Here is a 72089-nt window from a genome sequence, read left to right on the forward strand (position 1 = left end):
TACAATACAAGGCTCTGTAAACATCTAGAACTTAATCTTTATTGTCCCATATTTTTAAATATAAAACTTCAATTTGAATGATTTCCAAACCTCAAGGAATGACATCCATTGCGAGTATCAAAAATAGACTTTTCAAAGCTTTGTTTGTATCAGAACAAAATGGTCATGTTCTTTTCATTCTTTGGTTTAAAAAAGATGGCAGTTCCACTGATAACAGATGAAAGCTTTCCTACGGAAATTCAGATTGGTAGGTCATGGTAGCTTCAGAAATTAAAACTTTTTATTTTTTGCTCCATGGWTTACCATACTACCCCTTCAATTTTTGTTTTTAACATTGATCTTTGATCCCGCCTTAGAGAGAAGCTACTTCATCGTTAAGGCTTTGCTTCAAGTTTAGGAYCTAAATTAGTATTAAGTTTTGGAAGAGGGCTCAAGGAGGAGAAAGAACTTAAGGGCAAGAAAGTGGATGCCAACAAAATATCAACCGCTGCAGGGTTCTGTTGTTGAATTCAATTTGCATAGTCCAATAGAGATTGTGTGCTTTTTATACCACTAAAAATTATACAAGATTAACAGTCTTTCACCTACATTATCACACAAGCTAAAATAAAATTAAGACCCTTGTACTGAAGCTTTTACAAGGCAAATACAAAACTGCTTTAGTATCCAAAGCTATATATATTTTTTTAATTTCATTTTTTTTTTTAAATAGGAAAGCATCTCTATGTCTACAGGCATCAAGGTATTTAAAGGCATCAGAAGATTTAGTGCATAGCAACTCTGGATTGTTTGGGCTCCTATATTTCAGGTACAGGATGAATTCCAGCTACTTACTCGGAGAACTTGCAAGGAGAAGTCTGTACCAGTAGGATAAAGGAGCATAAATCCCATACAGTATGAACAGCTTGGAAGTTAGAATTCTCCTACAAACAACAGTTAATGCAAAAGACCTGGTACATGAATGAAACCTAGGACATACCTTGCACCAGCACACAGTCTGAAAACAATTACATATCTTACAGTGTTTTTTCCTTTTTTTGTTTTGCTTTTTTTAAAAAAAAAGTGTTTAAAAACATAAGTAGATGTATTTCTGAACATGTCAACCCTTTTCTAGGATTATTAATGTAAATAAGTATAGGACAGAGTAAAGCACCATCACTGAGGGACAGTTAAAATATCACTTTTCACTGCTTTTTTTTTTTCCTTTCAAATTTACAGATTTGCACTTCTGAACAGTACATTCACAAGAGGGATGCTTAGATTTCCAGCATATACACACACTGGCCTAACATTAAATTGTTTCAAATAGGTTGCCCTCTTAAAAGGAARTATTTTATAAAATGTGCTAATTTCACCCACTTGATGTATGGCCATTTTCAAAGTCAGTGATTCAGCTATTACAGAAGTGGTTAGGTCTACTTCAATGGTATTGCTTGGACTGTGACTTAAGTTTAGGTGTAATGKCTCGTATGCAAGAAGCTCAATGTAGCCTCCCCTGATTGTCTGCCAATTGCATCACAGAAATCTATATTTACTTAGTCTTTTTTCATTAACAGAACCCACTTTAAGATGTTCTACTGTGATTTTTAAGAGTTTATAGCAATTTTCTACAGACCAGAGGCACATCCTCCCCATGCGTTCAGCCATTAAAGTGTCCACAGTTGTCTGATCGGAACGCAATTACCCTTCCTATTTTTCGATAATTTTGACTGTGTTTGCTCTCTATTTTCATTTAGAGCATCATGACTCATCCAAATCAGGAGCTAAAAAAAAAATCTTAAGTATTTGAGGTTTGGTGTATTTCTGATCTTGGTGAGTGTTGTTTTACCCTGTATGAACCATATTAGAAAGCTTTGTAAACTACAATTTCTTTAGGGCACGAGAGGGCACTGGGGGGGTGGTGGCCGTGCGTGTTTCTGGCCTGAACGGGCAGTTTCAGATCCTCTCCTAGGTTCCTAATCATAGAGGCCTGAGATTTTTTGATAACTATGTAAACATTATCAGATTATATGGGTAAGGGAAATGCATCCTTTGAACACAGCACAAAGTGCACTGCGTATGCTGCTGCCACAAATCCTGTGCATTTCTTTGGTAACTTCTGCTTCACGCATTTACAATTTAAAAAAGGGCAAATTATGCTACTTATTAATTCACAGTAAATTATGTTGTATCAGACTAAAGCTTATAAATGGTTTCAATTTAAAGAACTGTAATTGTCATCTCCTTAGGAGTTCAGAGTGGCATGGTTCAGGTATACAGCATGTAAGATGGAGGTGACCAAATGATTTATTGCATGGAAAATTTGAATGCCACCGAATTGGTAACTTCGAAACAGCTTTTGTAGTGATAACAGGAACACCCAGATCCCCAGCAAATATTAAATTTCTCCTGTAGCTAACATGGCTTTGAAGTTGCAGTTCTTTACTCTAAAATCCTACTTCTCAAATTTGATTACAAATGTAACTTTCTAAGAAAGAAAACTATTTCAAGAAGGAGCCTGTGCTAATAAAGTACAGGAAGATTATCCACAAAGTTATAAAAGTTAATTTTGGAATGTCATTTCTATCCCAACACTTCCATGATGGAATGGTCTTTTTGCAGCCTATCAAGTAACATTTTCAGTTTATAAACAAGTGCAGATCTACATTTGGCTTTGCTTCCTATGAATCTAAGAGAGAAAACACTATAAAGTATTTGTGTACACAATGACTTCCATGGCATTGGCTTCAGATGACAGGTATGATTTGCCTCTGGAAGATCTTGTTAAAAAAATTTAAACAATATAAGCTTAAAGGCTTTCCAAAATGACCAAAAGGTGTTACAAATCATCAGTTACAATTATGCTATCTCTAAGGGAAAGCAGCACACTGAAGAGGTGTATTAAATCTTTCTCCACGTTCGGTACTGTGAATATTATAAGAGCAAACTAACATCTTCACACATTTGAAGCACTTACAATATAAAAGTATTCTATTTAAATGCAAAAAAAAAAAAAAAAAAGCAAAGCTCGTTTGCAACTTTTGAACAGTTAAAATATCTGGTGTAGATTCTGTGTGTCCGTTTTAAGAAGTCACTTTACAGCATCTGAGGAACTATCATTATAAATGCTCTGTCTCTACATCAAAAATGAAACCCGCTAAAAGGGCTATGCAAGGATCCACTGTTCCAGTTCATAAAGGCCACAGAGTTGGAAGCACAGTAAGTCTAAAGAGGAAGAGGATGAAGTAATATTCAGAGAAACTGTGAAGCTTTCAAGGATGCTCAGTTGTAAGCTTATCTGTTACTGGATTCCATCCGATATTCCTGTCTCCAGCGATCCAGGGCATGTCTGGGGAGACTGGCTGGCCACTGTCGTTCCATGTGACACTGAGATCTGTGACATGTCTCTTCCTATGATCTCATTCACTACAAAAAGAAAAAAAGAAAAAAAGTGTCTGTTTTTAAACCTTCCAAAATGCAGCACTTATAAAGTTATGGCTAACTGCATGTACATTAAAAAAAATGTTCTAGCTTGCTCTTAGCTTTGCATTGTGTACTTACCATAATCCATGTGGGGGGGGTTCCCAAAACATTTAAGGCAGGCAAGTAAATGCACATTCATGCAACCCAGGTGACTGACAGGCCCAGCACAGGCAAGTTCAGTACAGATTTCCCCAAGGAACTCTTGCCATGTGAGAATTTAAGGAGAACAACAAGAGGTTCTGCTGCTGTGGGAACCTTGGCCATACCAAGCTACTTACAGAACTTCCTCAGAACTTGGATTTGGGCTGATACAGTATTTTCTGCAATGCACAGCTAACTAGCCAGYGTTCTGAAATTGCAGTAACTTTATCGGACAACTTCTTCTATCAAAAATAACTGAGACTGACTAATATGCAGGCTGGATTGTGTGTGTGATAAACTTACCATGCAATAGTCAGCTAATACTATTTACAAATGAGACACCCCCCTATAAATACAAGAGATGAGTACACAAGTTGTGAACAWGTAAAAGTTTTACTGTTACTCTAAAGCCCAGACAGAAGTAAAAGTATTATTTAATTTGGAAGATGACAGGAATCATTTTAATGGTTGAGCTAAAGTGCACTGATATAAATGCCCACTTTAAAAAGGGGGCAATGACAAGTTGACTGAAAAAAATGAACTGGTAATAATCTAAATAGAGAAGAAAAATATTACATTTAATATATGAAACCAACAATATATGAGACCAACAAAAGTATACAGTATCCTAGAACAGGCAATCATAGTAAATGTTTTTCACACAATATCAATAAATACTGAATCCCTTAATTGTAAGACATTTGAACATGTCAAATTATTATAATTAATAACTTCTTGGAGCTTTTAAGAACTACCTACACTTTTAACAAAAAATAAATGCTTAATGCCAGAGTGGAACAGCCCTGTCACACCTCACATTTTTCTTCCGAAGAACTTGGGGGCAGGATATACTTTTAGTCTGAGGCTAGTCTAGATTTACACAGTTTATATGGATYCACATTAGGAACATGTACAATTTCTTACTGGAACACAGTACCAGCAATCCCTCCCCCTCTGTCTTTGCAACACACAAATTTACTGCAGTAGTAGAACTTGCCTAGGGGTTTTCCTAGGGCTGTTATATCTTCAAACACAAATTGTATTTAAGTACCCCTTTTTGGTGGTGTTACAAGCAGTGTCTGAAGGAGTTCTATCTGACARCCATGCAATCCTGAATCCTCCTTCTGCCACGTCTCTGACAAAGGTGTTTTTTTCACCTTCTCCTAGCCCATAATCTCCTGCCTAGCACATTTTATTTGATGCTTTCCGAGAGAGCCCCTTTCACACTGCAGCTAAAGCTGCAAGCAACAAATGTACAAGGGGAAGCCTGCAGAATTAGAAATCTGAAGCACAGAATTTGAATATACATCATCTTCCTCCACAGAGTCATTACACTTTAGAGCATGCAGTGGCCTGTTGTTAAATCTCAAATCCTAACTCACAAACATAACCATGGATTTTTTTCATGAATATTGCTTAGCAAAATCCAAAGTTCTTAAATCCTAAAGAGAAGAAATCTTCTTCAGACCTGAGAAATGACAGAGCTCAGCCAATACTGATGGTATTTTATCTAACAAAAGGATACTCATTGTTTCACTTGCAAAAGAAAGCTTCCTCTGCACCTTTGCTGTTTTCARCTATGGTGGGGACGCTATTCTTGAAATACAGCTAGATAAAGTTTCATGTGTCCTTTCACTTAAGTTTAGGAGACATCCAGCAAGCAATTAGATACCAGGAAAGCAAGAAGCTATTTAGTCAATTTAGCACATGCACTTGCATTTTATAAAATTTCCTTTTGCCCTTCAGTTTCTTGGTGTTACAGTGGCTTAGTTAATACTTAGCACTGGTTCATTGCCTATCGATCACCTGAAARTCTTGAGCTATCAGCAATAATTGAGCAGATAAAATCAAAAGAGCCAACAAAGGTTTTATGTGCTAATAATCAAGGCTGCTAATCTTGAAGTAATGATTGGATCAGAAATGAGATTCGTGACAAGATCAGTACTGGACAAGAATAAAATCAAAATCAGATGCTTGACACATGCTACAATCTCTATTAAAACATGGCACATTCCTCAACTATAAAAGTGAACACAACATTTGAAAACTTGATTGTTGGGTAAGGCATGAATCAAAATGCAACGTAAATTTGTTTCTCTCCCTCTCTGGCTGTGAAACAAAAACAACTTTTAATGACTMTCCTGTGTCTATTTAATTGACCTCTTTGGCAGTTATCCCAGATTTCAGAATTTCAACTCTTACTTTATTTGCGATAGTTTCACCTTTTTTTTTCCCTTAGTATTTACACAAAATGAAAGCTGGCTGCTAGATTTATWCTAATAGTTAAAAATAGACTGTGCGGAACAGAATTTAGGTTGGTGGGAAAAAACCCTTTGCCACACACTTGGATGGACCTCTCCGTACTGACAGTACCAGCATGTACTGCATTTTCTGCTCTCCGCGTTGCATCTTACACAACATGAAGATGATCTGGTGGCTCCCCTTCTCTCTTTTTTTTTTCTTCTTTTTAAATGCTAACATAAACTCTCACCAATACCAGTAGTTCAGAGATGAAGATAACCAGTTCTAACTGCTGGATTTGCTGTCAAGCTTATAAAGAGAGCAACCGCATATTCGCTCTATTCAGGGACTGTTCCCACTGTTTTGACTTCACATAGTGTTCTGTTTGCTTTTGTAAGTCCCTGCTGACTGTACACATGAAAGACAGGGAGCTGCTGAGATTGATACAGAATAGGGGCCATGGCTCCTTAGAGGCCTGTTTTTTATTTTTTTTTTTTTTTCTCTTTTCCTTTAACTCTTAGGATGAGGGCTTTGCCTCCTGGTCACTGAAGTCTTGCCCTGGGACAGCTGATAAAGCTATTGCTGCAGCTGTTTGGGGCAGGAACAGCCAGACTGCTCACAAAAATCTTAAAAACTGCTGTAATCTGCAAACCAGAGTTTTAAGACAAACTAAAATTAGGAATAAATGCTCAGCCATCTGTGCAGTGAGACACACAAACAGCTAGTGCTAATAATCTCATCAGCTGTTCCAGTAAAAAAATGAAGTTGTGAATCTGTAGTTGTGAATTGCCACTGTTTTAACTATTTGTTCTAAACACTTTACTGATACTTAAGAGTCCTAACATAATCCTTTTAAAAAGAATTCTGCCGTGACAATCTCAATTTCCTTGACTGAGAACATGAATGCAAAAAACCTTCTAGGATCACTTGGTCTTCTGCATTTCTTCTGGCAGTTACTATTTTGTCATCTGTTGGTCCTAGTGGGAAACTCTGAAAGGCTGCAGGCCTCTAGCATGTTTGGACCTAGCAACTCCCCCTCGGGCCTAGCAACTCTCTCAAGAACATCTTMATCTAGAACTTCTTGTTCTCTCACCAGATTTCACATTTAACCATAATAATTTTCATGTTCTTTTCTGTTTTCTTCATTTAAAAGCAAATCCTAGTCTTTCTCACTGTGCAGCTTRATTTTAAGTTTAGTCTGAACCCACACTGAAAGTCTACAGGCTGTTGCATTTTTTTACCCTTTTTATGACTTTTTGGGGAGTAAGCTGCATTATTTTCATGCAGTTCCCCATCTGAAGCACTAATCAAGTTTGCCACAGCTTGCAATGCTAAAACTGATACAGAACAACTCTTTAAAAGCAAGGTGTTTGAACCAGTTCCTGTGTGTTTCTTGGGACCAAATAAAGCAATGTTTCCCCCTGTGGGTTCTTCTCATGACTTAGAGCTCCATGAAGCAGTYGTGAAACTTGCCCATTCTACAAAGGGTGACTCAATTATTCCATTCTTGTGCTTCCTGCCTTTGCAGCTTGTCTGCTCTCCCACAGCACACCGYAGTTACAGCTGCTCTCCTGTTCTGTATTATAATCCAGACATTCTACTTCTATTCTAGGCCTGGGAGTTAAATCTGTACTGCTGGTTGATATAGATGACTTATTTGATACTAATTTGATACCGAGTTTTTTTTAAGGTATAGAACCATTTCTCTGCCTTTTCTGTGTAAACATGAACCTTGCATTAGGTTCTTGTCAAATATCCGAAAAACTTGTAARTATTTTTCCACCATCTTTCTCTAATTTATTTCTTAGATATTAGCATCTGTGCRTAAGCATGTTTTTGTCTGCATATGGTGGGTTTTTTTGGGTGTGCTTTTATTATAGAGGGTTTAGCTTTTGGGTTGCATTCATAAAGTTCAGGTTTTGCCCAAATCTGCCCAACCTTCTATCTGAGGATTAACTTTTAACTGAGGATTTACTATTAAAATGACTCCATCATTCAAGGACTCATGCTCCTCAATGAGCTAAGCCATAGCTGGTATGTTACTAATCCATTTGTGGCTTCAACATACAAAAATATATGCTAATTTACAAAGTCCATTGTTCTGGTTCCACATCACAGCTACTTACCTCACTGACATCAGTTTGTTATGTAAATGCAAAGGAGAACAAACTCAAAATGTTGGAAGATGGTAAAAGACCAACTTTGTAATTTCTTTTTAATAGTTTTGTGAGCAAACTTTACTATCAGTCTACACAACAATTGTGTAATAGTTTTAATAAGACTTTAACAAAGCTAGGTCACTTAACTTTGAATAGTCCCAAATTGACTGTACACAGTATTCCTGTTTAAAAATCCATGTGGAATGTAATTGTGCCTTATAACAAAGGGACAGCATAGTTCCTTGGCATTTAGGGATTTTTGTAAAAGTGAAAACCCCTTGAGAAGAATGAGCATAACACAAACACAAGCAATGCACTGTTTGCCAGCATCTTATCTCTTACGAATCTGTCAAGTAGTAACTATATAATTATCTTGCTTATATGTGAAATAAAGAAGCTGAAGGCATCTTACAACAAACCCATATGTTTTTTCCCCCCTCAACTGTACAGRACACTCAGCTAGAAACCTGTTCATGAAATCCCTATTCCTGAGACTTGAGATTGGTACTGCATGCCACTGTGTTCTGTCTAGTTAAACTAACGTTGCCTTGTCTTTCTAAAAGAAAGAAAATCATCCCACGTTTCTTATAGCTCATTCACTCATCCAGTCACTGCACAGCCTTGACCGTACTTGGCTCATGATTTTCAAAGACTCTGCTATTATTTTACTAGATCCTACAGCACTCAGGAAGTTCTGTGGCAGCTTTATGTTAAGTGGAGGYTTTTACTGAATAAGCTCACACCTGGCTCAACTTCTGGACTTTCCAACTATTACAGAGTAAGCAGGTGTCCAAATACAGCAATACTTGAGTATTAAATACCACTTTTCACTTGTAGATGTTATGACTATTAAAACACTTTCACCTTTTCTCTGTGCTCCAATTTCAAACATTGAAGCGTGTCAGTAAGCAGACTCACCCTCTAGATTTTCCACATAGGAGTTGGACATGAGTGCTGAATGTTGAGTCCATTTCTCTGTTGAACCTGATGGCTGGTATTCCAGGTCAGAGATAAAACTGTCTGTGTCAGAGAAGAAGACAGACATAACTACTGGCTGGACTAAACCAAGAAGTTACAGTTCACTCAACCAGGAAGTGACTTCCACTTTTCTTTTAATAGCACTGACTTCAAGTACCCAGTTTCATTCACCACTACTACATATTTTGATATAAGTAACTATTTAAAGATCATCAGTATGTTTCTAAAAAAACAGTATCAGTTACTTGTATTTAATTACTTTTCAGTTATCAACCAGAGCCATAAAAGGATTAAAAATTTCAGATGCTTATCTAATCATCATGAATTTTATACTATAGAAAGCTCATTTTAATAACTGTGTTAGTTTAGAACATTCACTCTTACAATTTTCTCAAATGCTTCCTTAATAAGGTCCAATCATAAGTGCTCATGCCACTCAATAGCACCTCCACTGATCAAGGTAGGCAAAAGAGTGCTAGCAAATAAAAAATTCTATTTTTATTCTTCTGCCCTTTAAAGAGAGCAAACTGTTGCTGTAAACAGCTGTTAACTTCCCCTTTACTTGCCAAGCTATCTGCGTATTCCCCCAAGGTGCTGATCTGCAGTAAGTGAGGCTACAGTTTAAAGCATCAGAAAACCTGGTATGACTGTGGAATAAGCAGCTCTGCCAGAGAAAGCCCGTGCAAGACTACCAAGGAGGAACTGGAAAAAATGTACTCCACTGACCTGTTTCCTGCAAGGAAAAATTAGGGTGGAATATTGTATTTATTACATTAACAAGAGTATGCTTATTCAGTTGTGATTAGTGAACATGCAGGAGTCACACAAACCTATTATTTTATTGCTTTTAATCAAGGATTCATTGCAAATTTAGTAAACTGTGTTTTAAAGAGTGAGCAGAATTACTCTAGAAACTGGCTAATTTCTGCCTTCTGGATAGAGCCGCACATGCTTTGCCAATATGATTTGCAAGGTGACTCCTGGGAGCCTGAAAAAGGCTATTCTGATTTCCTCCTGAAATTCAGATAGCTCATATTATTTCTTTGGATGATCTCTTAAGATTGCTTAATGTGTAAAATTAAACGTATTTAAATTGGATGTGGAAGGCAGTACCTCAAGTTTGTCAAAGTGTCCACTGCCACTCTGAAGGAACTTAGCAGACAAAGATAATTCTGGTCAAATAGGAGGTGGGTTAAGAGAAGAATACCACTCCAACCACCATGATAGAGCAGGAATGACCAGCAGGAAAGTCATATTTAAAGAATTCAGGGTGATAGGAAGCAAAACACTGAGATGAAATAAATCAACCTTTGTGGACAATAATCCTCTTTCAAGCTCAGGCTTTCAAAGGAGTACACAACATAGTGACATAAGTCAGTGGAGCTAATACATCTTTCTAAGCAGGAGTGTCTGCACTAGGAAGTCTACAAAGGGTTATAACACAGAAAAGAGTTATTTGTCACTTTAGCAAAGAAATATGATTCTGATTTTTTTTTAAATTAGTTTCATACAGGGAGGGATTCTGAGTTACTTGTGGTGTCCTAACAAAGCTGATGACAGTAGTATGCTTTTACTTGTATACACTTCTGACCAAGTATGTTGTATTTAACACATGTAACATCTCCTGTCACCAGCTTCTGRAATAAAGTGTGCACTTGGTTAGGACATACAGTGCTTATCATTTGAGAAACAAAGCAAATAAAGCAGCAGCCTATTAAAGCATACAGTATAGCATAAGGATTTTGTAGTACAACATATAGAGAAGTTAAATACATTAAAACATTCCTTTATGTTATCATTTCATATACATCTGAGAAACGTTCCTTTTTTTTAAACTTCAATTTTCTACACCAGATTTGGGTCAAATGAGTCACATAAAAATTAGAGTGCCATTAAGAATATAGACAGAACAAAGAGCTACTAGACTCCTACCATTTTGAATTGATCAACTTGTTCTTTTGTAGCACAAGCTGCCTAAAACATACCTTGCATATCCTTAAATACTTAGGCATAGAAAATACTAACTGAAAAAGACAAAAGGGCAACTTGCCTTATAGCACAAAATGTGCTGGTTTAAGAASAGTGGATCCCACACTGGAATAATTCATTCCTTGCATGCACCCCTATAGTAGGTAGTACAGTGTAGGTTGGGGGGGCAGTTGTTTAAGTTCTTTGCAATAGGTTGCCAAACAACTATGTGAAATTTCCTGCATCTGCTCCCTAGCTTGGCTAGTACTGCTGTGCCCATCTTGAAAGTATTGTTRTTATTTTTTACAGACCAGCTGACTAAGTTACTGTATTTTACAGATGCAGTTAAGATTAGTAAACCTCAAAGAGCATTATGAGCAGACTGCAGCACAGGCTTCRTTGGATTTCTGCCTTCTTTTGCCACTTACAGATAGAGCTCTATCAGCTGTATTTATATTAAGAATCCCCACAGCTACATCACATTTGTTAGTGCCGTATATTTAGCTTGGTTTTCAACTCCATGCAACCAGCAAGGGATGTAGTGTCAACTTGCACTACGAAAAGGAGGCCAGGCTATAATTATCCCTCAGCCTTCTGTGCCGTGGAGCAGCCAGCCGCGCTCGGCTGGGTCGGGATCACGGGCACATGGYAGCGCCGATTTGCAACTGCCAACGGTCAAGGACACGGGTGGTTGCCTTGAGAGCCATCTCAGACCACCATGAAGCCCTAAGATAGACTCAGTGTTACTAATTTCAGGTTTAATAGCAACTTTAGTCACAAGTACCTTTTAGAAAAATGTTAAAATAAACATTGGTTAAGAGTATGTTTTCCACGGGCACTTAACGTCCACAGATACATAGACATGAGTGACTGTGCCTTGGCAGGACACGTCCTGCAGGTATTTGGTGCAGGAACACAAGACCCTGTTCAAGTCACAGCTACAATATATATCCTATACTGATCTACAGTGGAATCAATATGCCTGCCTCTCTTAAGAAAGGTCTTAACATAGTAGGAAGATAYGGGGCACATGCCGTGCAGGGGAAAGCAGTGCAGAAGTGTCTAAGCACGTTTTGGCCAAGCGTTGCAATGACCTGCCTTCCTCCTCGCCGCTCTGCTCCTTCTGTGAGGATCTGCACCAGGACATACACAYGCCACCCACATTCCTAGAGCATGTTTCTAACCTGTTCTGGTTTTTAAATTTGAATCTTTTGGGGGTGATGCAGCTAGGTGTCCTTATTTTGAATTAGTTAAAAGGTGTTCTAAGATGAAATCCTCACAGAGGCAAACAGCAGGATTCATACATTAGCTCCTCAGATATCTGAAGAATTATCCGAAGTTCTTAAAGCATCAAAAATTCATAAGTGGTCACCTTCTCCACAGCTGTTTTTCCAGTCTCCATTGTGCAACCACAATGAATGACCCCACTAGAAGATACGGTCAGAGGATCCATTACCTCTTGACAACTCAAAATACWCGAGTCTTTTTCTCCTCACTGTTCCACCACCTTTTCCTATTAACCTACTACAAAGTGCCCAGACCTTTCTGTATCTTGCTCATAATTAATATGAATCCACATCTAAAAAAAGCAAACTCCCATTACCTTTCAAAATATTTTCGATTCTGCCTCATCACCTCACTCAACCTCAAGCTCTCACTGCAGGCGTCCACAAGTTTAGAGAAGAATTAGAACCGTACACTGCTTTGTACTGCAGGGTTTGCACTGCTTGATATATATTTAAATATACTGAATACTATGAAAGGAAGAGCTTGAACACAGTTTAAGTAAATTTAGTATTATTTTCTGCTTCCTTTTAGCAGAAAGAATATACAGAGAGCTCAGCAGGCAACACTGGCTGAAGTTCTTGTGCACGGTATGACACTTTGTCCAATGCTTAGGAATAGAGTCCTAACGCTGTCTGAGAAGTACTGGAAGAGGCCTCCCCTCCGCACTGAGCTAGATGCCAGCAGAGCCTGTCTTCTTGAAGACCCTCAATGCTTTGTCTGGTAGAAGGCTGTGCTTTGAAAGAATGATTTGGTAATGCAGAAATTCTGTACATGTAGAGAGAATACAAGGTATAGTCACTCCGAATACACTTGCAGTATGTACTACCATGATGGAAGCCTAAAAAATTAAATGGATTTCCACAAATCTTCTAGCARAGATCAGAATCATCTCTGGGCATCAAACAAGAGAATCTGTCCCCTAGAGAGATCACAGAACTATTAGAAATGAATACAAATGGCTYCAAACTCTACATGGAATGAGTCTGACAAAGCAGACATCGCTCTACATACGCAAAACTATTAAAGGATTTCTAGTTATGATTTGAATAAATCCACATACTGGATTTTCTAATCTCCAGCCTCACATAAAACAGATGCAATGAGTAACAGAATGAAAGGGGATTAGCAGATGATCCTTATTTGCTGAATATAACCCTTTTTATATTCTTATATTCTCCTTATATATTCTATTCTTATATATTATTCTTATATCAATATAACATTCATATAATACCTTAAAAATAGTTAAATATCGCTATATTGTTAGAAATCTCTCCACTGCAGGAAGCCATGAGTGCCAATGTAAACTCACTTCTAATGGCAAAATTCAAGAGCTTAAGTTTTAAAACAGATTTAAATCAAAACTTGACAGTAGGGCAGGCAAGTCCCCATACTAGGATCACTTTTCAAGAACAGAGAATAAAACAGGGACTTATCTTTCAGGCAAACAGATCTAGTCTAACTTTGACTAGCTCTTTTTCAAGTGGGGAAAAGAGCTGCTTGTTTCTGGTCATTTCAGGCTTCCTATTTGCTCCTCATCACAGGCCTAACTGTTCCCTTGTCTCTACAGRGAAATGCTGGCCTGGAGGTGGGCTGAGGACAGACCTGTTGGAAGGCTGTAAAAGGAAATAGCAGGTCTAACATAGGAGACATTGGAGGAGAAAAGCGAAGGGAGGGAACAAACAGAGAAAAGCTGCTGCTTTTATGCAGTTCCAATCCAAACATGCAGCAGCCTGCACAGACTACCAAAAGTCCTAAGCAGAAAGAGCACTGTTTTCAGATTTTCAAGTACTGTTTCCAAATTTTCAAGTACTGTTTCCTTTTAAGGACTATTCTACAACTTGCTTTGAAATTGTGTGGTGTTTCTACTATTCTAATGTGATATCTAGACTCTCGTACATTTTGAATCCTTGCTTCTTCCGAGTGATTTAGAAAATGTTCTTGTAGGAAACAAGGATCATGGAGGGGGTGAGGAAGAGTCAAACAAAAAATATTCTGCCTAGTAATGGGCAAACTAATAAAAATTACATAAAAATAATAGTCCCGTCAGTGGCAAACACATTTGATCTGTAGAAAAGGCAGAGCTGTAAATGGTGTATCTAGATGTGTTGCACCTTCCAGGAGATGCTGGAATAACAGCTACTCCAGCTTGAGCCAAGTTGATGCAGCTTTGTAGATCTGTATCAAATGGCAGATATTTTTTTTTCCTCCTTTTCTTTTATCATTTTTGCTTTGTTTCTGCTTTGYTCTGTTTTTGATATGTTTTGAAGAAAGTCTGAATGTTAGCTGAAGAAATACTAAAATTAGTTTTAAGGCTCTTGCTTAAAAGAATGTATGCCATCTGAAAACTTTTCCTTTGCAGAAACAGTCTGCCCTCTGCAAACCACATTGAGAAGGTTGTAGGGTTCCAGGCCCTAGCAAAGCGGCTATTTACACCTACATGTTATCTTTACTATTTGCACTGTTTGTCCTACCAAAAAAAAAAAAGTGAACTCTATAGATAGCATCTATATCTGCAAGGAACTGTCCTTGTGCCTTCGCAGCTTAGGAGGAGCTTTCAGTACTGGGGGCTTGTGCTAAATGCATGGTTGGGACAGTATGTATTGAAAAAAGAATTATCACTGCTACGGACAATTTAAATAGCTGCTAAATGCTACTTAATAAAAACAGATCTATTCAGTGCAAGAAATACCACCTAAATTTAAATTATTTGGAAGAAACAAAGCATAACACACGCAAATGCCCTCCCCCACGAATTTACTTACTTTATGGACTAGACAGCATCAGGCAACATTGAAACCCAAAGCTAACCATATGGTTAACAAATAATAGTTCTAATTAATTTAGAGAGTTTTCCATCAGGACTGTGCATAATTAGGGGAGGGGGAAGTCATTCTAGTCCCCAGCTTATATGGTTTTATAACACTACACAGGCCTACRGAACATAAGTTTGCAAGTTCTTCCACCCTTTTAGAAATATCATTTATATAATTATTCTTTACAGTTTTAGTTTCTAGAAGGAGCTTATTTGAGTGCTAGACTAGACTTCTACTCAAGGGTTTTTTGTTGGGAAAGAGAATGCCTCCCAAGCTGATTTGGAAAGAGGGCACTTGAAATGTTTTGATGCTATCGGAGTTTCTTGTTTTTGAACTGCTGACTTATATTTCAGTGGCACATGATTTAAAAATCATTTAATTGGATTTGCCTTTGTATTGTTTTGAGAGAAGACTGTATTCCTTAATTGGTAACCTTCATAAGACTACTTTGCAATTAAATATAGCTTTCCCCATCTGCTATACTTGCTGGGAGTAATGCATCATTACTATTACAATTACACATTTAGGCATGCACTTAATATTTGATGTTGCAGCTTTTTTTTTTTTTTAATATAGTTTTGCTATTTGTGTTTACTTCTATTTGTATGGCAACTGAAATACAATTATATGCTAAAGCAGAAAAGTATTCCTGCCTAACCATGTTTGCATTAAGCAGAGGAAGTATTTATTCACAGTGCGAGAATTGAACAGCCTGTTTCTGGTCACTATGCCCTTCAAGATTTTTGGAACAGCAGATTCCAGCCGAGACACCTAATTTGGATTTGCAGGTTGGAAAAGCAGAAATAAGATTTCCTGCCTCTCAGATTCCAAGTTTTGAATGAATCAATCATTGAATGATGGTAATATTAAACTGTAACTGAGATAGTCTCCCTGCTTGCAAATGCACAGCTGTTTGCCAAGGGCTTGTTTATTGTTATCAGACTTTCTTTAAACTTCTTTAGCAAGCATTATTTAAAGAAATTCATTATTTATAAAGCCTTTGGCAAGTGCTCTGCATATTGATTATATTCCACTAAATTATTAGCAAGCRGCAACTCTTAATTTCTCCAGTGTCATCATCAGTTTTTCTTGTAATTTGAGGCATAATATGCACAGACACAGCTCAGTAATTTCATTACTCTAGGCAACAAAAATGGTTTCTAAAACAAGTAATGTTTGGGATATAGAAAACAGAAGTTGGTTTTTTTAAACCGTGTATTCATTTTCATTTCTGAACAAGCACAAGCAAAATGCTAGACTACTAATAAATGCTAAACACTTGCCTATATTACAACGGTTCTGCTACAGTGCTTAGATGTATCTGTTTATTTCTATGACTTTGTACATGTGGAGAGGCGTGGGATGAAAAATTGATGGCGTCTAACACCACTCTCTTGAAACATCAGATTTTTTTCTCACTCACATGGGAGTGAGAAATCTTTCTACTGCTGTTCAACTGTTTCATAAAGTCTTCTCTTCTCCCTTCATCCCTTGTCCTTTGATGGAATCAGTTTCTTTCCTCCTTTCTAGATTAAACAACTTGAGTTATAAACAATGTTTCTGAAACAGAACATTATTTTAAAAGGGGTGGGCGTTTTATTGATTATAAATACATATATATTTCATTTTCACTCATTTTTACCTAGAATGCTGTATGAAGGCATTTCTTTCTCCAAATTTTCTTACTAGTGGCAGCAAATCAAAAGAGCACAGGTCCATTTATGATTAAAGAGTTATGGCTTCTATAGAAAATAAGTGCAGGTCAGCTCCCCATTATCACTAGCATCCAYCTCTGATCTACCCTTGAATGCCAGGCCCTCTGTTTTTCACCCTTCTTCACTTGACATGCTCCTCAAGCTTCTCATCTATACCTCAAAGACACTGACTTTACAGTTCTGGTATCTCTTAAATTTTTTTTGCTCAGTAGTTTTTCAAACATTTTTCCTAGTATTTTACACAGGGAGTATTATAGCCTGAATTCCAAAATTCTACACCACTAGAATTTCCTCCACTGTTCTCCTTACTTTGTTTTTGTTAAAGTGGGTTGCTCAAAAAGCTAGCCAGAGTGGCAAGGAGAAAGCAAACAATTGCTGTGAGCAGAGGTGTTGAATGATGGCAGCATTTCCACAGAATGTCCGAGAAGAGCCCAGGACAGCGCCAAACACAGGGGACTGGGGAGGTAGTGAAAACAAGACTAGCTTGCCCTTCCAAAGTAGGACAACTCAAGGAAACAAAACTCCAAAGCATATTTGTCTAATTCGGATATATTTTTATGACTTTATATGGCTTTCACTCAAATATACCAACAGAATCAGAAGTTTCAAAGTAATTCCTTGTACAGAAATAAGGTGTCAGTATGGAGGAGCTAATCCTCAAGCTTTATTCCAGGACTTGTATAAACAAATCTTATTGAAATGTCTGAACTGTGTAACTATTTATATCTCATATTATTAGTTTAAGCCCCTTTGGACATAAATATGACTGCGCATTTTGAAGTTACATATTTACTTCTATAAAGAGGAGGGTGGTCTTTAAATAAAAGTCTACCTTGTGGCTTACTGCAGGTTATACCCCAGTACTAAAAACATTATATGCACTTACCATCATCAAGCGTGATGTCCTGTAGTCCTATCGTTTGAAAATTCAATTCTCGATCTTCGGGTTCGGGCTTAATGTTAATAGCTGCCCCGTCTGGTGCAAAGGGAGATGAATCGCACACGCCGTGGTGCGGCAGGGCCGCGGCGGGCGCGTGGCCGCCCAGCGCGGGGCTGGGCGCCTGCGGCGAGCGCTGCCCCGAGGGACCCACGGTGGCCGGCGGGGGAGAGGAGGCAGGTCCTGAGCTGGGAGACTGATAAGGCAGAGGCTGGAGCTGGGGGGAAGATGGTCCGGACAGCGGCGAGTGGACCAAAGGATGGGAAGCTGTTGGGGAGGGGGATGAAGTGGAGGCTGGGTTTGAAGAATGGTATGGGACTTGCTGGAGCTGGGGAGAAGACGGCCCAAGGGATCGACTCATGGTGGAAGAGATGGAGCCCTGGCCAGAGCTGGGGCAGTGGTAGCCGATCGACGGTAGGCGGGACGACGACTGTCCTGAATGAGCTGCGTGTCCGAGCGGGTGCCCGGCTGTACTCGCTGTTGACACCGAACCTGGGTTTGAAGAATGGAACTGCATTGGTGGGAGAGCCTGGCAGCTAAGATTTATCAAGTGAGGTACGGGTGCATCTTGCTGAAAGGAAATACCATCAAATCCTTGGCTGGAGGCAGAGTTCATAGGAAGACCAGACTGTCCACTGTATACATCATTAGACTGCATAGACTGGTAGGAAGGCCTCACGGGAGGTGCTGATGTTACCTGAAAAGACTGAACCACAGCAGGAGGCAAAACATGACACTCTTCACTGGGACTAAGGTTTCTACCTTGCATATGTGACAGGTGGGACACTGCTGAGGTCACCATTGCAGTGTAAGGGGGTTGCACTGGACAAACAAGGCTCCTGGGTGAGGTGGACAGTAAACCATCATGGGGATGCCCTTGATCTGGTGATGGCAACGGACTTCTCATAGCGTGTAGGCCCTGAACRCTGCCTGTGTGGGGCAGGCTCAACGATGGGACAGCAGACAAATCCACCTCATCTCTGTGCTCTTGTTTCATTATAACTAGAAAGAAAAACAATATATTACAATTCCTTATTTTGATCCGGCAATAAATACAAATAAATYGCTGATTAACAGCCACAGTAGTATTGTTAACATAAATGCTCCAATTTCCCTTTCCATTTCACTCTGTCTTTATCTTCTTGCCTTTTTTGCCAAGCTAATCCTTAAAACCCAGGAGAATCTTCCTTCAAAGACATTGGTTTTCCCCTCTAAATGACCCTCCTCAGGCACTTTTGTTTTTGAAAGGCATTATCCACCCAACCTGAGAAAGTCCAGTACATCACTGARGTATGCAACTTATTACATAAAAAGAGGGTCACTAAAGTATATAGCTTATTAAATGTGTTCATTGCTGCTGGGTGCCAAATGAAACTCCTAGTATTTAAACTGTCATGTCCCAATCAAGATGACAACTGAACTTCAACACAGTTATGCAGGTTTGATGAGTCTCTGTTGTTTCGATTACAACAGTTGTTAATAACACTGAAGTGATGGCAATACCTCTTCTTGTAATGTGAARAATTATGAATAGGCACATTTGGTTGTTATGGAAGTCGTAGTTACAGTTAATCTCATGAAATGGTGTGACTTTTAAGCACTAGAGAAATGCAAAAAGTTTTAAACTAAATGCTAACAACTTCACTACTTTAACATCCTTACAGTCCTTCACGTTTATACAACAGGTAACTAGATACTTCTGTGCTTTATTTATACCATGTGCTATATTAGAATAGGACAAGCAAGAAAAACAAACTTAAACAGTACAGCTTAATGGAAGCTGATTTTGTCAGTATACAACCTAGCTTTAAAAGGTATTTATKAATATTCATATCTGTCTTTAAATGTCAAGTTCTCCAACCAATACTCAAGAGCCTAGCTCCATCATTAATACTTTATGAAGGTGACTGCTCTAAATAGGTGTGCATTTTTTAATAGGAAATAGGTGGCAGGCAAAGGAGTCGGCACTGGATATGTAGTAGTATCTGTGTCCTCATACCAAATGTAAGGAAACTAAACTTATTAGTTTACAATCTGTACAATATGTGTTTATGGCCAAATTCCAAGCTATGTTCTCTCAACATGCTGCGGCGTGTACAGAGAAAACAATTTTTTTTGTTGTCTTCATATTTAAAATTACTTTATGAGGGAAGGCAGAGGGTAGTTTGTGGGGAAGAAAATATTTAATACCCCATAATAATCATTCCTTTATGAACTTGCTGTAGTCCATACCCYCACTTGAGATGTTTAGAAGAATAACTTCTGTAATTTATCATCATTCYCACAGGAAGGCAAGTTATTTCATAAAACATGTAACCAAGGAATAGCTGGTTATGTTCATAACAGTATATATTACTCTAAAATTTGAATTTTTTCTTCAGAGATATTTACAGATTTACTGAACAAATTTACACATTACTCAAAAGATAGTCTTACCTACCTGTCAAAGTTATAAAATCATTTGAATTACTTTTGAAAGACTATTTTAAAAAAACAAAATAAAATTCAGGAATTTGATATTAATTAATACCTGGTGTGTAAGTAAAACGTTGAGACTGGCTTTTTTTCCTCTTGCCATTGCAGAGATAAAACTGCACCTGAACTGCAGCTGTAATAGTTTTGTTATGGTATGGAGGAATCTCAAGAACGATGTTTGCCTATATGAAGGTTGAAACAAAGAAAGCTTTACATATTAAGTATAAGCGAAACCACTATTAGTTACAGGAGAATTAAAATACTTCCTGCAAGACTAAGGCAAGTTGATATTTTGAAAAAGATAAGCTTCAAGTTTATACATATATTATTTAATCAAATAGTACTAAAATAAACATCTATTTGGAGACTTTCTTTTTTTTGAATAAACACGAACGTTCTAGGAATAATGCTTTTAATTAAACAAATCTTTTARATGCATCTATTTATTTCTCACAGCATATATAAACTCCAGGAGTCCCAGAATTGCATTTCAAAACAGTAATATTATAAGAACAATTCTAACTCATTGGCAATGATTTCTCATCTTTGCAAATTATCTTCAATTTTCTGCTTTCAATTTYCAAACAAGCGTGCACTATTTGCAGTTCCTTCAAAGTATCATTTCAATGGCTGCTTTATAGTATTAATTCAATTAAGAAGTCTCCAGTTGCCTGTCTATATTTGCCAATGATCTGCTTTACTAAACGATGTCTAAGCTTTAGAACAAAGACAACTAGTTTCTCAGTTTAAAACATAAAGCTTTCTAAAGAAAGAAAAATTAAATTTCTCACCCCTTGACACTTTTCCCTAATTATTTTCCCTTCTACCTCCCACTGAGGTCGGCCATCTGTTGAGAGAAATTTACAAATAATTGAAGCAAAATGTATTTTCTGGAATACTKACATATCTAAAACTGCATTTAAATTCAGTCATAAAGTAGTAGTTTGGGGAAAGGATTCTGCAAAGATTTAACTCCAGAGGAGATACTACGTAGTACAAAATACTTGGGTGGATTTTTTTTCCCTTTTTTTCCCTAAGGTTACTAATATTTCTTTATTGAAACAAATATGCTAAAGATTTACAAGTCAGCAAGCAAGASAACACACATACATTGTACCTTCATGTATGGAGCCCCACATTATATATTTAAACAACACCCTCCTCCTCGAATCCTGAGCCCAAACACCCTGCAGCACCTTACAACTCCAGTGCAAGGTGCTTGTGTCAGAAGGGAAGTGCTTCTCCCTGGGGAGAAGCTCTCCTGCCTCTGATCTGGCACGATCCTGAATCCAGGTTGGCTTTTGTGCAAGCTACCAGGGAATATATTGTCTAGCTCCAGCACTTCTTCGTGAGAGGGTCCAGTTAGGTGTAGCAAAATACATTATATAAAACAAATAAGCATTTCAAGGAGGAGTAACATACAAGTTCATCTGCTCTGCTTCAACTACTCCACAGAGAGCACATTTCAATATAACACGGGTGATGTTTGTCAATTTGACAGCTAAGTTGCTTCTGCGAAGTAGCAACTATAATGATCTTATATTATCAATTTACTTATTCCTGTACGCAGAGATTAATTTCTCTGCATTAATCTGTACTCACAGATTAATTTCTCACATAACCCTCTCCAGATTTTGTTTGTTTTTAACATATCCTATCTGGGGCTTGTCTCATCTAGGAAGCTTTTTGTTAAACCCTTTAAAATCTGTTTTGCTTCATTTAAAAAAAAAAAAAGGTTATTCAAAACCAGGAACATTTTGGAAAGTGTTGCAAAGGTTCCTAACTATTATCATAGTTGCTATAGTTTGCATATATAGGTTTGACTCCCTGTTACTTAAAGATGTTATTGTTCAAATTAAGATTTTTATTCAAGAGATGTAGTCAGTATCTGTTGAAATAGTAAATAATGCTAGGTAAATCAAAATTCTCAAGTTGAATTTCAYGAAAAACACTTAAAGTAGAAATAAATGTTAACTATTAATCAAGATACTTATCCTAAAGAGCTACAGGACTAGGAAGTAATTCTGAACTAATTAATATCTTTAAATAATACATGAAGGGATGTGTACATATGTAAATTTATTACAAAACCATGACAAAAATATGTGCAAAACACTTGATTGCATCCAGGTATGATAAATGAAAAGTCAAAAATATTTTTGGCTATTAAATTCTCCAGGGTGGGACACGACAGAACAGAGCAAAAACAGAAGTTAGGGAAAAACCCCGAAATCTAAGAAAACCAAACCCTTCTGGCTGCACTTATATTTAAAGAAAGATGCTTTAGAAATATTCAGCCRAAGTCTGAAACTGCTCGCACACTTCTACTTCCTAGACATTAAGCTGAAAATTCCATCCACTAACCATCCAAAATCTAACATTTTTCTCCTCAGGAGATCAGTAGGAAGCTGTCAGATTTTTCTGAAAATGTGAATGCAAGAAAGAAACAAAATGTTTGCTGTATACCTTAAGTGAAAGGCATGACTGCAATACACACACACACACACACACACACACACACATTTACTAAACTTTGATTTAGAAGGGCGAACCTGCTGCAGTTCTCTTCTATGACTGAATGACATTCAAAATACTGAATGAAGCTGGTCAACTGGCTACAACATCTCTCATTTCTTAGCACTTGAGTACATGAATGGCTCAAAGTATGTTTACATAGGATTTATTTCATTAGCTTAGGAGTAAGTCGGTTCTTTTGCAACCTTGTCATCAGTTCACATGCTAACTTGCCTTTTTTTTTTGTAGCAAGGAGCAGTTAGATGATATGACCTGTCAGTAACATTTTTTAATATTTACAATTTCAAGTTTGCCATAAACTGGTTAGTCTGTGGCTGCCTTCCTAATTTAGAAGTACGACATTCATTAATAACCATCAACCAGGACACAGATCTGTGCTCACACTGAATTTTCAGACCACTAATCACGATATTYTCATTTTTTAAACATCGTCAAACTCATGTAGTTTTATTTTTGTTTTATTTTTAAGGAAAAGAGTAAAGTATTTACCTTGCCCTTTTTCAAAGAAGATAATTTTGGATTCTGGAAGAAAATTGGATCCTGTCACCACCATTTCATGGCCTCCATTTACCGAGCAACTGTTGATACTGTACTTCTCAATCTGAGGAAGTTCTTGAGCAGATCGCTGAGCTTTAAGGAAAAAATTGTAAGGAAAAATAATTATTCATGATTTAAACCCATAGTGGCATTTCTCTTATGATTTTAACCAGAAGAATCCTAAGTAAAACTAAAAAAGTTATCTGTTTGCAGATATAAACCATACTTGTATACCAATTATTTTTGGAGTTAAATTTTGGAAAAGAATTCCAAGGCAGAATGAAACCCAARGAGAGGAAAAATATCTTCATTTAAAAGTCACTGCATTATTACAGAGACAAAACAAGYTCAAGGGGAAACTGTTTAAGATCGTGTTTTGATTCTTTACTGCCAATATTTACTAAATCTTGCAAATAAATTTATTTTCACTARGATCTATCAGCTACCTCTCCTTATCTACAGAAAAATACAGAAGAGTTACATGTTAGGTTTATTARTAATAGCTTTGCAGTCTAGAGAATTACACAACTCCTCCCAACTTACAGGTTATCACTCGGCAAGCACCAACTTCATTTTTTTGGTAATTTAGTTTTTTACTTACAAAACTRCTTTATAGAGACACAGGGGAAAAAACAATAAAACATTACGAGTATAAATACATATAGCTGAAGCAATCTTACAGCATTCAACAGGTATGGAAGCAGTCTGAAGAGACAAGACTTTTCCACTAGGTTGCGGGATGTGGACGCGAAACACAAGCCGCACCCTGGTGTTCTTCCTCCCAATATCTGTCTCTCCTTTACGGAGCTCGATGTCAGAATTGCGGAGCTTCAGAATTCCTGCACAATCGATACTGCAGGTGGAAAGGAAGGACAGATTAAGAAAAGAGATGGGAGAAAAAAATGTTATTGACAGAAGATATTCTATAAACTTTGCCTATGTTAACTAAGGAAGAACGGTCCATTGTCTCCCATATATTGCTATTTTCAATGTCTGAAGCCAGATGTCAGTCTCAAAAATGGCAAGTTTTCTGCTGAAATAGTGTCTCGGAACCATCTAGTTGCTTCTTTTTTGAACCTTGGAAAGGTTATGTATTCCTGCACTAAACTACCTGCTGCTAAACATTTGGACTAMGTTAGTTAACGGAGTAAACAAAGTACAAGAAACAGGAGATCTATATTCTCCTTAAGATGGGCTACAGAATGAAAAAGTGACAACTGTCAAATCCTCCCCATGATTCTGGAATGCCAGAGCCACAGGGTCACAGATTACTTGTAGGAGCCACAAACACTTGAATGAATGAACATGGACCAGCCTCTGAGGTGCCTATCACTCTCAGTGCACACATTCAGGAGAACTAGCACCAAGTGTGTAACTTTGGGGAAGTYTGAACTGGTTTCATCAGAAGATGCAGTAGGAAATATGAAAGCTCAGTCAGCTTCGTTGTTATGCTTTGCATGGCTCACCCTGGGCAGAACGCTAAGTAGTTTCATTGTTTCAGTAGGGTACATCATATTATTTTTTAGTATATTCTATCTGGCAAAAGCTAAATGTCAGAATAACACAACTGCTAAAAATAAAACAAAGAAAAAAGGAAAGGAAAATCAAAGCGAAAAAGGCAGGATACAAGAAATGAAAACAACCACATTCAATAAAGAGTTAAGCAACAAGCAATTAAAACACTACATAACTATACATACAAGCTATATGTCATTGTAAAAATGAACAAACTCCTACCCTCAACAAGCCAGTAATAACCCACATGCAGCTCCACAACTGCAGCAGAGAAAGGTTTAATTCCCAAAGGCCTCGTCCATCCCCCCTAAGCAATGTCTCCCTGTCAAGTTCTCCTTTGCTGCTGGCTGCCCAGGACTGACTCTGGAACACCAGCACATTTAAAGAGAAGGGTCTAACACAACCACGAGTTACACTGGGGGAAAAGCTGAAGTCATAAAATTATCATTTTATTGATATTGATATTGACACATATAGGGGAACTAAACAGCTCATTCAAGCCTTATGTTGCAATGTACCTGGCTGACATGTTGTTTTCAGGAAGAAGTGGAATTTCCAAGACTTTCGTGCTGGCAATGATGATCTCTTGACTAGCTGTAGCGACTGTTTTTCCAGTGATTCGGTGCACCTGGTAGAACGCGTGAGGCCGTAGGTAGCGATCGTCTGCTGTGCCGATGAACATCTGTAGGTTTACTGGCTTTTCATTGTAGCCTAGGAGCTGATGAAAAAGTAGATATCACAATAAAATATTAGCTGATTTTTACTGCACTTAMATGAGCCATAACCTAAATACACAATTGTAAGCACTGAAGAGTGAAAGAATCGTATTAGACTACATCAAACTTCTCCAATCCCTTGTATTTCCTCCAAAGTTGAAGGAGGACAAGCAGATAGCTGTCCTCCAAGACAGATCATCAGCAACATTTATCATAACAAATGAATGTCAAAGCATCTTTATTCCTTTTGAGTTTTTCATACACAAAAGAATCATTCTATCCACAGAATTTAAGGCTATGCTGTGCTTTGGCTGCATTTTTATTTGCTTTGATTCATAGCAGTTACCTATTTTAGCAAGTACCACCTAACTTCCAAGGTTAACTTGTCTATTATAGCATGCCTACGTGAGCTTGTTGGACTTGAGGGGGCTCATAAATGCAAAAATATTTTGTTAAGACAAGAAAAAATTAAACTGTATCTAGAAAATCAACTACAGTTTATTTCTGGCAAAGAAAACATTTGAAGGAGGGGAAAAAAACCCACACTGATAACTGTAACATTAATGCACAAGCCTTTCCTTTACTCAAGTATGTGACTACCCAATTCCCTCTGCTCAGTTTGTCTAAAAATCTCCCCAAAAAACAAAACCCAAGAACTTGTTGCTATACTTGAACTAACATTCAACAGTAAGATAATTATCCAGAGAATTTAAGGAAAGAAATCTAACCAACACTAACGCACACATTTCCCTTAACCTCTGCTATATTGAATGCCTATTTAACATGAAGTATTAACTCCCCCTCCTGATAAGACTGATGCACATCACAAGAAAAATCATCTTTGAAAGCAAGTCTACACATCACCTGCTTCAGCATTGACATATTACAACCGTAGCAAGGGCCAGAAAGTCATTCCCGACAGTTTTTTTTTTTTTTTTTTTTTTTAAATCTTGACTTCATTATTACTTTCAAGAGCTATTTGGTCACACAGCAAATTAAGCTCTTTACAGAACTAACACTTAAGGAAATAAATAAACAAAAGCCACATCAAGTTTAACGAGGTTACAAGAATAACCTGAGCAGTCAAAGTCACCAGGCAGCTGTACAACAACTCCGAAGCAGCCCAAAAACAGGGATCACGAGCACCCCTAGATCTTGAGGGAAACAAGTTTTATGTATACCAAAAGCAGTTCTCTTTCCCATTTATAAGCTATGGCTCCAACAGCACCTAGCAGTCTCATAATTTTTGTAGATCTTTCTCAGTCAAAGAGAACAGCTCAGATTCTGCCTGAAACCTAGAGCTTTAAAGAGCTCCCTACCCTCTCCACCATACTCTGCAACTACCTTTTTTCCCCCCAAAGATGCAATCCTCATGAATTCACCTATCCAGCTACACGAGCCTGGTCACATTTCCTTGCCCTTAACTTGAGGCACAGCTTCTTTCACTGCTGTTAAAAGTGATTGAGAAGCAGAACAGCAAGATCACTCAAGACCGCCAAAATTGAAGTTCTGCCAAAAATAAATAAAATTTCTCCCTTCGTGCCTCAGTATTCTACACATGCTCAACTGAAAAAAAATTCCATAGAAAACCTCCAAAGGAGCTGCATCTCCTGCAGATGTAACTACTATTGGGCAGCAACGTACTTATCTAGAACAGCTGAGACAAAACCATGCTGGATCTAATGTATTATTTCTGTTGCAATTACAGCATTGAAATTTACTCCAAAATAATTTTCCCATTCTTCCACCTTCTTAGAGTAGGAAGCTCCTCGAGGTCCCACAAGCACCATGTTCCTGAAGTTCCTTCCAGCAGCGGACTGAAAGGTAAGCAATCAGTAGTGTTATCTCTACATATCTCAGCATTGCCCCGTCAGCAGCGCAGGCTGCGCTGCCTGTTGGGGTCCGTGACCGCGCTCAGCACTTGGCTTGCTCCGAGTGTTCCTACACCGCTATCTTGCTTCTGCTGTTCTTGATTACAGAGTAACCCTCTACACTCCCTCTTCTTCTAGAAAAGTCAGAGCATAACTGAGGAGAGAGGTGGCATCTCCTCAAAGCATAGCTGGGTTTTAATTGCATTTCTAGATTATTGGTGGCCGTGGTCTAACATTTAGATTACGAAGATATCAGCTGTAGAGCTATAATTACGGCTGAGAGCTGTTTTGCATGTAAAGCATAAGTTTCCTTTTATTATGGACTAAAAATATGTTTTCTCTCTTATTTTTAGGCTTGCAGCGTGGTTCCRGATAGCAGCAGGGCAACCCGTGCGCGGCAGGGTGGGCACCTCGCGCCGTCCCCCCCGCGGGCCAGGAACGGCAGYGGCTCTGTCAGGAGGAGCTGCACGCAAGGACCAGGGTCACGCACGTGCCTTCCTGCCCCAAGAGCCGCTGTAAACCAAGAGGTCTGGGACTCCACTACCACCACCAGCTTTCTAAAGGCCTTTGCTGCTTTGAAGCCACAACCAACAGTCTCAACAATTAATCAGCACAGCAGAACCACCCTGCACGTGGCTTCATCCACTCAGAACAGAATCTTAAGTTACTGCTTGAGCGCAGGTCTATTTCCACACAGACCTTGCAGCATGATTCCAGTAGCACAACCAGCATCTCAGAGCCGCACTCTGCATTTTTCAAACGGCGTTTTTCTTTAAAGAGATCCCACTTTCCCAAGAGCRGCGAGCGCTGCTGCGCCCCGTCACTCCTGACCTCCAGAAACCCTCCTCTGTAACAGAATCCTGACACACCACCCACTGCTCTGCAGAGGAAACTCCGCCAAGTTGTTTTGGTGTTTCTATACCGTTTCCATAGCAAAGGTCAGTGCGTGCGTAAGTTAAACTGAAGCTGGAAGGCTGAAGCCTGAAGGTCACTACAGGATAAGCCAGGGGAGCCGCGCGCCAGGCGGGCCCCGCGTTACTACGACACTAACCCGTGCGCGGCCGTCCTCCGCTTACAACTCCTACCAAGCAACTACAAAGGCTGCAAGTTAAGAGCAGAGAGCCTTGTATCAACAAGAAGGTAACATATTACAGAAACGGCATTCCCAGGGAACGTATGGAAAAACCTTAAGAAAAAAGTTTAACACTAGAGACTCCATGGATTAATTGGACTACTGCAGAGAGCGGCTATTAACTGGGGTGTTGGTGGCAGCAATGAGAAACCTTCTTCTTTCTGAGGGAAGGAAGTTGGTCACACTAAATAAGAAACATTAACCTGGAAAAAAAAGAAGTTACTGTTTTTCCACAGGTTGCATGAAGATTTTATTGGGGCCCTATCTTGCTCACAAGTCATCATTTCCACACTCTGATCTCTGATAAAGGAAGCCTTGCAACACCCCGCCAGCCTGGCAGAAGGCTTTTTTTAGTCATTCATATTTAGAAGTTTTACTTCCTATTTCTTTTTYCTTTTTTCAACTGAGAAGGTTCGTGTGTGTGTTGCTGTATGCCAAAAATCTTTTCAAGCTCAGATGGTATTTATTCACAAGACRTGATTTTGGAAGAGATATGGCTTCAGATGAATATTCAACAAGAAAACACTTTTCAGAGAAAATAGGTGAAATACTTATCAGAGAGTAAACATACTTTGAAGTAGCCTATTTTTCAGAAAATACAAACAATACATTAAAAGTCCTTCTTAAACAATTTAGACAGTGCCAAAAAGCATTTGATTGTATTTGAAAAGCAATTTTCCTGACAGCTTTCCAGCAATCATTATGAAATTGCCATATTTAAACCAGACTTTCACTTAACATTTGTCTTTTATCTTTGATACACATTTCCTTTGCTGCTAATTGAAGACAAAGATTCTTCTGACACTTAAACCCTCCTCTCTCTCCCCAGTTAAGTCACTGCTTACAGCAATCCCGGCCTCCTAAATTGGGCTGATGAGGGAGGCTCCAAGGATAAAAACTGTGTTAAATGAGCAGAAGACCAAATTAATAGGCTGGAGATTCACCAAATGTACCAGTATCCAGGGGGCACGTGGAAATCTCAGTTCAGGCACAGGAAGGGAAGAAATGCATGCAGACTAGAGAGCACTGCAAGCACTTCAAATGCAGTTTTCCTACTTTTTTTTTTTTAAAGTAGCATTTTTTTTGAAGTAGCATTAACTACATTTCCCACAGGGGGAAAAAGAAAAATCAGTTAAGTTTTTCGYTCACTTTTAAACAGGTCTTTTGCAAATCAACCTACTAAATCTAACAAAAGTAACACGATAAAGGAAAAAACAAAACAAATCAACCTTTGAGATGTTTTCCCACTGACACAACACAGATGTGACCCACAAACTGTCAATCTTGTGCCCAAGAGGAACCTGTGCCTGGTTTTGCAGAACCCCAATTCTTTCTTCAGACATTTCTGCTGATATATTTTAGAGTGGTTTGCAGCTACTTTCCTACCATGTTGCAAAGGGTRCTCTTCAAAAACCTGAGGGATTAGTTCACCAGGCACCCCTATTAACAACAGCYAGGGGATAAAAGCCAGCGATGGGCAAGATGTAGAGGTCTGGAGCTGGACCTAAGCTGAAAGCAGCAAAGTGGCACGCGGTGACTAACGCTGGTGCTGCCACTTACCGTAAAGTTACAGCGGGGCAGTTGGGAAAGCGAAGCTTCAGCTAAAACAAGAATGAGAATTCAGGGAAGTTTGAGAGGCAGACTGACCTCAGTCATCCCGTGGGGCTTTACTGAGGTGCAACGAGTGCTGGCCCGTGACCTCCCATGAGAGAATCCAAGAGACTGGGGAAGTCACTGGAAGAAAATTCCACTCAGCGCTMCTGGGCAGTCCCCTGCCACCACTGCTTCCAGGCCTGGAATCTGCTTTATTCTGATTCCACAAAGGTCTTAATATTACAAAAAAATCTTAAAAACTCTAATTTAAAAATAAAGATGTTAAATCAAACAAAAACATGTATTTCTCAGCCTTAAGCGTGGCACTGTCTTTTGCCTCTCAATTATCTCATGCAGCTTTTCCTCTCGAACTGAGAAGAAAGAGAATCTACATTAAAAGGTATCCCCCCTCTTTTGCTATTAAGTTCTTGAGTAAAGTATCTCAGAGACAATAATACAGACCTTTGTAAATGTGAACTAAAAACAAAAGGGAAACATATAAAACAAATGCTAATGAACTATTAGACACAATGGCACAAGCCCAATTGCGAAATCCTTTTAAAGGTCATCTTGAAGACAAATAAATCCTGAAAAGGACCAAAGCAAACACAAAATTGCTAATATCAGTGTATCACTGGTCACAATTCCATATGATTAATTCTGAACCTGGATTTCTATTTTTGAAATCCCCCTCTCTCATAGCAATGTTCACTGCTTGCAGACAAATTTGACAGTCAATGCTAGTTTCAGGCCTATTTTTTAAGAGTGCTTTAAGCTTGAAGTCCCATCTTATTCTACTCTACCCCAAAATATCAACATGTACCTAAACTGGGGCTATTATGCTGTTACTTCAGACCGTCACAGTATTGTTGGTTGTATGTAACCATCAATATACAGTATCCATGGGCAGCTTGTTCCACACCATCCAAAACAGGTTTTAGTCCTGAAATCCCAATCCCTGATGACAAATTATGCTGTGGAGAATTTGCAATGATTACTTCCAAGATAACGTGTGTAAATTACAGAAGATTTCTAAGTAATTTTACTCTGCAAGAATATCTGCCTTTTCTGCAATCTGGGGACACGATACAAAAAGCAAACCARTGACATTCCATACTCAGTATGCTATTTTTGATTTTTTCCTCACATTTTTTAGATTCCATACTTTACATGATTACATTTAATATGAGCTATACCATCTATTTTTGGTATTCCAGAGCAGAGCATATATTCATTTTTTTAAAGATATATTTTTAGAATCTTGTTAAAAAGCCAACATTTTGTCCCATACAGCACATCCCTTGGCTCACAGAGCCAAGATCGACTTACTGCCTTCAACATTTGTAAATCTCTATCACCAAACCACAGGGGGCAATGAGAGCCAACCCAGCCTGCTTTCTGACCATGTGTGAAAAGAAGAACAAGTTCAGTAAAAAAATAAAAACTAAAAGTAGAAGGAGGAAGAACAGAAAGAGTCATGAAACAGAACAGACATAGTGGCTGCTGCATTCAAAGAGGTACAGGGAGAACCCTGGTGTTTTATGCCTGTTAAGTAGTTAAACAAATAGGCTACAGAGATGACYTGGAAAAAAAAAGTGACAGTCACAGTATTTCAGGCCAGGAAACTGACACCCACTTAATAAAATTYCATCAATTTATTTTTCTTGGTCCATCTCTGACACTCCTTGGTCAGATCCTATCTTGTCGGTTATAGCTTCTTGTGCCAGGACTCAAGCAGACTTTTTCAGGTTGAAGACATGGTTCCTGTTCAGAATTTGCTAAGTAGCTCAAAATGAGCTTACTTTAAGCTTAAAATTGGTTTCCTTTTTCATCCATTGCCATCATCTTCAGGCATGACATCAAGCTCTGCAACAGTGCTGCTGTTCAATCCCTCTTTCAGAGGCCTCCAAGAATTCCTCCCACACAGGTCACTGCTTGCCTTTCAATGACTAGAAGTGCACAAGCTTGCAAGGAAAACAGCTTTTATTTTTAACTGTACACTTTTCCTCATATACACTGCTTAAAAGTTGTCCTTATTCATCCTGTGTGCTTAATCTTCTCTTATTACTCCAGAATTGCCTACTGCAAGCACTTTGCATGTGGACCTAGTGAATGATTTTATCCTTAGACCCTTCGTATGACAATACAACACTGAGGCCACAGGCAAATTCCTAAATCCAAAGCCACTTACACATACAGGACATGTCCTTCACGATGGAATCTATACAGTGTCCACTGTAGACACACCACCAATTTTAAAACAAATTMCCCTTAGCATAGTTCACCTCTAGAACTGATTCCCACGGTGGTAGATGACCATGTTCGGCTAACAAAAGGGTTTGGATGCCAAAAAGCCAAAAATGGTACCTTTCTCCATGCTAAAAGTTAGTTTTTCATTCCCTATGACAACTATCTGGTCGGTATCTTATAGATTTTTCTACCAAGGTAAAATAAATCATTGTAGATTATGCAGATTGGCTGGAATATATCCCAAATCCAGCAGAGATTAAAAAGGCAGATACCTGCCATTTAAAACATTTTGCTATTAAAACAGCTGAAAACAAGATAATGCCATTACAGAATTTGCTTCCTTAGAGTCTGTGGACTTAAAAAAAAAAAAAAAAAAAAAGCACAATGATCAACTCATTTCATTTCCTCACATTTGGAAATAAGCTGATTAAACAGACTCACAACAGATCGTGCCAAATTTGTCAGGAGCTTAGTTTCCTAGCAACAGGTACAGAACAGCATTAGCAATAGATTAATGATTTGCACTAATAGATTTGCACTGTCTTACAACCTTTAAAGAGCACATCACCTGCACAGGGTAACTACAAGGGCTTTAGAGTTCAGAAATGTATTATAAACATTCTAACTTTCTACAAAATACTGTTCAAGAAAAACACCCATTTTAGGGCAGGAAAGAGCACACAGGTGCTCAGGCACCCAAATCCTCTCCCATCTCTGACCCTGGTTGCCTACAGTTACTTTACCCAAGAAAAGGCTAAATGTACTTTCTTGCAACAATTTCCCCCATGGAAGTGACTAGCATAAAGCTAGAAATAGTGAAAATAAAACCTCAGGATAGGTGCAAATAAAAATGCATATCCTCAACTGGATTTGTGCAAGAAGCCTCAGGAAGTGCGGGGAAAGAGGGCACCTTGGTGATTAAATTAAATGATTAGTATTTACTTTTATTAGTATCAGTAGCTAGTAGCTATGAGTATTTACTTTTCACCAAATTTGACCTCCTGGATACTATTTCCCCTTGCAGCAAGTAAAAAGTTAATACAAATCAATGTTTTGTTTCATAACAACTTCCTCTCTCTCCCATCAAGCACAACAATTAAATTCTAATCCAGTTGGAAGAGACCAAATTGCAAAATAGAATATTGATTTGCATTTCTATTCATTTTAATTTAGCGAGGCAGAGTACAATCCGTGAGTTTACACATGGGACTGGGAAACAGACATAAATACTATGCTCCATTTCCCCAAAGATCCATTTTTGTCATAGCAAGATATTTCATAATTCTAATATAAATGCACAACTCTTCAAATCACCAGTATAATGCACACACAGATCTGTTGCTTCTGACCTGCAGCTAGTAGCATTTCACTCCAAGTAAATGAAACCCTAAATTTATTTGTCAAGTCTTATGGCTAGCCTGCCAGCCTAGCTCTGGCATCCTCACTTTTATGCTGGTGCATCTTGATTTGCAAGTGTTGTGCAAAGATGACACGTGCATATTGTGGTAACTGGAGCAGACATTGTATTTGTTAAGAAAAGCATCTGGGCTGCCCTCCTGGATGTGGAATGAATATATTTCACTTGAAGGTGCAAAATTCTCTGAAGTCCTAGAAAGCTCTGCAGCGTAAAGTAGCCATAAGTGCCACTACTTTATGGGCTGCTTCTCAATGTCTGGCAGTCACATGGGAGCAGGCACAGCTTGTGAACAGAAAAACTTACCCACAATAGCTGTTGACCAACCCTAAGCCTTTTTTTAAATAAAAGAAGCCAGCAGGAGCAGGTGTTAGTGGCCGTTACCAGGAGCGAAAGCGAGCAGTGCTACCACCGCTCTTAGTCAGACGAGAGGCACTGCTGCACTTCTCCAGTCCTGAAACTGATCTAAACCTTCTGAGACAAAATAAAGGCCAACTGATTTTGTTAATGCAACAGAAATGATGACAAAAAGGGTGAGCAAAGAATGAGTCTTACTTTCCCTTACAGATTACCAGGCCACAGCTTAAGAAATGAGGTGATGCCTTATTTTATAAGGAGAGMGCTACAAATAAACTGTCAGGAATGACCTTTGCATCTTGCTGAAGAAGGAAAAACCAAGGTTAAACATGACTAYTTGGGTTAAATTAACAGCATCTATGCAGCACGTTTTGCAGAAATAACCAAATAAAACACAAATGAACAACAGCTAACAAACCCTTTCAATTGAGGCATCTATAGTGCTTAGCAGCTTATACTAAACACCAAAAGAAAGATGGTAGATGGTTCCAAGGAAGCTACATCAGATTATTTGTGGGTATATTTCAATATATTACTGCAAATTTTCTCTTCCACCCTCCCTCCTGTCTAAAATTCATTTTGAATACATGGCTAACACTATTCAACTGCAAATTCCTTAAATAAAAAAATGAATGGTTACATACTCTGTAATTGTAGCAAGCAGTAGACTCTTAAACATGCGAAACTAAACTGCTACATTGAACAAGATACATTTAAGAGAAATCTTGCAGATGGAGGAAACAAGCTCCACAGAACGTAACAATCTACATTAGACACCAGCGAGCAGAATAAATAGTGACATACATCTTCTCTTCAAGAAAACCAGACTTCCTACCTTCACTACCGGGTGTCCTCCAGTAGATGCTTTCACTGCTCCTCTGCTTCCTTCTGTTTCATAGTGAGCTCTATGATGAGTTTTGGGCTGGACTTCTATTTTCAGTTCACACTGCCCATAATGGCTTGGTAAGGGCCAGTCCAGAGGTGGCAAAGAAGATGTGCTGCAATCAGGACATGCACACTATGGTTACATGAACAATGCCATTCACCCAGCGTACAACGAATATAACTAAACTACACACAAATCACACAGCTTACCTACCAGATCACTGTCAAATAAGAATAACTAGTCTAACACAATTGCTGAGAAATTCCAAAATGCGGCTGATATATTAACATCTTTAAGTGGAACATTTCCTCTGGAGTTGTTCAGTGCTGTAATTATTCCTTCTAATACCTGATTAAAAGACAGGCATGACTCCCTGTCCCACATTACCAGCATTACTCCATACACTCTTAGATTATTTTTTATCTTCAAGTCAACTAGCAAGCAAGTTTAAACTGCGTTAAAGGGAACAATATTAACTTACATATAATCTAAAGTAAGCCTGCCTGGTCTGCAAGTCATTACATTTTAACAGCCAGCATTACTGTCTTGAAGTCAGCACTACATTTTGCTAAATATCATTAAACACTATATGATGATCCACATTTTTAAAAGACAAGTAGCCCAATTAAGCGTGAAGACTGTGTAGCAGGCAACAAGCAAAGTCWAGGACATCTGCAACACTTGCTTAGCTTACCCACATTATACCCTGACACAGCTGTGATGCCTCTCCACAGAAAGAAAGAAATGCATTAATAATAGCAATATGGAAGAACCTCAGAAGGAAACAAGCCCTGCATTATCACCAGCTTTTTATACCTATCCTTTGACCTGCATAAATTCACAGACTTACAACTCCGKTAAGATGAACAGCCAGATTCAAGTCAGTAATTACCCAGTAGAGCAAGTCAATGCAATGTAAAAAAAAGAAGCATTTATCCTGTATGTTTATAGCACTGGGTATAGCAGAAGAACATTTGCGTTCCTGTAAAGAGCTTTTGAACACCATACTCGGATCAACTGGGAAAACAAGCCCRGCTTTATGGAGGGGGCCAAACAATGGTTTGTTCCATCTCCTGCAAATGCTCAAATCCATTCCTGGTCTCTTTATAGGAAGGGCGGGGGAACAGAAAAACAAAATGCACCCATCTATCCAAAACCATGCAAATTCCCCTAAACACTAGCAGCCCATAACCTCATCAGTTATACCTGCTAGAGAACTCAGCCCAGAGCTGTAAAATACACGCACTGCTGGCAGAGAATGTTAGAACTGAATAAAAAAGGAAAGAAAGTCTTGCCTTTAGGATGGACTTGGGCTAAGCCTACAGCACCACACATAAAAATACTAAAATGAGTTTAGAAAGAAGTGTAGCAAACAAAAAAAATGGCCTTAATTAGGTCTAAAAACTTCTTTCCCTGTTTTGCCAAATATATCAAAATAGTTTTTGTGCACAGTGACTGGATACAGTCCCTACAAGGACTTAGTATAACATGTGAACTATGGACTAGATATTGGGGACTAAAAAGTATTATTGAATATTATATATTAAAATCATTAAAGAAAAGGAAATTATTTGTTGATTACAGTCACTCTCCATCAAACTTGAGAGAAGTTTAGTCCTTCTGCAATCAACCATTAAAACATGGCATAAGCGCAATCAGACAGCTCTATCAATTCTCATTATCTCCTAAAATAATATTTACACTACTAGAACAAACACAGAGACAGGAAAGAAACCAAACTGCAAGATTTTTTTTATTCTTTGAAAACAAATAGAAAATATCAGCATGAGAGCAAGCACACACGCATGTGCAAATGCCTAAAATATTCAAAGTTTGGAAAGATTTCAAAATGCAGTTTTCCAAGTATTATGAAGATTTTCAGGCTGCACTGCATTAAACTTACCTTCTAGATGCAGCAGGCTAGAGATTTGCAGCTGCTTCCATTTAGAAAACAAAAAAYGGTGCTGGAGCCCCAAGCTGCGACCATTTCTCCTTTAATGTTTTTCTTGCTATTTCTATCACCCTCAGCTTTTCTTTTGGACAGCAGTGCAATCTTAAAATATTTGACTTTAATATTTATATTAATAGAAATATTTACACAGTTCTGTGTAGTTTTCCTAAGGGGATATCATTTTAATGGATTTAGTGTATCAATTTAATACAAAGTATTCCAAAAAAAGTAATATATGATGCTTCTCCATCACGCTTTCATTGGTGTTTTTCTCAATCTTTTGAGGCTGCACACTGACCTGGATCATTCATCTGTGGTTTCATTCAGTTTTGAAAAGAAAATTTTTGACTGCGATTAATTTATCAGAGCCCCAGTTGCCCGTCCAGCTTCTTCAAACAGAACCWAGGAGAACAGCTTGGAATGGCACCTTCTCGGAGTCCCATGGAAGTCACCCTGCACCCCGACACTAAATGAACAAATAACCAACAGATCCAAACACAAACTGGAAACTCTTCTATTTTTTCACTCCACACAGAAACCAACACAAAAACACAAGAAAATCAGACTAATCACCTGAGTGTTTTGGGGCAAGGTAACAGGTTTGTGCACATCTGAACACTTCTCCATGTGAAGCCACCCAAAACCTGACGCTGCAGCAGGAAAATAAGTCTGAAGACTTATTCAGACACATTCAAGAGTAGGAGAAAGAGCTGCTTGAGACCCTTGCTGGTGTTGTAGAAAGATCTCAGCCTCTTCCACGTCACACAGCAAGATGACGCTTGCATTATAAYGATAAAGACATTTTATTTTCCATTCAGAACATAGAATCTAGATCAACTGTTGACTTAGGGTTTTTTTCAAGCCATTTCAGATCATAATATTAAAAGAAACATGATCTTAGATTGTTAAAAATCACTCATTTCTGAACTTGGATGGGAGGAGGAATATGTTTCTAGCCACTTGCACTCGTTTTATTAGAAAAAGACTGCCTAGTTCATTACCAAACGAGTTACAATAGCTTGTGGCTTATTCCTCTACAGAAYGTTCATGTTTTGTTTCTCTTCAAATGAGAGAGAGAAAAAAAAAAAWGGTCTTAACAGCCAACTAGTAAATCTCCAAATGCTACATTAGGAAACAGAAATAACCAGTGACAGTCATCCTACATGATTCATTAATTCAAGTTTCAACATGTTGGCGAGACAGCACCCATCTATAAACCTACAAACGTTCTTCCAGTAATACCAAGAGTTGAATAATCCGATTAATGCAAGYCTCAAAAAGCTCCTATCACATCAAGATTAAAGGCTTTGGGGAACAGCTGCTATTCAGAGAAACTCGGAAGGAAGGAAGCCCTTGGCAGCATCCTCAGCRCAAGGCACAGTACTTACAATTACCCCTTCAGCATTCACAAATGTATTTAACCCACAGCATCCTCACCTGCAACCATCACRTGGGAACCACAATCGACTCAGGTTGCACAACACTGCCGAGGAGACACCTCAYATTCAGCACAAGGGCAGTCTAATGAACCCAGATGGATTTCAGTTCTCAGAGGACACGGTGGGCCCTGACTCTGCCCCTCTTGCAGAAGAGCCAGACCCCAGAAATGAGATGCTCCTGGAACATCCTGCAGGCCGGGAAAAGGTGCTGGATGGCAGCTCTGCACCACACTAAGGCTCTGCTCTTTCCTCTGCCCACATCTGCTGCAGCAGGGCCAATGAGGGCTACTAAAAACGATCAGTTAACACCCTAAAATTAGGGTTTTCCACTTGGAACACTAAGACTGTGCATATCATTGGACAGACAGTGTGACATTGCGCCTTGCACTGGCACAATCTGCCTGTGCTGCTACCTTGACTGAAGTGTTTGCAGGATTAGTTCTGTTTTAGTCTAAAGCTCTCCTGGGTTCCTCGCTTAGAAAGTTTTTGAGTGCAACAGAAGCTGACACAAGAACTCCTTTCAGCCACCCTGAGCGAACACGCTTCTACCTCCTTGTAGGCACTAGCTCTAATAAAGACCTTTTGGAAATTTCCACTAAGATTTCAAAATGCTAGTGGAAGTTATTTCCTTGGCCAGTTAAGATCCACAGGTTGTCTAGAATGACCTGTTGGTCTTTTCTTAGTTGCAGCAGAAATAACACTTGCCACCTACCTCTCTCCCAATACATCAAAATCTATCTGTAGGAAAGGCTTGTTGACCATACCATGTTGGTGGATATTTCACATCTTTTTCTCACCCTGAGTTTCAGCAGGGAATAATGAACAACCACAATTACCCYGTGACAAGTGAACGTTAAGACCCAGCAAATCCTTGAACATCTTGCATCCTAACTGCAGCCCCTTTCAAGAACACTTGTAGAGTCAAACCRCTGCTGGGCTTGTGCTGCACTGCACACAGGAACATTTCCTCAGGTGGARCAATTTGGGAGTTAATGATTTTGGGGACATTCCACCTGCCACAATGGGTTATCAATAGATTTTTTTTTTTTTATAATATGTACATCCAAAATATCACCGTTCCACTAGGAGACCTGCAGTTAAATATACTTCCAGAGCACTGATAAAGCATACCGCCAAGTAAAATCTGTATTCTAGCATATCAGAACAAAGCAGAGAGCTTAATCTTACCTGTAGCACAGAGSTCCTGTATTAAAGCACTATCTGAACTTCTTTAGATTCTTTAACGGTGCGTAAACATTACAGCAATAGCCTAGTTTATTAAAGCCCTAAGAGGTTCAAAGTTCTCTTGCTTGTCTCACTTAAGTGGGTACTTATCTTCAAAGTCAGCGATTTGCAAATATTTTCACTTGAAAGTTTTGCTAACACAGCATAACTGCTGTTATTCCTATTTAACAGAAAACAGATGGGTAGCAAATGAGCTTGTCYGTAGCGCGCTCACACTGAATGATTTGCTCTTAAAATTAAGACTGACGGTCCAACAGTTATGTTAAATACTGAACATAATTCTGTTCCCTCGGCTTCCAAAATAAGGTTTCAGACAAGAAAAAGAACTAACTGTTCCAGTATTTGCCTACCTAGTTCGACTCTCTCCTCACAAGGTAAGTAATATCATCAGCAGTCCTGGCTGTCAGGAACAACTGCCAGACAAGAGCAAGGAAGATGCTCTCACACTGCTATTTATCATCATCATTGAAGAGATTCCTGAACTATAAGTACAATCACCAAAGTCTCTTTGCTCTTCATCGCCACAGCATAAAAACTCTTCAATATCCTATCACTTCAACACCTTTTAGAGTTAAATTTGCAACATGGTGTTCTTAAGGCAAACATTAGTTCATATAGTAGTTTCAACAGTAACTCTGTAAGTCAACTTACAGCTAAAGATTCCATGAGAAGCAACAGTTAGAGAAATAAAATTTTATTTCAATATTTTTTCCCCTTAATAGATCCTGCCACTGTTACCTGGTGGACACAAAAGCACAACTTGCTGCTGTCAAATATTTGCTCCGAGAGTTAAAGAAGCAAAAAACACASCAACCCCCTGATCCCCTCATCAACTGCACTATCCTACAAAACGCTTATTTGACACATAATTTAGACTCTCGGGGCTAATACGCTAAACTCTCAGCCTATTGTCCCACTAACCATTCCTATTACAAGCCATAAATTCAAAAGCAACAAGGCCCAAAGGCACCAATAACAGAACCAACCACCACTTGCAGTTTCCCCATCACATCCACCCATTTAAGGCAACCRCAGAGCGGTGCCTCAGTCAGCGCTGCCCAAGCCTGTGATCTCTGAAGAATTCTACTTCTAGTGACATGCCTCCACTACAAGTATTATTACATTTTTTCCCTCATTAGAAGTTTTAGGGTCATCCCTATACTCATTTTTTCCCTTCTTCATTGAAGTTTAAAAAAAGACACTTTTGCACTTCCTGGAAATTTTGCAGCTGTAAATCTGTATGAGGGAGACCGATCAGATGATCAGAGGGACAAGAACCACCAGTATCAGATTTACAGAACTCTGGCCATCAATTTGTGTAAAACAAGTGTATATATCTCTTCAAAATGTCATTTTACTATTCATCTTTCTAATACAGCAGCTTTGTACTCATGGAGGCTGATTGAAGCATAAGGAAAAATATTTAATAAAAGGGCATCCACTAATGGATATTCCCACAGTAACGAGTATTTCCACTACACGCAGGAATTTCACAAAGACAAGGACCGAATTAAGAGCATTCACAGCAGCAAACTGACCTCTTTCAGACAGCGCCTCCACATGAGCATGAGGATCAAATTTAGCTATTTGAATACCAATAGCCTCTAGGAAGAAATACTTTTTTTTTTTTTTCTGGTATTCTTCTCGACTATTTATAGCCTGCACTGAAACAGGCTATCTAAATAAGAAAGTGAACTTGAATTGTCTATATTTCTTTTTAAATAGAAAATACAAAATTCAGGAAAAGAAAGAATGAAATAATCCAATTAATGAAACTATGCAATAGCCTAGAAGCATCGTTTTATACAGACTGAAGGAGAAAAAAAGGTTTTGATGGTAAAATTCAAGCTCTGGATGCTTAAACAGTCCCCAAATCAGCATCCTTCACAAAACAACGGGGCAATGAACGAAAGAGGAAGTCAGATACATTACTTTAGGAGGGAAATATGAGGCACAAATAAATTCAATACTTATCCCTCATCTGGAGGTGGGTAAATAAAGTATCTTAGACAAGAGTAGCTAGAATAAAAGTGTAAAACTGGTAAGATAAATTCATTGCTGAGTATTCTGTGAGATGATCAAGTCACTTTGCAATTGAAGAAATGCTTACCTGCAAAGATTTGGTAAATGACAGCACTGGCAGAGAGCCTGTGGCTAATACACTACTCAGAGCTTCACTATTCCTAGGTGTAGGGAGGAACTATCTATTTCCTCAACGCCTGTTTTACAGGAATTGTTGCAATAGTTCCATCCCTAACCACTCAACTGCACTTACCTTACTAGGAAGCAGGAATGTGACTCAGGGCAGATAATCCACATACGTTTTTCATATACAACAGACTGGCAAATTAGGTATTTCTATCTTAGATGACAATTTGTCAGCAAATTTATGTTGCTTAATAATTCAGTTCACTTGCAAATAGTTACAGTCCTTATTGCCCTCTGTTTTCTTTTCACTTTTGCAATTAGAGAACACAACTGCTACCTRGAACTAGTACCTTTTTGAGGAGAAATTAAAATTTGTTATTTATAATCATGTAAAACAGACAAAATGACCAAAGGAGTGTTGATTAAATATAGAGACAAATAGCCTATTTTTATTTAAAAAGCACTTTTAAAGAAGTTCTAGAAAATGCTGTTTTAAAATTAACAGAGTAGATTTGGTATTAACAAAAGAGAGCCCTCTGGGCAGCACTGACCTAATCAAGATAAATATCAAAAAGGGAAACAAAAATTCAGTGTTAGATGAACACTGAAGCCCATTTGGCAGCACCCATGAGAAGTATCCCTTCAGTAAGCTCTTCAAATTGTGATTCACTTTACTTCCATTGGTTCTAGGAATGCTTCCCTGTGTCCTGAAAGTCCTGGTTAGGGTTTCATTCAGCTTGGTTTGTAAGCATACTCCTCCATAGACAAAGATGATTCCTTGCCATTAGCTCACCAGCTAAATAAACTGCATATAGAAAGCATCAGCTACAGCAGTCTTTAAAAGTGGAGCAAAAATATATCTATTCTTGCTCCACTGTTCTAAATTCTACAAGACTCAATCCCCTCGAGAACTCTCATGTGCTCAACAGAAATGGAAAAGGTGTTCTGAAAAAATCTCCTCAACAGGCTTGTTTATCAGACAAGCCATCAGGAAATGAYGCATCAAGATGTTAAAATGATGCAAGACTGATATCTAAATTTGGAAAAAGCCACTAGAAAGGGAAATTACTGCTAATATGCTAGCAGGTTGAAAAGTGGATGCTGGCTTTTTCTGAGAAAAAGCTGTGCTTTTGTGGGAGGCGCCTGGGAAGAACTCTGCTTCAGAAAATCTGGGTTATTAGTAAATTCTGAACTTTGCTAAAAAGTTCTGCCCTCTCAGAGCAGAAAAGGTGTCACAAAGGTGTCCTTTAAAAACTTTAAGGACACTTTAAGGACACAAAGGTGTCCTTTATTTGACAGGAATATTCCCTTTTTATATTTTGCCTCAGTTACCATAACGGCAGAAATACTTTTGGAACCACAGCCCACAAATGACTTGGTTCTATATAGATTTCAGTATAAAATGCAAACTTACTTTCTCTCTAGAATTAGAAACCGTAATCAGGCCAAAGATGCACATAAATAAAAAAAAGAGAAAGAAAATCCACCATTTTATATTTCTCAGTTTTATAAAATCATGTAAGTCAAAATTGTTTAGCTGTATTAAATCTTCTACTGCTTAGATTAGATGCAACAGCCTAAAATGAACACATGCATAAAAGCYGCACACATTTGACTCAGTTCAGCTTTGTGCATTCATATTGACAAAATTTATTAATAGAGTCAATCGCCTGCATTACACTGTGGCTGCGGCAGTTTAAAAAGAAKAAACAGATGGGCATTTGCTATATCAACTTGCTTTTCTCCGATTATATCATTTACTTAGATTACAATAACTTTTCTGAATGCATCACTGAAATATAAACACGTTAATACATCTCTGTAAGATRCAAAGAACGGGAGAGAGGGAAATCCTAATCTGAACACTTTATAGATTTTTTTTAACCACTTACCGAAATATAGGGGTATGGCCAGGCTTTGGTTTGTTCCAAGTAAAGTGCGACGGAACAGAAAGAAATTGGTCTCCRGGCAAATCTTTTTTCAAGCTGTGTTGAGATCCAGAGCAATCATCTACTGCAGTTTCAAGGGACGACGATAAGTTTCCCTGCTCCTCAGGGCACAGATCAATTTTTCCAGATAAAGTGGCCGTTTGATCCTCTGAGGTCTTCCTTGTTTTCAGAGGGATGTCAGTCTCTGTACAGCACTGAAATGGTGWAAGGCCAGAATTAAGACCTTGTACATTGTGAATAGAAGCGTTTAGCCAGGTGTCTTCTGTTATGCTTCCTCGGGGGGAATGGCCAGGGGAGGGAGTTGGAGAATGGTGAGGAGAGAGAGAACCCGCGTAGCAGATCTCAGCACTGGAGTGTCGGCGTTTCCCGCAGGGGGACGTGGGTCTCGAGGATGGCCTTGATGTAGGTCTGGGGCTCAGCCAATTTTCATCTGTGATACTAGTTCTAGGAGAATGACAGGGAGATTGTCTAGGGGACAAGGCATGCCCAAATCCATACGGTTGTTGCCAAGATTCATCGCCGGGACCTCTCGGAGAGCCACCAGGAGATGCCAAAGGAGAGCCAAGGGTGAACCGTGCAGCCGCTTCATTGAGCTCTGAGTCTACATCATCATAAACATGGGAAATGGATTCACAGGAGGAAGCATCTGAAAACCAGCTTCTGGAGGAAATGCTGCTGGCAGGGCTTGGGCTAAGGGATGATTCCCTATATGATGGCTCAAGAGGAAGATAGAGATGGTCCCGCGATGGCCTTTCCATATACTCATTTTCAGTGCCATTTGTGTGCAATTCATCTTCATTGGCTTCAATCCCTTGATGACAGTTAGGTGAAATAGATGTAATCTGAATACTAGGGCACTCGAAGGGTTTGGGTCCACCTAGTGGACTATATTTGGAATCCGGTACCTCACCAGTCCCCTCATAGTTCTTATGACTCTGAAGTCTGGTAGAAGGTGACAGAGGAGAGGAGTGAGACTGCAGTCCGTGGCGAGGAATACAAATTGGCTGATTTACAGATGAGGATGGCTGGTCTACATTGAAGATGTATATGGATGCACAGTCATCTGACTCGAGATCTGGAAGAGGAATAAAATCAAAGTAAGCAAAGGTGGAACAAGGAACCAGAGTGCAATGCCAAAAAGGCCCCCAAACAAAACCTCGTGTGTGTCCCATTTGMTACATTCCAGACTTTCTATATCGCTCTTTGAACCAGCAAAGCACCATAAAACTCATCTTTTTTTCTTTAATTGACATATTTACAGCTGCCCAAGATTGCAGCCTAGGTTTCTGCTATAAATCTTATTTTTGACCATCTTCAGCAGTTTACACACATCTTTAATGRTTTAACACACAGCATACATAGAAAATGTGCTTAAGATCTTGAAAGGATCTAACTGAACCACTTAATTCAAAGCACACCTTTTGTAACTACGGTCCATTCTAGACAGTTCATAAATTAAGCCTAATTCATAAAAAAGTAATCTGCTTGATAGACACATGAACAAATACGATACCTTCTGCAATCCCATTAGTCAATACATTTCAGCACTAGAATATCATAGGAATAGTATTTACATCCTTTAAAATTAAAAAGCATCTTACAGTGGCCTAGCCTTCAACGAAGATTACAAACAATTAAACATTCACTCATAACAGGCCTAACAAGAAACATTATTTAAGACATTATGAAGAATCTCATACCAAAAAAGTGCTTTTTGGTTGCTTATAAAACTCCCAAGCATCCAGCCCACAGAACAGCATTTTTCAAGGCTAGTCTCACCACATTTGAGTGCAAGTTGTTTATCCAGCATAAGAAAAGGCAAAACAAAACATTCTCAAATCTCTCAAACTTACGCAAAATAGAGCAAGTATTCCAAAGAAAAACAAGCAATCAAGAGAGAGTACAAAGCCAGCAGCTCCATCTTGTAGAACTGAAGCAAATTTTCTTGCCTTGCTTCTCAGTATTAACTGCCAGTAAGGGACTTTGGTCTCTGAGACAAGATTCAAAAATACGGCTTTTCCCTTATTTTGTAACTCCTATGCTTCCACTTTCCTTTCTTTTCCCTGGTAGAAGAGATCCTTTTCTTTAGCAACCTAAAGGGTAAGTTTGGCAGAAACTTGAGATGGTTCCCTAGTCCATCCTCTCCTACACACACATACATGTATGTATGCGTGTATATAGATATATTTTCTCTAGTACATATTTATATATTGTCTCCTAATTGTTGCCTTGCTGTTTGAAACAAGGATGACTTTTAGAATAAATCTATTCTCTCACACAATCAGGTAACATACTCAAATAAGAAACAATATGTTTTAAGCCTTTCCATGACAAAAAAATGTTGAGCAAACTGACTTTTATATATGCAATTACCTCAAAATTAACTTAAACCCACTATTCTTAAATCTCAGAGACAATAGAAAAGCATTTTCAAATAAAAAGTACACTGCTATCAAGGAACTGTTATGTTCTCCAGACCCTTAAAATAATTGCTGAAGTTGAATAGGCAGAATATGTCATTCATTAAACGAGATGTAAAACATTTAAGACTAAAACTAGGCAGTTTTGTGAGTATTACAGTTTCATGCACTATATGCATTTATCTGTATTACATAATTACATCCTTAACTAGTATTACATKCATTAAGAGCACAGGACATTGTCACAGACTGCTTTCTAAATATGCATACACTAATAGGATCAGGTTACCCAGGAAGGGCTGTTCCGTGTATTGAACAAATAATTAACACAAGCTCACTATATTAAACAGTGTGAAAAAAGTATTCTCGTACCTTACATCTAGCACARTAAAAAGTCATCTTTCTATTTCCAAACACCTTTTTTTTTTTTTTAAAGAAGACATTAGTTGGAAAAGCAATCTTTTCCTTTTTGCAGACAGTAGCTATTTACATATTTTCCATATCTACTGGTAAACTTGTAAGTAAGATCTCAGATATTTTTGCTTCCTAATCTATTACTAGTATTAGGTCTGTAGGTCAAGAAAGAAAAAAGGTAATTCTAAGACAAGGACGACTGGCAAAAAGTAGTAAGGAAATTTCAAAGTAGTAAGAAAAATGTTATAGTTTTCTGACTTTGGTTTCCTAAGTCCTGTATAAAACCCATTTACCGTCATGAAYGGCTCTAGGAACAGCAGCAGCACATTCCTCGGGTTCAAACTCACACCATAGCAGAGTCTTATTTTCTTGCAGCAACAACCAAGGAATCTTTAGATACTTAAGGCGGTTTGTCAGCTCAGTGTCACTCAGTTCACTCAAAGTTTCAGTTGTGGGGAGCCGAGGTGGARAGATGAGATGAGATGATCACAAAATGCAGCGAGGATGTAGGGAGGAGGAGGAGGAGGAGAAGCCAGGAGCAGGGCCACTCTGCAGCTCAGGCTCCTCTGACCCCTCTCCAGGGCAAACAGGGCCTGAGGAGCCTGGCCCCGCTTTGCCCCTGTCCTCCCCACTGCGCACACCCGCACGCTCAAARACAGGAAGGCAGAAACCTAGAGCAGCACTAGGCACCTAATGCACCCCAAAACCCCGAAGCTGGCTGAGGGCTGCAGAAACCACACCCTCTGGAATCTAATTCACCAATACTGGACATAATTACACTTATTACAAGCTGTTAGTTGCTGGTATAGAGAACAACAGTAAGATCTTTACTGTTTCATTAATTCTACTAAGTACAAGCTGCCTAACGACTTGCTAAAATATACACCAATAACCATTTTTAGTCACCACAAAGAATGTACGCATAATCCAACATGGAATATCCCTCTGACTAATTTGAAGTAACTAGTAAAGCATATAAAGTTGGAATATAATTTAGGTGAAAACAGCCACGAAAAAATATGGTTAACAACATAAGGAACAAGAGAAGCTCTAAAAATATCCAGCACAGTATTTCAAGGCAGCAGATGCTAAATAAATGCAAAAAAAGTCTCACAGAAGAAAACTGAGAAGTGAGATACTGACATGCCCAAGGCAAAAATAAATAAAAAATAAATTATGGAAATCTTATAGCTTAAAAGGAGAGCTATTGTATCCAAATAAATATTGTGAAAAAGGAACAGAGTACTGCCAGAAGTGAAGTTGACCAAGTCATGAGGCCTTCACTGACTTTAAAATATAGAAAGACAACATTCAAGAAACAGAAACTAGGTCAGATTACTAAGGCAGGGGATGAAAACCACCACAGCACATGAAGGCAAAAAGTGAAAAGCAAAGATGCTGGGTGGAACACACATGGCAAAAGCCAAAGATCAAGAAGARTGCTGCCAGTCACATCAAAAGCCTGACACAACCCTGAAAATACAGCTGCGTTATATGCCTTTTCTTTGGTAACATTAACTGAGTGTATTGGTAACAAAATTAATAGCAATGCAGAATGAAAAAAAGCAACAAAAAAGACTAAATAAAAAAGACAGTAAATTTTGKAGAGTTGTGGATTGATAACTTCACTTCTAGGAGTTATATTGATAGTTTATTTGGCCCAGTAAGCACTTAGAATACAGAAACAAAACAAGACAACGTTTAGAACAAAGTCATATCAAACACATTGCTTTATGACTGATTAAGAAGTTCTTGTGTACTGCACAGAGAGAAACCCAACTTTGCTTTAACTTACTAACATATCTAYCGCTACCTTGCATGGAGAAGACGCTGAGCCTTCAGGAATCAGGTGAGGTCCCCTCTGCTCCGGGCTGCAAATGTGTCTGCTACTGAGGGCTCACAGAAGTCAGAAGATGCCCCGTACTCACACAGGGCACGTTAGCTATATAAAGCTGCGGATTTCTATTTAAATTCTGCCTCAGCTGTCTGTGTCATCCTTTATCAATGAGAGCCTGCCTGTCACTTCGAGTGTCCATTTGCTACCATTTGGAAAACAGACTAGTTTCTAGAAGCTCCTGTGCAGCATTAAAACAAGGCTGTCTCATCTCTAAGCCGCTAACTACCCTTCAACACAAGTTGTCTAAGTGGGGAATAAAGTTAAATAATATCCAGAACAACTGTTCCCGGAGTATATTTTGCYGGCTATTTGCTGCATCAGGCTGCACATTCAGGACTAGTAGCGCTTGCCCACCAGTTGTTCACTCCTCAGCAATGTCCTGGCACACGAACTGGTGCAGCTGTGCAGTGAGCCAGATTTCTCCACAGAAGGAAGGTCAATTATTATCAAACATCTAAACACAAGGCCCGTGCCAAAATTATCCAAATCACTTTATTCTTCTAGGTTTGGAATCTCRTAGACAAACAGGTTCTGACAATAAGAGTTGTTATAAGGTACTAAGAAAGTGCAATGTGACCCAGGTTTCATAAAAATACTAGTGAGAAACACAGTATCGGTAGTCAAGTCCTTTAAATAGCCCAAGGAAAGACTTGAGCATTGCCACAGACAGCATGTGTGTTCTCAGGCAAGTCATATAATCTGCATCTCCATTCCCAAACTGTAAAAAGAGAATGACAACCTCTTCTATTTCTCAGGTCTCTCGTAACAGTTACTATTTGCTCTTTCTAGTCACAATGCTGTTATAAAGACTGCCACAGAAATTCCCATAAATAAGAACAAAAAGCCTAACCGGCTCCATTTTTAATTCATCATTCCACTTATTTCCTACAAACAATGTTCACACTTCTCAAGACAGGAGGGGAGTCTTAAGCTTCACAAAGAACTAAAACATCCAGTGGGAACAGTTTTCTTTTTTGTACAGTTACAATGCCAGTTACCTTATCAACCTTCTTTCTAGCATTCTATCAATGGAGAGATCAATAACGAGATGTTTACCTCACTTTTGCACTGCAATCTGAGTCTTCCAGAGAAGGTTCCTACTTTCCAGGGCAAGCTTAAAAGTCAGTTTTAGTGGGGAACTTAAGCAATAAACCCTCCCAAAACAGAAGAGTTCAGCAGTGTATTAGTTTATATGGACTATGACTAGCTAGCATAAGGMACCAAATACAGTATTAAAAACATAAACAACTAGGAAAAACAACTAGAAGAGGCATTCGGAACGATTTTAGGGGAGAAAACACATCCTTACTGCTAAGCTTAGCAGCACAAAACCCAGCAATTCAAGTTCAGGCCCCCAGAAAGGACAATTTATAACAAACCCCATTTTATGAAGGACTTCTCCTTGCTCAATAGTTTTGTGCTGTTTCATGTCCGTATCAGATTACTTAAAAGGACAAAAATAAGTTTTACTCCTGTCAATCATGTGTGCTAGAAGCAGCTCTGCCCAGCCTATGAGAATTTCACTCCTTTTCTTGTGTTCAGCAAGGATTCCGGAAATGGAAAAGAAAAACAATCTTCTCTACAGTAAAAAGTGAATCTTTTCCAAATTCTAGTCTGGATGAGAATTAATTACCCTCAGTGCAAACTGCGGAGAAGAAGCTGCACTAGTTAAAGCAGCTTAAGCAAGGGAATAACGCAAGCCAAATGTTTACAACTGGCACTGTATAAAATAAGAACTGACTGGCACCCAGGGTGCAACTACGTATTATGTTTTTTTCAGCAGCAGCTACCCTCCCACACCCTGACACAGAAAAGGGGGAGCGGGAAAGACAAGATGCCCACAAGACCCTTCAACCATTCTGGCAGGAGGACTCACAGCGTGGTSGCATAAACACCTGGCTGTGTACACAAGTGACAGAGTGACAAACGTTAGGACGCCGACAGAAACAAGCAACCAGGAACTCCAGGCCGTTTCACTACRAAATAAAAATGCAACATGCAACTAAACCCTTAAGCCATAGCTTGGTATGCTAACAGACTCCACAATGGGGCTCCAGCCTTCCAGAACCAAGCACTGAGAAGAAACAGAGCTTCCAAAATCCAACTGCTGATGTACAGCTGTGACAGACAAAAGATAGGAGAGACTAGAAAACAGACAAGCTATTTACAGAAGAGTATGTTGACATGGGCTGGGCCTTTGTGGAAATAGGTAGAAAAAGAACATAAAGGCAGAAAGGTTGAGTGGGGAGAGTTTAAGTTGCACAACAAGAGGAGGACACATCAAAATGAGAGTATGTCTTTATCAATACAGCATGACACATAGGCTGAGAACTAGTAAAGGCAGATTATGAGCAAACTAGTCTTCACCTCAGCAAAATTGTAGCTCATTCAAGTATTACTACAGACCTTGGTYATTATATTTTATAATACAGCTTTATTTTAGACTTAATGTGAACAAAACCCAGCTCTGAGAGYTGATATTGTGAAATTTCCCTGTTTCTTCAGGTGTTCACACCAATGTAAAAATAGCAATACCTTGAATGCACTTTGCTAGCCCATCAAAAAAGTATAACAGATGGAAAGAGGAATCCCACAGCCAAGCAAAAASGGGAGGCTGAAGCTGACAAAAAACCCTACAGTGTTTTACATGGTAAGAACCAAACAGAGCAAGAAAGAGGATCTTTCAGCTATGTTCAAAACTCTCCTCAAAAACACTGCAAGTGAGACCTTATTAGCAGGCCCCATGACCGCACTGCAGGTAACCCTGAAACTCTGCTTCCCTTCAGAGGCTCCTAAATGATTTGTACTTATCCCAGTGGGATTGGAGGCTTCACTGCAGGAAATCAGTTTAGAAGAAACAAAACCTGCTCCAAGAAACAAACAACAAAAAAACTAAGAGAACTGAAAAATAGTAGGGTTTGTTCCTCTAAAACCTAAACCTGAGAAGCTGTACTGATAAAATATAGACACTTAGATCTAACTTAAAATGGTCGTGGAAAATACAAAAAATATTGACAGCTTTTCTTAGAGCTTCTTTGCATTAAACTGCACACATTCTCTTGTGGCCTTGTTACTTGAGAAGCTATCCCAAATGACACCACTAAAACTGTTTGTATTCACACTGTTATTCCATCTCCTCAGTTTGTTTTTAATCTTTAAGAAATAACTAATAGAAAACATTTCATTTAAGATGCATCTAAATAGCTCTAAACTATTCAAGATCATTAGTATTGTTCATTTTCCAGGGACCAAAAGCAGTGAACCAKTGTCACTAACAGCTAATGAGCAAAACCTGGATTTGTATTGACTTGTAGTTCTGGGTTTGGCTTTTGTGTTCTTTTCTAGTATAAAGACACAGAAGGTTAACACCTTGCAAAACAAATTCAGAGGTTAACACTTCTGGTTGACAYCCCAGCGAGGGCCACTTACAATGAGCATTCCCTCTCCAGCCTGGTACAAATATCAGTTATCACCGATTTGCATTTAAGAAGCCTCCTCATTTTTCCCATTAACCCAAACAAAACAAAACAGTTAAAAATCAGGGATTTTTAGAAATCCATTACTCACAGTCTTGGCTACGAAAAAAAAGGGGGGGGGGGAGAAATTTCAGTCCTTACAACACAAAGATTCTTGTTAAACTAGTGAATTCAGAGATACTTGCCTCCTGCAATCCTAAAGAAGCTCATATTAAAGAAAACACAAAGGTCTAAGTTTGAACTCAAAAGTGATTCCAAAGTGTTTACAAGCATTCATATTTGTATACAAAASCACAACCTGTTAACAAAATAAAAATGTATTATTCTGCTTTCTAAAAGTGAGAAACACTTTTAATATRAGTTGACTAATTTCAAGTATGGTCCCTTAGGTTGCACTTCGACAAACATCTGCCATTAATCTCAATGTTGATATGAATATGATCACACATTTTTGGGGTGATAAATTTGTACCCACTCACATTTCCATCTACAAAATGTTTTGTATGCAGCTTCATATGAAGTTTTTGTTCTCTAAAAAAAAAACACACTCCAAATCAGATGTCACTTTTATGAACATATTGCTGACAGATCGTTAGCCTGTAACCAGATTTCCAGAAATCTGATTTTGCCTCCCTTCCGCCAAGTACATAAAAAAGGAGACTGGACCTTCCAAATAAAACTGACAAAAATATCTCCTCTTCCATCACACCTATCCTTCTTTGTCTGAAGAGTAACCAGAAACATTCAATGCCACAGAGACATTTAATCAGAACAGGCACGTAAATGATTAAGTTCAGCTGTTCTGTTAACTCATGAGATGTGTAGCTCACAACACAGAACAAAATCCCACTTACTGCCCACTTCTGCAGGTCTGCACACTTAAACTGACCTTACCTAAATGACTTAATTCTATAGAATTATGTTCGTCCTATTTTTGCCCACATTTCGCAAGAAAATTYATACAAGTTCTAAAGGCAGACTAACATGCTGACTTGTCAATAAGCTTGCTCCTGCTTTCCAATTTTACTTAGCTTTCCTGATCATTTCACTCATCTTAAATTCCACTGTCATTTGAACCCCACATGGCATGCCTGGACAAATGCAAGGACTTGGATGTTGTTTTACAGGCTGGGCTTGCTGCCAAGTCTGTTCCATGCACTTCCCTGGCCCACTAGGGCAGCTTTAGGCAACAGCTCCCTTATTTATGTTACTGCTGAGAACAGCCAAACTGCTGCTTACTATTGAGGGAGGCACCATCTACTCATTTCTCATCCATTCAATGACAACATTACTTATTTGCCTACTCCTTCATGGGACACACACACTCATTTGCAACTGTGGAACATAAACAAAAAGAGAATGACCATTTTTTAAGCATGGACTTTCTTTTTCCCTCCTGAGGAAAAACACAGTTTATTTCCATTTTTCAGAAGTCTATAAGAGAATCATCTGCATAAATAMTTTGAATCCTGCTGTGTCCCACATCCCCATGCTCAGCATGTCTTCTCATACTACTGGTGTGCCCATTTCCCAAGAAAAACTTCCTTTAGGTAGCATAACAGGAAATAATACAACACATATTGAACATGTCGCCTTCCCAGGATTACCAGCTTCAGCTACGTGACCTTTCAGGCCAGGCAACTCCAACATCACTGATAAGGGATTTAYTCCAGCAAACATTTTCCTTTGTTTCTCCCTCAGCACCTCCAAGTTTTCTTGAAGTCACAAGGTTCTTGTCACAGACCCTCTATTTTTGGTCAGATGCAGCTGTTTGATTCCCCCTCCCCTCCACGAACAGATAACATAACCCCAGCCTATCACTGATTTGCATCGTCTTCCTCTGTGTCACTCTTTAGTGCGCAATGACACCAACATGCTTCTCCCAGGCCTTAAAATAAAAGTGAGGGTAGCTCAGTTAGTTCAGGTAATGACTTTATTCTATTTAATGCTTACTACAAAAACACAAGAAAAAAAACACATCACTATTTCGCTATCCTTTGTTTCCGGAAGAAGAAAAAGTATCAAGTAACCTTTCCATTCATTGCTTGTAGTCATACTAGTAGATTTTAGTCTTAACGTACAGGCATTCTTGTTTGTAAGGCAAATGTCTACAGGTCAGCAATGACAACTGTATATATATATCTCTATGTGTATATATGTGCGCACACACACACAGATGGCATATATATGTATAAACCACAAAGTTCTCATGTGAGAGCCTTATACATTTATATAGACAATCRGAGACAGAAAAAGATCTCAAAGGAAAAGCTTCAGACAAACAGTACGGGTGTACAGACTGGGCTCTTAAAGAAAGATTTCAGAAGTTCCTGGCTCCATTCTGCTCTTTTCAGCTAAKGAGAACAGACTCTGGAGCAGTTATGGATCAGAAGCACACGACAGCAGTGACTGTCAATGCGAGCAGCCCTCACACAGCTCGCACCTTGTGTGCACCCATCAGTGCCAGGATCCAGGTCTAATTTCCCACTCAGTCTAATCTGAGACTGCTTTCTTCTCCACCACCACTTTCTCATTCCTGCCTCCTTCACCAACTAAAGAAAGAAGAAAAAGTTCAAGCATTCACTGCCGACTTCTGCAAATAGTTTAGCTCCTTTTCTGCTCTTTACCAACAACTCTAACAGCAAAGRCTCGATGAATGCAGATTTAAGAAGAATACTTCAGATACTAACAATCAAAGCAAGGCTATAAACACTAATATTATGCTGGCATTTCAGTACAGGCCATCAATTTGAAAACTCTTAGTACACATCCCTATTAAATGACACACACACAATGCAAATTTTGCTCCYGAGAACTCCGCCTAGACAACGAGAGAAAATTCAGTGCCAGCCATTTCTTCAAAGCACTTCCCACATGGGCAGGAGAAAACTGCTGAGCAGCCCAAGCATCTCACGGATGCTAACAGAGGAAGAAGGTCAGATACCGAAACTTTAAAAAGAAAAGCTCGGGTATCACTTTGATGGACACAAGTAAAACACATATTTCAATCTCAAAATTGAGCAGCAACYCTAAATCAGTAACCTCATGAACTGAAGTGAGGAGAAGAAAAAAAAAATCTTCAAAAGAGGAAAAAAAAAATCTTGAAAAGAGATTCCCCCCCTCTCAAACAAATGCAATTCTAAATCCAGGTATATGGTCTTTTATTCAGAACAAGGCTCTAGTTTGCAAAGATGTTTTGAATTGTCACTAAATTCATCACAGATTCCAGATTCCTTTTCAAGAGGCAAGAAAGATTGTGAAAAATAATTCATCAAACGCTTGCTACATAGTATTACTTAACCAGATATTAAGTCACAGGAAATACCCAAAACTTCTTTTCACTTTACGTTTCATGGTTTGTAAGTAAATGCAACAGACTTTATGAACAAAACTCCAAAGAGGATAATTTTACACTTGCCAAAGTACACATACAAAAAATCTGTACTTTTAAAGCACTAATATTCTGGGAAAACAAAACACAGATGATTACTCAAATTGAAAGCAAACGTAGTGAGATTTTCTCCTGCCTTAACTCATAATCAAAGAATACATGTTGTACTTGTGCACAGTACTCCTCAGCCTCAACAGGGATTTTTAACAGTTACAGTTGAGGGCAATAGAACAAYTCACTTGCTTTTTCCCCAAATTACACTGCAAAACGGCAGCAGGGGGAGAGGCAAGCTCCTCTGAAGGCCAGAGCTGCTTTGCCAGGCACAGCAGCAGCCCCACACCACGCAGAACCGCCCCACGTGTTCCGAGCACGGAGGGACAAAAACACCAAGTTACCCGAGCACAAGAGCACCCTGGCCCAGTTCTTTGCAGATATTTTAAATGTCAAGCCAGGTTTCATCAAAAACTGCCCAGTGCCCAGCTTCCCTTCAAACCATCTGAAGGCCTTTTGACAATTTCATGTTGAGAGCAACATGAGCAAATTGCTATTTGAAATACTACATTAAATGGGCGATCTCTTTGATGTTACRTGGGGTATTGCTGCAAAGGTTGTGGTGTTAGACTAGGGACTTGTAACCACCTCACACCGTAGTCCTCCTCAACAGGAACTACACTGTTTGCATCAAGCACACAAGCACTGCAGTCAAACACTAGTCTCAATTCCTGCCACTTGAACCATACTACAAGAGCATTAGTTTGAGTACCGTATAAACAACAGAGAAAGTGCTCTGTGTAATCAAAACTGGGTTTATTTCTCTAATTGTCTCTTTTTAATGACACAAGACAACAATCTACAGATCTGGATTAGAAAAAAACTTGAAAAAATATATTTATGTAGGCACAATCATAAATGAATAAAATCCTTACAAGAGTGCAGGTAGTCTTGGCCAGGTAAAATTAAAGTGTTATTTTCATGTTTTTTCCACAATAAATTTGTACTGGGCACTTCTTTTATATGCAGAGTGATCCTCATCCCAAATATCTATAAATGTAGCAGAAAGCATATGAGCTTGTCTTCAAATATCATGGAAAACTTGGTAATTTAAATATTATTTACCTCAAGTAAGTTTCCCTACCATCTATATTTTACTATCAGCATATGCAAGGAAAACAAAAACAAACCCTTTGCACGTACTTTGCTGCACAACTGACAACAGCAACAAGTTGTAYGGAATTACAAAAACTGCTTTAGGGAGAAGTAAGAATTTTAGTTCATCRAACCAATATACTTGGATAAGGCAAAAACACAAGATTTAATGCACAAGTCCCTACTTATACAGTGTGYAGGGCCTGATAAGTGAAACAGAGGCAGAATTAGCAGCTAATCTGTGGCACACTTGGAAGGAGGGACCTATTCAAACCCTCCCACCTCAAGGCCAGCCTTTTGCAYAGCAGGACAGACCTTGAGTATTTCACAAAACAGTGAAATTACTGAGTTATGCAGATGAATGCAGGGTTTAGTTCTACCCCTAAGCTACAGGCAATGCATCAGTTCCTGATCTGAATAAAACAATTACAACGTACATACAAAAAAGAGAAACSAAAAACCTATAAAGCATGAGAATTTCCTTCTAGTCAGTGATGTCTCAACTATTTGTTAATGGTAGTTATGGTTAATGTAGAAATGCTGCTATAATGCAAGGATTATGCATGTAAATTGAGCAGTATTTCTAGTTTTCTGGGCAACTTGTTTTCCCATTCTCATCTGTCACTGCCCGAGTAGTTTAGATTATTAGCGTTACGTGAAAAGAATCGTAAGGAGAAGTGACTGCAATTATTCCTGTCATAATTTATTAACGCTCCCGAGCGTTTCTCCTCCGACTCGTACGCATCCCATTCACACGGCACCACAATACATTTATTTCGGTTAGCAGAAGTCAGGCCCCTTCCCGAAAAGCATAATTTGTTTTCCTAATATCCCCATCTGCCAACTCCACTAAGTTGGAAATCCGAAAGGAAAATTTCCCCTTCTTTTTAGCAATCTGCAAGCTGAAAAAAAAAAAAAAAAAAAAAACCCTTTCGAATCTCAGAAGTCGAAGACATTTTTAGAAACCAAACCAGTCCATGCTATGGACTGACTGTGTCCAAGCGTTTTCCCCCCCGGATCCCTTTGCACTCCACAAGTAGGAGGACAAAACAATATGGCTGCATCTTTCGGCCTGGATACGGGCACGTTTGCGCCCTACCTCGCCAGCCCGCTGCTCACGTTCAGGGCAGAGAGCAAATCCAAGCCAAACTCGTTCCCAGCAGGCCGGGAAATGAATAAGTTTCCATGCCGGCAGCGTGACAGGGAGCTGCGGCGCGGCCCCTCACCGTCCGCAGGGGACACTTTTACCCGCTGTTSTTCAAGGGAATACCGTGTTCTCCCCCGACGGGACGGGACAGCCGGGACACAGCGGGAGCGCAGCGCGGGGCAGGGAGCCGCGCAGGGCGGGCCCACGGGAGCTCGCCAAGCCCCTCCGGCCACGGCGAGCCCGGTTCGGCCCCGGGGACGGCGGCACCGAGCCCGAACCAGGCGCCGCGGCAGTGACCTTGTTCTGCCGGCGGCGCGGCCTGCGCCCCCCCTCCAGCTCCCCGCGAGGAAAACAGGAAGCGGAGCCCCCCCTCCGCCGCGCCGCCGGGACGGGAAGCGGCGCGACCCGGCGCGGGGGACAGAGCTCACGCACCTGCAGGCCCCAGCGGCGGCCCGGGCCCCGGCTGCGCGTCCTCGCCGAAGATGAGCCTGAAGTCGAACTCGTCGGTGGCGCCGCAGTTTGCCGTAGTCATGGGTTTGGCCGGCGGAGCCCAAGCGCGGAGCCCGCGTCGCGTCGCCCCGCCGGGCTCGCCGCCGCCCCTCAGGGCCGCCTCATAACAAGCGGGACGGAGGCGCGGGGCGAGCGGGAGCGGCGGCGGCGGCCGCAGCGCGAGCTCCCTGCGCGGCCGCTTCTGTCACGCAGCGGGGAAGGCGGCGCCGCCGGCCCCGCCCCCGGCCCCGCCCCGCGCTCGGCCTTCTCACGCGCCCGCTGACGTCACGGCACCAACGGCCCCGCGCGGGGCGCGCGCGCTGCCGGGAGCTGTAGTTGTAGGCGGCGCGGGGCGGGGCCGGGCGCGGGCGCCCAATAGGACGGAGCCAGCTGAGCACAAGGGGCGGGGCGGCGCGCGCGCCTGCCACGTGTCGCTCCGCCCCGCCCCGCCGCGCGCGCTCCCGCCGCGTCCGTTACGCGGCGGTTGCGCGCGCGCCCCAACCGTCGCCCGCCCCCCGTCGCGCGCGGATCTCCACCTGCGAGGCGAYAAAGGAACAAAAGCCTTGCGGGGGGAAGGGACAAAATTTCGTTATTGGCGTCCTTAAAAAAAGCGCACGCATGCAAATGGTGGCGTGTTGGTATAGTGGTARTTAATAAGCAAATTAATTAGGGTGGTATCAGCTGGGGGATGTAACTTGCACAATACATGCGGGCTGAGKTATTTTCAAGTGTTGGCTGCTTACCTTGCTCCGTGGAAACGGGAGAAGTGAAGCAACTGTCATGAGGGAAATTAAAATACTTCTTGCCATGTACAGCCATGGGTAAGGAGAACCAAGGAGTCATTAAGAAGAGCACAGGCATTTCGGAGGGCTCAGCCCAATAAACAGTGTGACTTCACCTCACGTGGCAGTTGAAAGCAGGACGAGAGTAAAAGAAAATCCACAGGTTGTCCTTTCCTCACAGCAGGAGTCCCCATGCTCAGCAAAGGGGAACACCAGCGAAAACTAATTGCAGAGACCTAATGAGTTTGGAGCTTGCACAGTAAGAAATCCCACAGCAGCCTTGTGCATCCCCTAGCATACCYTGCGCAGATAGGAAAAGCAACTTACTTCCATGCACAGTGTTTTTTTATGCAGTTACTTTATTTTGCCGTGTTTGTTGTTGTTATTGCTGTTTAGACGTCTCCAAGTCTTCACAGCCAGATGTTCTCTTTGAAGCCCTGTGAATGAAAGCGAGGAAAGAAGCCAGCAAGAAGAGCAGTGGGTTCCAGTATAAAATCCTCATTCCTGGAGGCTCCTCAGAGTCCAGTTAATTCCATCAATCCCTGTGCTCAGACTGGTACTGCAGAAGGCAAGCGTGAGTGAAAGCTACTTTGTGCCCTCACAACTCTGATGAAAACAAAGCACCGCATTAAAAAAGAGAGAACTCAAGGAGGAGTTTGTCCAAGCACAAATGTGCTTATAGTGTACCAAAGAGCAGCTGTGCTTCCACAGTTTGCTTAATATCATAATACATAATCCTTTTTATTGTTACTTTCTGCCCATGACTAGCTAGTCCTTTACCTAAACATATAGGAGCACCTACAGGTTGCCTGTTCCTGCAAGGCTCTGATGAGGAGGTTGATGCTCTTGCCGGGGTAGCCAGTTCCCTCCTCTCCCAAGGGAAGCCCAAATCTTCAAGATAAGCTCACGCCCAGCTGGCCCATAAMCTCTTGTTGCCTCTAAATCCAAGGTCACGTAGCAGACAAACTGGAAAAGAGTGTGTAATTGGATTAACTAAGGCTTAGAAAAAATAGTTTTCTTGAATTAAAACAAGTCTACAATGAACATTTCATTATACTATTCTTTCTAGAGTGTGGCTCTTAACATCTRTTTTTTTGTCCGAAATCTTTCAGGCAATCTTTTAAGTTTTCAAAGCAGAAATATTAGATTGGTCTTATTGTTAGATAATTGTTGTGTCAAATTACAGCACGTGGAGTAACCATAGCAGTTTCCTGCTCTGATCTACCAGTAGATTATTCATTATGCATGTCCCTGGAGAAAAATACAGGCTCGTTCTCTCTACAAGTGGCACTGGAACACAAACAAGCATTTGCACCGGGTGCTTTGGTGAGGTGCTCAGAGCATATTTCTCGTCCGCGTGCTGAATTAATAATTGGCACATCGTTGTCTCGTTCCTTTCCCTTGTTGTAAGACAGATCTTTTCTCCCTTGCTTAAGCCAGGTATTTGTTCAGAAATCCATGATACATTAAAGGTCGTTGGGCAGTGTTTTAAGTCCTACCTACATTTCAACAGCTCTCAGTTAAAAGGGAAAAAAAGATAGAGAGCCTAAGATGGAGCAATTGGTCACATCATGGCCTCCTAGCTAATAATGTAAGAATCTAGTCAAAATTGTAAGCAATTTGTGCTTGTTTACACACATAGTACAATGTGTATAAACACATAGTACAAAACAATAACAGCAATGCTATTTTTATTTCAAAATCAAATATGTCCAACTCTCTAAGTCCACAACTCCTGCTYCTGCCTTTGCTACGTTTTCATTTTACTGCCTCTCTCCTTCTGCACCAAAACGGGCATCCTTTTTGCATTTAAATCTGCAAGAGGAAAAACTCCTTCAAAGCCTTTGCAAAGAGCTGGAGAGGAGCTGGGGCGTGACGGAGCGCGCGTTGGCAGGAGCCCTGGCCGGGCTGACGTGGGGCTTGCATCAATTTCTGGGGCTTGGGTCACCCTCCGCGCCTCAAGTCCGCAGCACGGGTGGCTGATCTGGCTTTCGCTTGCTAGTGAATGATGAAACAGCGGCAGGGGCCGGGACAACTGCATTTTGCTGGGGTTTGTGTCAGGAGAAGCACGTTTGTTCGCTTCACATGCATGGAGGGTTGCTCTCCTTGCTGCTTTTAGGCTGGGTTATTGCATCCAGATGGAGATACACCTTGATCCAGGAGTTCCTGCATGCGCCTCGAGAAGGAAAGAACGCTCTTCCTGTGGTATTTGAATCCTTTCCAAACTGGGGCTATTTTCTAGGCGTGTTGTGACTTTTGGTTCCAAAAACCTGAGGGCTACATTGTGCTGTGTTTTATTTTCCACACATCATCCTATGTTGGATACCGAGGAATTCTGGAGCTGCAGCCACATCCCAGCTCTGTATTTGTCTTGGAGTAATAGGGATTCCTCCCCCTTCCTATGGGCAGCAAATCAAACCCAGCTGTGCAATTGTAGCCAGACTAGGCTTTGGAAGAAGCATGGTCAGGCATTCGTTCTGCATGATTCAATAAACCAAACAGCCCCAAATTAAGAATATAAGGCACAAGGTTGTATTTCATAGGCTTGATCTCGTTCCCTTTTGTGGTTGAGTCTGGAAGCCACATACACCCGCGTGCCATGGAAAGGGCAGATGAGAAAGCGTAGGGGAGAAGACTAGCAGCAGATAATGTCCTTTGGCTGCAACCACCATTGCTCTTTTTACAGCTACCATTGAAAAAAAAGCATAAATACAACAAGGGATTTCTTATTTAAATAAAGAAATGCAGCAAGCTGCATTCCCAAAGCATGTTTATTTTCCAGGCTGAATATATGCAGTGTCCTCGGACACATTTTAAGAGGGCAGGCAACCCAACTCTCACCACACTTATTTCTCACAGCTACCAAGGCAAATCCACTTTCCAAGGATGAAGAATGATTTTAAATAGGAAAAAGATATTATTTCAGTATAGAGTGTAAGTTAAATTCAGCAGTCCTATAGGAAAGGAGCTTGCATGCTGCACACGAGCTCATAGGTTATTTATATTTAATGTGTGACATCTGGCATTTTAAATAATTTTCCTTGGCTAATTACCAATGCCTGGGTGAAATGTGAAACTTTTGTCACTGGGGAATTAAAAGAAAATAAAAACAAAAGTAGATTGCATAGGAAAATTTTGTAGAAACTTAGCTGTCCTGTTTCAGTCATTAGAATGTGTGGTAACAAGATAAAGTAAAAAGGAGTGATTTGAGTGGATTTGGAAAAAATTAACATTTTAAAGGAAAATTTTCAGACATCCTTTTAAGACTCCCTATACCATGACTGATAATTACAACACTCCTACCTAGAGATTTCATTCAACATTTCATCAACATGGCAATTTGTGGCACTTACAATTTTTTTTTTTAAGAAAGCTTGCCTACAATGTTTGTGTTGACAAACTCATACCCTACATAAAAGCTTAACGAGGTCACAAAGTCTCATTTAACAGTTTTCCCCAGAAAGTTTCCGTGCTCCCCTAAAGCTACTGAAATAGTATTAGTACACATTACTCTATTTTTCAAATATATGAGTCAAATCAGATKACAATGAAGATTGCAACCTGAAAAAGAACAAACTCCTTCAATACACAGTGATGTCTGTATAAAGTAAATATTTGTGGGAACTTTCATCAAGACTCCTAGGTTTGATACAAGGACTAAGGTGACAACTTATTTTTTCACTTAAGCCAGGAGACAGTCCTCCTGTTCGGGGATAGGATTGGGACATASAAAATATAGGTTGTGTTTCAAGCCCAAGTTTCTTTTACTCCTGTACCTTGACATAGGTTAAGGCATGTCAAATGGTGCCTTAGCTTCCCTCTCACATGGGAATAATAAAACTTTTCTTTACTCTCTTTTTATTTAGGCTACAAATGCCTCTGAGAAAGGGCTAGGCAATTTGGGCTAATGTTCTCTTTTGTGCTGGAAAAGAGCATCACCCAAATATTATAACAAATTACAAGTGTAATGTCTCATCATCTAGCTACAGGATCTACACATACAACAATTACGCATGTGACCTGGCTCTACTCTTCATCTGTAATTACGTGCAGTTTAAGATGTGCCAGTTTTTCTGCTTAGCTCAGACATAACTAATTCCACATGCTTACAGCATGCTTTGCATTGCTGTACACTGTAACTTAATGATAATCCTTTCTTTTTTCAAGATTATCAGTAAATTGTCTTGAAAGATAATAGGAAACATTTTTTCCTCCGTTACGTTTCACCATAATTCATAGTAAGCAGCAGGAGAACAGCTATAACTTCGTGCTGTCACCCTGGGCAAGTCACTGCTTTGTCCTTGTCTCAGGTTCGACTAAGCCAACAGAAAACGAACGGCTGTGCAGCAGCACAACCCTGTAAAGGCTCCCTGGAAGTCTGGAGTTTGGATTTGCACCTTTTCTTTTTGTGGCACTGCATCGCTTTGGCAAGCATTAGCTCGTGTACACTGGCACCAAATGCTTGCTCTGCATCTAAAGATCTTCCCGACCCATCTTAATTTGGACACAACCRGTTTCAGCTGAGGGGTGACAGGTGTTGGACACAACTGCTCTGTCCCAGCTGTGGCAGGTGCTCGTGGGGTTTTTTTGCTGTGCTCCATTTCAGTACAAAGTTTAACAGGCTGCACAGGTGGTTTACTGGGTTTTTTCTTTAACATATCCTTTTTCCCCCCTCTCTCCTCTCCTTTGCAGTGGACAAGAAGCAGCACTGACCTCATCAGCGGGAGCTTTCAGCAGCAGCTCTGCCCCTCAGCTTCGAGTTGATTGAGTTTCTGCCTCGCTTGCTCTCCCGAGTGCATTGGAAGAGGGTTGGTTCTTCTTTGGCAGAGCAAGGGCCGGGAGGTTGAACTATCTGATTTGCTTCCAGAATCGATCCTCACTGCACTCAGTTATCTGGTGCTATGCTGCTAGCTCTGGTACCTCTTCTGCTCAGCTTTTTGCCAGGAATAAGGTTAGCTGCCTTCCCTGGCTCCTTATACATCAGACTGCATTATGTGACCAAGGTACTGCTAATTAAAGGCTTATGGAAAGCAAAAAGACCAACAACCAACACGGAAAGGAAGAACTGATAATACACAGACTATCCGAGTACTGCTGCACGTTGGAGAATGAGCTGTTTGTTTAACAAAAAGATCGCAGTAAGTGCTGACAGGCTCCTCAATAAAGATTGATTCTTCTAAATTAATTTACTTTTGAAGTATTTGCATGCKCAATATAGTCATTTCTCAGAGCATTATGTTAGTTCATATTGACAAAAGCATGTGAGTTACAATAAAGGCTCACATGAAACAATTTTTTAATACATATTCAGAGTAGAAATTATATCCTGAGGATTCTTGTCATTTAGTCAGTGAGCAAAAGCAAATCATACGGTCAATATTTTTACTTTTGTTATCAAAAAGGCCAAAAAGGTCTAAATCTCACAATGCAGGTCAYAAATTATCTGTCTGCAAATACAAAATAAATCTAATGTCTCTTGCATTTGACGTATACACCTTTAGTGGCCATGGCCCTGTGGGCCCATATATTAAGAAGGATTAGTATCAATAAGCCACAAAGAGGTAACTAATGATAAGCTACAAAGTCAGTATTTTAAGATTAAGAAATCTGGCAAGAGAAATGGTTGAAATTGTTAGATCTAATGTTATTATATTTGAACAGTCTTATCTCCAAAAATTCTATAAGGTTCTTAAATACTTGTCAATTAATAAATTTGACTCATTGCAAATGTCAGTGTTTATAAAATTGTATCGTGTTCAAACAAAGGATTCTTCCGTTCTGAGTCGGGATGTGGACTTTTCAGTGGTCAGATTCTTTTCCTCGTGTCCACCACTGTATAATGCTCTTCAAACTGCTTCGGTTTGACAGACTACAGATTCAAAAACATAATATATTATATGACTGTATCACTTAAAATGTTTTTCAGTTTAGATTTTAATGAGATCACRGCTGCAGGAGTTACTAGTTAGTAGTACAAAACAGGTTTCTCTTAATTTCTCTTCTTCATTTTTTCTTTTATAAAGCACTTGCTGATACTAAGGTTCACACTCTGTTCCTTGATTAGAAAGCAGTCAACAAATGCAAAAATTACTGACATCAGAGTTCAAATCTATAACTGTAGTAACAATCGAGAGAGAATATAACTCAGTGGAAACTGCATGTCTGTATTAAAAGACCAAGGAATTGGTTTTGAAGACTTCATTGTCAGTATTATTGGTTTATTTTCAGTTTAATATAACCATACCGAACTTAAAAGCTATTTTGAAAGCATGGAGAGTGGGAGATTAAAAAAAGTATTAAAAAAGAACATGTACATACCATAGACCTGCAGGAGAAAAGAGACCAGGTATTCTTGGCCAGTAAGGTCTAAAACCCAAAAGCAGGAGACAAATGGAATTGTAGAACATTTTAGTAGGAGTGAGCAAAACCACAGCAAAGCAGCAGCAACCAGTGCCCAAAAGATGAACAGATGCCACCAAGCGCTGCAAACTGTCTTAAGGCCTTAGCACAGATGGAAGACTCAAAGAAATCTGAGTTTTGGCAATGCCATGATATGAAAAAAAATATATCAAGAGGAGGAAAAAAATTAATTTTAAAAAGTTGCCCTTCTACTCCAATCCTCCCCCAAGATACAAAGAAACTTGGAACTACTGCACGGGCCAGAGCAAAGCGCTCTTTGAATAGGGACCTAATGAAGTTTTAAAGATGTGGTTCTTGATGAACATAATGCAATGGAGGACAAGTCAGGAAAGAGAATTTAAAATGATCATTGGTGTGTGGAAAAAAATAAAACAGGAAGAAGGATATTCCAATTGGGAATTCATCTAATTACAAGGGAAAAAAAAAAAAAAAGATGATTATTTTGCCTATTTTGCCTCCCTTTATTTTTATAGACAAAAAGCCAAACAAAACATTATTAAAAAGATGGATCATTTTTCCAGCTCAAATATCTACTGCTGATGTGGGATCTAACTTTTTTTATCCTACTGTAAACAAAGAAAATGGGCAGAAATAAGAGTTTTAATGTAAAGTCAGAATAAAGAGTCTAAAAGAGGAAAATATTACAAGGGAAAAATAAGGTAGAGGTGAGTGAAGACCCTTGTGTTTAGGTGCCACAGACTGTCCTGCACAACCAGGACACATAAACTAACGAAAAAGAGGAGCCTTATAGACAGGCTCCATTTTGCCAGCCATTGAGAGAGCAGGAATAGAAGGTACCAAAATGAGATCCAAGCTCGGACAACAAGGGACGTGTTCCCAGATTACAGTAGTACGCCTGCAATGCTGTTACTGTAAATAGATGTTCATGACACACCAGCTGGCGATAATAGATATGAAGATGATATCAGCCTATTTCCTATTTAAATAAAAACAGACATGTCTTTTTCTTCGTCTTGCTCAGTCTACACCCAAATAGCTCAAAATGTTTTCTGAATCATGTAAAAGAATAATGTTTTAATCAAGGGGAGAACCCCGAGGAATAATTTGTATTTTAGCAACATAGCGGCAATATGCTATGGTTAAGTTCCTCTTAGAACAGGAGCTTCAGGGCTGAAGCAATTAAAGAGAAAATACACTATAAATACAGTTGAAAAAAGGAATTAATTAACCCATAAAGTCACCAAAATGACAGTTTTCCAGACAAATGGAGGGGAATAAGTTCTTTTAATATTTATAAACTAACATATAAAATTATGAAATACAGGGAAGCGCCAGTTCTTTCATGAACATTACTTCATTAGCTTACAATAAATATTCTTCTGCTGAACTAAATGTACTCCCAGACAAGAAAAGGCAAAGCCTCTGGAATCTGCTACTTAGTTTTCCGTCTGCACTCAAACACGCACATCTTCTCCAGTTTTCCTCAATTAAAAGACAAGAAACAATCAATCAGCTAGGAAGTGGTTTGGGCCGGGCAAGGATTCAGCAGGAAGCAGTCAGCGGGACTGAAGGCATCCAGAGCGGCTCCAAGGCGGCACTTTTGCAGCAGGCTCTAGCACTAAGCTGCGCTGAGGGCTCAGCCAAAAACGCTGGAGAGAGCAACAGCTGCCCGKCCTGGTGCCCTCCCGCAGGCACACTCTAATCCTCGGGGTTTACACAGTTGCTCCAGGAGCAGATTAAAAGGAGAAGCCTTTGGAAACACCAGAGGCGCCAACGGGGAAACTGCCTGAGCACTAACTCACCCATCTGAAGCAATTTCACAGCGGCGCCCTGCAGAAGCGGCCCGTCGCAGAGCTCTGGTTCGTATTTATAATCACACAGGCAGGGGTGCGTCTGCTCCAGCAGGGCCATAAACTGTGCGGGAGCCTTTTCCAGGCAAGATGGTACACGAAAGCTCCCCGCCTGGCAGCCTCCGAAGCTGTAAACCCAGTCCAACTGGCTGCGGGGCCCTGCCTGCAAAACGATCGGAATGGAGCAGGGAATCAGACAAAAGATCACACTAAAAATAGGCTCAAAGTCGGTATTTATATACCGCCAGAGTATTAGAAACCGCCTTGCTGGATTTCTTGCTCTGTCAAATTAAGCTGAGGCTGTTGTAAAATTGACAGGAAAAGTTTAAAATTGAGCCTCTGTGTGATCGAGTAGAAAACTCTTCTAAAGCAAAAGAATGATGCTGTTATAGTAAATCCTGAAAGAAATCCAAACTGTTATAACACGGAGCTTCATATAGTCTGAGCAATATTAACTCTTTCCTATAGCAATTGATAAGCAGGAAAAAAAAGTTTGATGAATCTTTCAATATGAATTTCACCTGGGATCATAAGCTCTGTCAGTASAGTAAGTCACCTCAAATATCTAACATTAATGTACAGTGTTCCCAGTGCCAGGAACTCTGAGATATCTAAAAACTCTTTGGTTAATTAAATGTTCATGTCATTTTACCATTTGATGCTTCAAATTAGGAAGTAGTAGCTATATRTTGCTTACGTTCCTTCGAAAATCACAAATAGGAAGGATGCTAAAAGAAAAGGAATGATTGCCAGGAAACTGTACAGGATTAAAGGTTAAGTAATGTTAGGGGTTGAACTAGTTAAAGGGAAAATAGCCCTTCAATACAGGTGAGAAAATGAACCCCCAAAATCATCAAAATGACTGATCTTTAAACAAAAGGGTGGAAATAAGTTCCTTTAGGGAAACCATCTTCAATATTTATAAGATAACATGTCCAAATTACGATTTGATAATAAAAACTAAATTCATATTTAAACRTCATTGTATTTAATACCTCTCCATTTCCCAGCAGTGGCTGCACTGAGAAACACAAGACTTGAATACTCAAGTGTCCTTAAATTGAAATATTCTATTTTCTTCTGCTCCAGCCTGGGATGTGGTTCTAAGGTTAGTACCTGAAACGAACTAATTCACAGCTGCCCTAGTCTGTCCTCTCCCTGCCCTTAGCTGCCTGGTGCCCATTTGAGCACCGTGCAATAAATTAGGGCAGGGATTTGAACCAGTTAACAACAGCTCTCCAAAAATAAGTGTTTTTTTTTTTTTTTTTTTGTCTCAGTTCCCTGCTTTGTCTCACGATACAGTAACATACGGCACAAGGGAGCGACCTCAGCTACCCCGGTGTAGTGCAAATTTGATATAAGGTACTAGAGAAGCTCCCTTAGGACCATCAGCTGCTCAGCCATCAGYGCTAGCCCTCCTTATATAAGCAACATACACAGTGCATGGCCTAAACTGTGACTTCAACTGCAATTTAGCTCCGGGCTACACTATTATGGCAGCCAGTACATTAAACAAATGGAACTTGACTCAATCTGATGCCTCCAAGAAAGGAAGGGCAACATCTTTCAGCTGGTGAGGCCTCAAATCACCCAGCCTGATTTGTTCAAGGTGGTCAGAACCAAGGCAGCAAAGGCGCAAGGAGAGAGATGCTCCAGTCTAACACTTGGTGCTGCACGAGGGAGGGTTCCTGTGTGCTCCTTGCCTCTCATATCCCTCGGAAACCAGGAAAAAATAAGGGAAACTGCTTCACTGCTGCGTTTGCAATGGTCCGATCAGCAGGACCTCGGTTACTCTTTTAAACACGAGTCCTCACTGAGCCAGAAACGTTTCACTGGTTTTGCAGGGTTCTCCGTGGGGGCAGGATAAGGGAAGGGAATCGTTCTCCTCGGGAAGCAGCCGGGTGCCACTCGGCCTTTCCTGCCTCCCGGTGTCAGGAACGTGCAACCACTGCAGAGGGCCCCTCGCCACCAGCCGCAGAGCCCAGCAGGCCTCACTTCCTTTTCCCCTGCACTTAAAATAAGCCACATTAGCCCAAACACCTCAAATATCTGCCATTTCTTATCTTGCTTGGAATGCACATCTACACGGAAAGTCAGGAGGGGACCTCTATCTCCCAGAGGAATTTGGTCACCTTAGTCACCTTCACCAGCATCCCACGTGCCAAGCCAGTCCCCTGAGGTACCCTGAGGGTCTGAGAGCTGCTGCCCTCCTGCTCGGCACCTCCCTGCACCCACGAAGGTCACTACAGCCCTCTACCCATCTCCTCCGTGAAAACAGTCATTGGCACCAATTAAGCTTATCCTGCTTAAAAGAAAGGAACAGAGACACCTGAACCTGCTGCTGCATCTGGAATCATAGAGTCATAGACTCATAGAATGCCCAAGGCTGGAAGGGCCCTCAGAGGTCATCGAGTCCAATTCTCAAGTAAAACTTTAAACTTGTGGTATCTGCAGGTGGGACCAAAGAATAATCCTGGAGAAGGAGCCCAAGGCATCAAATACACAATCGCCAGCACAAGTCGGGCAGTAGAGAAATCCCTGGAATTGGTTCAGCTTGAATGAATGCCAGGACATGAACTAATCGAGGGAACAGGGTGAGACCTGACCCCATGTGCAGAACCTTTGTCACTGCTTTAAACTTGGGTCTTTACTGAGCCAGATGATAAGCCAGAGGTTATATTAATTTAGCAATTAAAGCATAATTAACAACCCTTTGAACAGCAGCAGTCAGTCAGATGGCCGTTAATGCCCTTAATGCCAGCCGGATATTCTCAGTACACAGCTTTCTTCAAACCCGTTTTAATCAATTTGAATAAATAAAGGCATTTAGACTACATGATAAAGTACAACATTAACCTTCTCAAAACCCTGTTCTTTATCCTTTCATACATAATAGCAGCAATTGAGTTATTAAGGGTATTAAGAGGGGCAAGAAGCGCTAGGCAATAACCTCAGCATGTCCATCTGTGTGCGCTTGGAGAGGAGCAGGAACACGGCGTTGGGCAACCCCAGCGCAGCGCTTCCTCCCTTCCCTCCGCACCGTAGGAGCCGCTCTGCGAGACCACCCTCAGAGCCAGAGCAGGGAACAGACTCAGCCTAATTCCTCATTTTTGCAGGGCTTTTTGCCGCTGCTGTTTTTAAGGGCGGATAAATTCCCTGATCCGTATCCCGGCCCTCAGAAAGCTGCGTCAGCAGCAGCCGTCCGGGGTGGCGCAGCGGCGGGGACAAGCCGAGCATCTCCGCTTAGCGCCGCGGCCAGGCGCTCTGTGTGGAGAGACAAAAGCTCGAGAGCAGCCCGAGGAGCAGGGCTCGCGGGGGACGCTGCACGGCCGCTGCATCCCGGCTCCGTGCAAACGCTAGTGAAACAAACCGTGAACACGTTTGATGCCATTGCAGGGACAAATGCTGGAATTATATTGCTGTAAATGCTTTAGAAGATAACCTTTACAAAACCTGATCAATAGTGAAACTAGGACCAAGCAAATCCGTAAAAGTAAATAACAACGTTTGTTGCAAGTGACAGATAGGACAACTGAATTATCTGCAATAGGATTTCCTCTTGTTAAGCTTAGTTTTTGCGTGACATTCTGCATTTACCAAAAAAAAAAAAAAAAAAAAAAAAAAAAAACCCTCTCCAAAGCATCATTGTCAGAAATGAACAATATGCACTAGTAAAGCATCAGGAAACGTGTACTAGGGCTTAGATGATCTCGCACGGACAAAATGTGTATTCCCTTCGAGCCAGTCTGTAAAGCACTTAGGCAGCACTGCATGGATTGATCTCCCTGCCCACAATCCACACCAGTAACTGTGAGAACAACCAGCTAATCCTCAAGCAGTTGCTTCAGGCTGTAGCCCTGATGAGTATTTTCTGGTCTTGGATATAAATAAGAGCCACAAAAGGTTAAAAAATGTGGGTATAGTTCAGATAAACATCTAGAAGTTTGGATGTACATCTGAGTGCTCTGTGTCAAAAATGTGCTGCAAGTCTCATGAGAAAAAGGTTTATTTTGTGAGGGTGCTGAGTCTTTTCTTTCTGCTCTCAGCTGGAATATGATGAGAGCAGTCCGGTTCTCACATGGTGTTTTGTCTTCTAAAGTCGGGGGGAAAAGTTCAGTTCTAAAAATAGAAGATTATGGTGAGATCCTTATCCTATGTAAACTGACTTTGCCGCTCGTTACCGAAAGAGACAAGGGAAGAGTAAAGCAAAATTTGGTGAAAATGGAGTTGGATGCAGTCCAGAACGCTTACCAGGAGTTGCCATTATTGCAAAAGGCCAACAGGATTTCTTTTAAAATAAAAAGACCTATACGACAACTGAATGACTAGTTTTATAATCTTTCCTAATGGGAAGAAAAAAAAAAGTTCCCCATCAAAGACAATTTTGGAATTTTAGTTCCAATGCCCTAACTCCCAAACGCGCTTCCTAATTAACCTGAACGGCAGCTCTGACAACCACCACGGTTTACAGCATCACCTTGAAACGAAGCTTGCTGTTTACAGACCACTGTAGGACTGTAGCCTTAGCTACCAAGCACCAACTGTCTAAAATTTACAAATTACTTGAAAAATAAAATTCTTTTCCAAAATGCCTTATAAATTTATCAGTTATAATAAGTCAGTGGGATTTATCCACAATAGGAGTGCTGAAAATGGAATTCTCAAATCATTAAGGCTTTTTTTTTTAATAGCTTTATCTGATAAATACCTATAAAAAGCTGTATATATGGCCAGGTCGTGGTGTACTTGCACACCCAAGTTTTCAAGATGCAGCTCCCATAGACTTCTGTCGCATCAAGACCTACAGAAACACTTTATCGCTTAACTTTAAGTGATAATTTACCTTTTAACACTTTAATGTAGCACTTCATCACTTCCTGTATTGCCACAGCCGAGCTCGTGACACAGAGGTGGGGAGCGAACGGTCGGGACTGCAGTGCACTGACACCAGAAAAGGTCTGCGTCAAACAGCAGCAGCC

At 39.9% G+C, this 72089-nt stretch overlaps 1 protein-coding gene across 2 annotated transcripts; it reads right to left on the reverse strand.

Moving 5' to 3' along the window:
* Positions 1-437: 437 nt before the first annotated feature.
* NFATC3 (nuclear factor of activated T cells 3) lies at positions 438-58192 on the reverse strand. Of its 2 annotated transcripts, XM_026039808.1 has the most exons (11): positions 58041-58192; positions 43661-44792; positions 34935-35097; positions 25285-25484; positions 23932-24104; positions 23204-23344; positions 20971-21026; positions 20235-20361; positions 17654-18706; positions 8922-9023; positions 438-3405 (listed from the first exon to the last, which is right to left on the reverse strand). In XM_026039808.1, exons 1-11 carry the CDS (start codon positions 58138-58140, stop codon positions 3281-3283), a joined length of 3372 nt encoding a protein of 1123 aa, XP_025895593.1. In that variant the 5' UTR covers positions 58141-58192; the 3' UTR covers positions 438-3280. The 2 variants fall into 2 exon arrangements, with proteins under 2 accessions (XP_025895593.1, XP_025895594.1); XM_026039809.1 differs by lacking the exon at positions 8922-9023.
* Positions 58193-72089: the final 13897 nt, after the last annotated feature.

This window comes from Nothoprocta perdicaria, unplaced genomic scaffold (assembly GCF_003342845.1).
Source record: "Nothoprocta perdicaria isolate Ctin4 unplaced genomic scaffold, notPer1 scaffold_242, whole genome shotgun sequence".
NCBI classification, from domain to species: domain Eukaryota; kingdom Metazoa; phylum Chordata; class Aves; order Tinamiformes; family Tinamidae; genus Nothoprocta; species Nothoprocta perdicaria.